Below are 69703 nucleotides of genomic sequence, written 5' to 3'. Positions count from 1 at the left end.
TCGCCGTTCCAGCCGTCCGCGGCCGGGCGCCCGGTCTCGATCAGCCTGCCGGCGTCGCCGACAGGCGGGTTCGACATCTCCAGCAGGACGGAGGCGGAGCTGCAGCGGGATGCCGCCGCCGTCACGGACGCGCCGCCGCCGAGGATGATGATGCTGCCGCCGTTCGCCCCGGCGCCGGCCATGGCTCTCGAGCAGCCTGGCAAGGTGGTGTTCCGGTCCCAGCCGATCCCCGCTGCGCCGCCGGTAGGTGACGGGGGCCACGACGACGAGTTCGGCCGCAGCGCGCCGGCGGCCATGGCCCTCGAGCAGCCTGGCAAGGTGGTGTTCCGGTCCCAGCCGATCATCCCCGGTGCGCCTCCGGAGGGCGACGGCGCCGCCCGGGGCCACGACGACTTCGGCCGGAGCGCGCCGGCGGCCAAGACGCGCAGGGACAGCCGGGACACCAGCTACGACTCGTTCAAGACGTGGTCGGGCAAGCTGGAGAAGCAGATCGCCACGCACCTGCTCGGCAGCAGCCTGCAGCAGCAACCGGAGCACGGGGAGGAGCCGGAGGAAGACGACGCGGCGAGCGACCGCCGCAACTCCTCCATGCCCAAAGTGCAGCGCTTCTTCGCCGCGCTGGAAGGCCCCGAGCTCGACAAGCTGAGGGTACTGACGCCGATGACACCATCCATACGTTATACTAGTACTACTAGTGCTGTTGACGCGAACGCCAGGTGGCGTGCGTTTGTTAGCTTCGTCGCCGCCGTGCTGCTGTGGCCGGCGCACGTGCCTTTAGCTGTCGCTGATGCCGATGAAGAAGCTGACGTCGTTTTGTCGTACTGGTGGCAGTCCTCGGAGGAGCTGATCCTGCCGTCCGACAAGACGTGGCCGTTCCTGCTCCGTTTCCCGGTGTCGGCGTTCGGCATGTGCCTGGGCATGAGCAGCCAGGCGATCCTGTGGAAGCGGATCGCCATCTCGGCGTCGACGCGGTTCCTGCACATCACGGTGAAGATCAACCTGGTGCTGTGGTGCGCCTCGGTGGCGCTGATGGCGGCCGTGTCGGCGCTGTACGGCTGCAAGCTGGTGTTGTACTTCGAGGCGGTGCGGCGGGAGTACTACCACCCGATCCGCGTGAACTTCTTCTTCGCGCCGTGGATCGCGTGCCTGTTCCTGGCGATCGGCGTGCCGGACGTGGTGGCGGCCACGCTCCCGCACTGGCTGTGGTACGTGCTGATGGCGCCGATCGTGTGCCTGGAGCTGAAGATCTACGGGCAGTGGATCTCGGGCGGGCAGCGGCGGCTGTCCCGCGTGGCGAACCCGTCGAACCACCTGTCCATCGTGGGCAACTTCGTGGGCGCGCTGCTGGGCGGCATCATGGGGCTGAAGGAGGGTCCCATGTTCTTCTTCTCCGTGGGGCTGGCGCACTACATGGTGCTGTTCGTGACGCTGTACCAGCGGCTGCCGACGAGCGAGACGCTGCCCCGCGACCTGCACCCGGTGTTCTTCCTGTTCGTGGCGGCGCCCAGCGTGGCGTGCCTGGCGTGGGCGCGCATCACCGGCGAGTTCGGCTACGGCTCCCGCGTCGCCTACTTCATCGCCATGTTCCTGTACGCGTCGCTGGCCGTGCGCATCAACCTGTTCAGAGGGTTCAGCTTCTCGCTGGCGTGGTGGGCCTACACGTTCCCCATGACCAGCGCGGCGATCGCCTCCATCCGCTACTCGTCCGAGGTGAAGAACGCCTTCACGCAGTGCATGTGCATCGGGCTGGCCGCGGCGGCCACGCTGGCCGTGGCGGCGCTCTTCCTCGCCACGCTGCTGCACGCGGTGGTGTACCGGGACCTCTTCCCCAACGACATCTCCATCGCCATCACGGAGCGCCGGCGCAGCAAGCCCCTCGTCGGGGAAAAGATGCTGCTCCGCCTGCGCAGCGGCAAGAAGGTGCAGCAGGCGCTCTCCACCGCCCCCGCCGACGCCGCCGCGGACCTGGAGGCCGCGCGCGCCGCCACGACGACGTCGTACACGTAGACGGGGGGTGACGGATGAACCGGGCGGGGGATTGATAGCTCCAGCGTTTGCTTGGTGCAGTTATTGTTCGTATTATATTGGCTGGGCTGCCGTATGGGGCAGGCAGCTCGTGCGCTCTCGGCAGCCGGCACTCAAATCGGCAGGAGGCAAAACAAGATACGTGGCTGGATTCTGGATGATACGAATACGATTGCAAGGTCCATCTACGGGGTGACCATATACGTACGTACGTACAGATACATATGCGAGAGTTGTTTATACTGCAGGGTTCCTTTTCTCATGAAAAGAAAAAAAACATCAGACGTGAACTACAGTGAGAATGTATGCATATTACGTAGAGAAATGACATCTACAAAGATAAATGCTCTGGCTCTTGTTATCCCGTTGTTTGGCAACGCGTGGAACTGGAACGCAATTTGTGCTCAATTTGGCCCATTACCTCTTCTAAGTAATCCATTGCAGGTTTCTCGGCTGCTGGGCCGACAGTGTTTTTTTTTTCTGTTAGTCAAACCACTGCGCTGTGGTGGGCTTGGTGGTCTTGGCCCCATACCTATTTCGTTCTCTTTTTGTTAAACATAGATGACACCACAGACAGATGAGAAACGAAACAGTAATAAACAGACTTTTTTTTTCTGCATGATCGGTGCCCAACAATATTTGTATATAAAGGGGCAGGGTCTAGAGGACAAGAAAATAAACACTAAAATGATACCATATTTTTCCTAATATTTGATTGCTCGCTTTAAGTGGTGTTCGGTTTCTATAGAGTAATTTTGAGTTCCTCTGTTTTAGTCTCTAAATTGTCGGTATTTAATAAATTGGGGAGTAAAAATTAGCAGCGGGCTAGCGGTGCCGGTGCCGTTGCCAGCAGTAAATGGACCACTCGCTGGGCGTATGTAGCGGGCAGAGGCGTCGCGTCGCGTCGCGTCGTTGGGTGCAGAAGTGCAGATGGAATAAAAAGGGCACTCACTGGTTTGCCGCCTTGCGCTTGGCGTCTTACAGGTGGTCTCAGGAATATATCCGATCGTCGTCACCATGCATGATTGCGGTCGTCCATCGCTCTGCCGCTACCGTCGATATGCTAGTAGGTAACAGAGCCTAAACAGGAGGCCGAGGCCGATTCGATTCGATTCGATTCGATTCGACGTGTGCATGACGATATGCAAGTTCATATGCATGCATGCATGCTGGTACGTAGTGGTGAATCCTGCTGCCATGACTTTTTGGTCGGTCGTCGTACTCGTACCTCGCGTACGTAGTACGTACCCCTGCTGAATGCATGAGATCATCATCATCATCATCATCATCATCATCATCATCATCATCATCATCATCATCATCATCATCATCATCATCATCATCATCATCATCATCATATCGAACGAGAGGACGGACTTGACGAGGGGTAAGGAGAGGACAGTCGACGTAAGATGCATTGAACAATAATAATCTCAGGTTGTCAACGCACACCCACGTCCGATCCGCGCATCTACGAACGAGGTGTCAATCTGAAAAGAAACAAGAGGTCAAGCATGCACGACAAGGGACAGAGAGGAAGAGAGAGAGACAGCACTGTTTCAAATTCATTTGAAATTCAGAAGTCCAGGCAGCAGGCACGCCTCGCCGACGCATGTGGCGGGATTTCCGGTGGGATGGATGCCTGCCGCCTGCGCCGAACTAGCTACCTGCTTCCGGGAATCGAACGCGAGTAGCTCCAAACCGGCACGAGGAATTTTCTTAGCTCGTTTGCTTTCCGAGGCAGCAGCCAGCGCGCGCTTTCCCGGTCAGGTACTCAGGTCTCGATCAGGAGGCATCACCGCATCAGCCCGGTTTGGCAACGCTTTGGCTACTCCCTACGGTCGTCACCGTCACTGTCCAGAACTTTGAAAAAAGTTCAGATATGAATTCAGATATGACACATATATAGTACATCCTGGAGACCTTTTAAAAAAGTTCGATATAGGAGAGATCATCATCTTTTTGCCAGGTAAAATGGATGAGTATATAAACAATAACATTATTTGAGAGAGAGAGAGAGAGAGAGAGAGTATATAAACACCATGTATGTCTAGGTTACGACGATGAGAGTATATAAACAATAACATTATTTGCCGATTTTCTTACTGGTTCCTTGAACTGTGATGTCCAGTTCCAGGCTCCCCAAGATACAATGAGCGTGTTCGCGTGACAATGTCCGGACACTATTCTTTCCGAGTGCGCTGAAACATGCAATGCTCCACCGTGCAAGGGGACAGGCAGGCATGGCGCCAGCGCCCCCACCGTACCACTCCACCAGCACGCGCGCGTCTGATCCATCCATCCATACATCGCTGCGCTGCGCTGATCACGTACGTGGCGTCCGGCACGTACAGCTCGCGTTTCACCTTGGCGGCCAGATACACATAGGAGCACTGTTCCTATGCGGCCCCATGCATGCAGCTACCCTATGTCGTCTATGGCTGGACGGATAGATGGTGGCTGCTGCACACGACGGCACGGCACAGCAGCCGCTGCATGAGTCGAGGCCGGCCGGCACGGCAATACGGCATGCATGCACGCATCGCCAGTTCAGCTTTGCATCGCAGTTACATATGCCAGCCAGCCTAGCCCTGTTCCGGATACCAAGATTCCGTTTCCGTGAAAGCTAGCTTCGTCCAGAATCCAGCTAGCTAGGGATCCAAACGTGCCCAGAGCAGGCTATGCACACACAGCTTTTACAATAACAATCAAAAAGGCGAAGCGCAGGTTCCACTATCTCTGATGAGAACGAACGGATCGGAGCTTTTTACAGTCTAAAATACCTGGCATTTTTTTTTTGTCCATAGCTTTCTGCTGGGCATCAAATGACTGTCATGCATCCTCCTCCTGTCCCACGCTGCACATGCACACTAGTACGAAGACACGAGAGCAGAGAGCTAATAGAGTCAGAGTGGCGTCACGTCCGGGAGGGAGTCCAATGCAAGCAGCTCACGTCAACTCCAACTCATTGCCTTCTTCTAGTACGTACTGTTCAGCCGCTACGGTAACGTTTGAGGAGCTAGCCGGCCGGAACTTGAACAACTCCTGCAAATTAAACAGTGTTGAAACAGCGCGCGCGCGTCGCTACGCATGCATATGGTGCGCTGCGCGCGCATGTCAAATTAAGAAGCTAGAGCTGAAAGAATCCATCCATACAGACGGGCTCTGGGCAGACTGGGCTGGCTAGTGAAGTGCCACATCATCTCCAGCGATCAGACACACAAGAGCTAGCGTACGTGTACGTATCGCTAGCTGTAACGCGTGTGCAGCAGGGGGGGGCAGGACGGATACGTGTATCATGCATGCATGCATGCATGCATGCGCATGTGTACGTATCGCTAGCTGTGACGTACTACAAGCACCGCCGGCCGGCCGGCTGGCCTTCTGTGATGCATGCATGTAGATGCGGCGCGTACCACGCTACAGTCGGCGGCGGCAGCAGCTGCTGTTGGGGTCTCGGACATGATATAGAGGGGGACACGCTGCTGCTGAACAGGGACGATGCTAGGCTGTTCGCTAGGCGCTAGCTCGCTGCATAGTGCACGCACGCACGCAGGTGGTTTGATGTTGTGGATCGGGGAACCCATCAGCTTTCATTTTCAAAACGGGTGCCGCCGGCCCTACTCCTTCTCGTTTGAATTCAATGCATGCATGGTCCTACGGCCAAAGACGACGAGACGACACAGAGGTTCGTCGAGGAATTCCGCCATGCATATGTGACGCTCATCAGTCGTCACCATGCATGTGCGCTGTGTAGTTACGGACATGCACGGGCGGTCTCCGAGCTCTGCTTCCTGTCTGCCCGCTCCCCCGCTCGATCACTCTGCACGTACTGTTGAGAGTTTGAAGGCCCTGTTGGCTGATGCCGCGCTGTGCCTAGCCTGCTGTGTGCTCATTGACCTACTACGCTTGGTTTTGGACAATGGAGAGATCTATGCACCCGCACAAAACCTTATTCCTACATATGTAATTCAACTCTTTCAAGAATTAAGCAATATATAAGCATACTGGATATATATACAGCAGGGTAATTAACAGAGCTACAATTGCATCCCGTAGTAGTTGCATACTTTTGCATGTTTCCTTTCTTTTCTGCAAGTCGTACGTACGTCCTCAGCTAGCTGGATGACGATCGGCCAGCTACGCCACTACTAGAGCATGCAATGCAATGCATCCGCTCCGATCTGTCTGAGGCAACCTTGTTTTTATACGGACATATATATATATATATATATATATATATATATATATACGGACATCTGAATTCTGCAGGCATACTGCTAGTAGGAGTCAGACGACGACGACGTGTATATAGCTAGCTAGCTGGCTGGCTGGCTGGCTCCGTGGCTCGTGTACAGTGACACGGCAACAGGATAGGGACTTGTAACCAAACGGTGCGTGGATCGACAGGCGACGGATGCAGCAGCTACGATACGAGCTACCATTGCAGGCCAATATACAATGCGCGTGTCTGTCCAGCAACGAGCTATATAGCTAGGCCGCAGGTGCAGTGCAGAGCCATGCATGCTCTGCTGCGCTACCTGCGTTTTGCACCAGCGAGCAGCAAGGGCCTGCCGAGCAGAGCGTTTGTGCAGGCGGCAGAGGAGAAGAAGAAAGCATCGGAAACATCCCTTTTTCCTCCCCCCTTGGGGCAGGGAAAATAATGAGGCCATCCATTTCAAATGTTGGTAGCCAGCCCAGCCGCTCGCTGTGTCGATTCTTTGTTGCATTGGGATCTGCGGTGGTGGCGGATCCAGAAACGTTGGGGCGAAGCTGCTGCTGCTGCTAGCGCTGCTGCAGCCTGCAGCAGGGAATTCATGGCGATCGATGATCGGCGTGCATGTGCTGATGTGCATATGCAATGGAATTGTAAGCGGGTGTCCTCCAAGGGTAGCTAAAAGAGATTTAGAGTATATATTTGCAACTCTGAGCCTTCGAAACGGTTTTCCTAAACTGATTAAACTTTAGTCGTGTGGATTCAAACAAGCCCTTTGAAAGCAGATTTATTACTCTCCCTATCCTCTCTTTCTCTCTCTCCGTGACGTCGGTATTTCAGTATTTTAGAGTGCATTTTATGTGTTCTGTACATGTTTAGTCCATGTAACTAAACATATGTAACTAAACAGGAGAAGAGACTATAGTTTAGTACTATAACTAAAGGGAACCAAACATGGCTTGAGGCTCTGAGCACGTGTGCATGTCGACGCAAGCTAAGGGCATTCTCGGTGAGCATTATCATTAAATGACATGCCATGTAAGCAAAGCAGACTGACATGACATTAGGGATGGCAACAGGTCAGATTCAGATCGGGTAGGGTAAATACCCGCCTGCGACCATACCCACAGGGATTATCCATATACGCCCATGACTATATCCACGGGTAAAATTTTGTACCCGTGCCCGTACCCATCGGGTATCAAACGGATATCGGGTACCTGTCGGGTATTGCAGTTTGGTGTATTCTCTCTAAATGAGAGTCTAGCTAGTGCAGTTTTGAGCGTCGCACATCACCATGATCACTGGAGGCACATAATGTTGTTGCAAAGTGTAGTTGTGCAAATATAGCTCTAGACGTGTATTGCTAATGTTTTTTTGGTAATAAACTTCCAACTCATCAGGATCGGTGAGTAGCTAGCACGGTCATATGGTGTATTAACTCTCTCCTAGCTCAAGTACTTGTTCTAGCTAGCATGTCACACCCGGGTTTTAGGGGCACCAAGACCCGGACGCGAACATAATCACCAGGTGTGCTAGGACCAAGTCTCACACATATGATGAATCATGGCACAGGATCGAATGTCACATCTTTACTACATAACAGGAGTTCTATACAAAATAAATAAATAATTACATATAAGGAGACAACGGTCCAGCAACCCAAAGTTGACTGGGAGACGACAGCCTAGACCTCTCACGAACACATCGCAGCATCCTCCAAGCGCCTCATCCTGCGGTACCTGTTCTTGACCTGTGGGGGTGTGAGACAGCAAGAGTGAGCTCACATACGTTCATCGCTCAACAAGTTGTGGGGAATAATGTGTATGAACTCGTCAAAGGTGGGAGCTCATGTGAAGTGTAAGGCTTACCAAAGAGGATGGCTGAAGCTGAGCATTGCTTTTAAAGTTGGTTAAAATTTTATTAGCCATTACTAAGTATAAGTAAATACCAACCCAATTAAATAGTAGAACAGAAGTAACAACATCACCTGCGATGCAATGCATATGACAAATTGAATTTAAGTTCCATAGATTAATCATGTGAGTGTCTGAGCTGCTCATGACCGTGAGCACGGCTAGTATACCAGTTTTACACTCTGCAGAGGTTGCACATATTTACCCACAAGTCATGTTACCCATCTGCCAAGGGATCGCGACTTCCCATACACCTCTACCGAGGAGGCGAGGCAGGGTAACACTACGAGGCCTTTACAAAGTTCCACTAGCTTCAGAAAACCCGCTACAGTTTATAGGAAATTGGCGAGGCAGTTTAAAGAAAAGCGTAGGATATTACACTTATACAGCCAAAACCTCTGTATAATTATAGTTATATCAGCACAGCCGGCCTTCAACCTTTGTTTTTCATCTTCTCCCTTTGTCCTAAAAGCGGGGCCACTTTTAGTTTTTATTTATTTATTCATTTATACAGGGAATGCATGACATATATGCTAGCGAAAAGACAGAACAGTCCGTGCGAGGGGCTAGCAATGGCCAAGACTAGCGTGCACGAGGGATCTCTGTCAGATTGCGATTATTCGTAACCCAGGATGATCGGCAGTGGTCGTCCTCTCTCTCTCTCTCTCTCTCTCTCTCCATCCACGGCCACCCACGTACACGTGGTGAGCAGCTTTTGCTCCCGTTTCCTAGTGCGCGGACGGACGCGCACACCACTCAGCGCCCGAAGAGCCAGCCCTTCCAATTCAAAACGCTTCCCGCTATATATAACCAGTTAACCACCACCACCAGTCCATCAGTCTTGTCCGACACCACACTCGCCGTCCCGCAATGAACTACGGCGGCGGCAGCAGGAGCAGCAGCCGGCTCCGGGACCGGCTGGCCCGGATGTTCCGCCCGAGCGCGCTGCTCCGCTCCACCTGCAACACGGCCGCCGCCGCGTCCTCCTGCTCCTCCTCGTCTCCCGCGTCCACGGCCAAGCCTCCGCCTCCGCCTGTGGCTGCGGCGGCCTCCGCGTGCTCCTCCAGCCGCGCGCTGCTCGGCGCCGTCGTCGACGGGGACTCGTCGTTCCTCGCCTCCTCGCGGCGCGACCTGGCCGTCGCCGGCCGCGCCGAGTCCTTCTCCGCCGCCGTCGACCGCCGCCGCCGCAGCCGCAGCAGCCTGGACGCGGCGCCGCCGCCCTCCCGCTTCTCTGTCGACGCGCCGGCGGCTCTGGCGGAGACGGGCCGGGACAAGGAGGAGAAGAAGAAGAAGAAGAAGAGCCCGCGCGACGACGACGACGACGAGCACCGGCTCGGTGTCGGTGGCAGCAGCAAGAACGACAGCAGGATGAAGCTGCTGCTGTCCAACCCCTACGGCTTCAGCAGCTCCGACGACACCGACGTCTTCAGCAGCGACGGCGAGGACGACGACCGCGCCGCCGGCCGCGGCAGCAAGAGGCCGGGCGAGTCGGCGGCGGAGACCTTCTTCTCCTCGTCGCGAAGCTTCTCGTCGGACTCCTCCGAGTTCTACACCAATAATAAGAAGCAGCACAAGAAGAAGACGGCGACGAAGGCGAAGGCGAAGGCGAAGGGAATGGCAAAGGCAAAACCCCCTGCAGCAGCACCCTCCGACCGCAGTAGCAAGGCTCCGGCATCGTCGTCCCGCCGCCGTCCCCAGTACCACCGGCGCGCGGCGAGCAGCTGCGACACGTGCGGCGTGCGCGACGGGTTCCGGCCCGTGGTGGTGGTGTCGGCGGCGGCGGAGGAGCAGGTGCGCAGGGGGTTCGCGGTGGTGAAGCGGTCGCGGGACCCGTACGGCGACTTCCGGTCCTCCATGGTGGAGATGATCGTGGGGCGGCAGCTGCTGGGCGCGCCGGACATGGAGCGCCTGCTGCGGTCGTACCTGTCCCTGAACGCGCCGCGCCACCACCCCGTCATCCTGCAGGCCTTCTCCGACATCTGGGTAGTCGTCCACGGCGGCTAGGTACCTAGCTAGCTAGCCTTCACGTGCACCGGCCGGATCGGTCCGGCTAGCTAGCTGTGCCGGACCATGCGCCTGCAACTTCGTCCGCCATCGTCGTCTCGTCGCCAATAAGCCTGCTGTCCTGTCCATGCATGTTCATGCGCGATTAACCTGCCTTGTTGTTGTTATTATTATTATTTGTTAGTTAAGGCGAGGGCTTGTCAATGAGCTCAAGTTTGAAATCAATCCTGTGCGAGCGAGCACTGCTGCCGCCTTTCCTTTTATTATATGCATGCCACCATTTGAAAAAAGGAGACGCTTCGATCGGTTTAGCAGGACAAGCCTAGGCTAGGTGAGGTGAAAAGCCCGGCACAAACTGACGGTGGCTACGCGTCAAGAAAGTCGCTTATATAAAACTGTAGTAACACCATGCATGTAGAGTGGTAGAGTACAGCACAGTACGTACTATACTACTGCTAGCCAGGTCGCATCGCATGCCGATAAAATCCAAACGACGATTGAGCAAGCAAGCAGGCGTTTCCCTCCCCTCAAAAGAATCGCTGCTGCGCGCAAGAGGTCAATGGGAAAAAAGGAATGGAAGATGGCGTCTCACTCCTTTCTCTCACGAGCTTGGGATTTGAGCCCTTTTCACCCCTGGAGAGTGGGGACTTTGAAAAAGAAAATAAAAACAAAAGAAAAAAAGTGACGGCCTTGGCGCATTCGCCGAATCATGCATGCATGCTAGATGGCTAGTGGAAGAAGTGTCTTGCCCGCTCGAGGTACTAGTAGTAGTTGGGATTAGGTTTGTGGGCTGCTGAGCTCGAGGCCCCCGCTTGACCAGTGTTTGGCTTCCTTGTCAACGATCTGTCTAGTCGTCCAGCCAGCCAGCCTCGGTGTCCACGCACAGCGCTACTAGTATACTCCAGTAATCTCACTGCTGCACCTGCGTCGCGCGCTCTGTCTGAAAGGTCACCTCGGTCCCGGTGAGTTTGGTGCGTGCATCCAGATCGAGGAAAAAAGTGACTGCAGGACACGGCCGACGTAGTACGCGTCAGTCAACAGGCCGGCCCACTGACTGTGTGTGTTTGTGTGTGTTTTGGAAGAGTTCAAGCTAAACGATGGTAATAATACTACAGTATTTATGAATAGCATGTCTGGTAGCTTTAACTTTGTCCCCTGTGTACGTACTGTATAGTACGCGCGCGTTGCCATACGGCCATAGTACGTACAGTACGTAGTAGTACTATATGCGTAGCGTATTCGACGACAGGCAGAGGCAGGCCTACCTAGCCAGTGTAGCATAGAGCACTGTAGGAATCAGGAACTGGAAAGAGCGCATATGCCGCAGTTAATGCCGGCCCAAACGAATGCCGCTGCAGCAAGCAGCCTTTGCTTGCAGGGAAAAAAAAGGATGATCCAGGAAGCTGCGCGCGGCGGGCCGGCGGCCTGCACTGCACCACGCCGCGCCGCAGGGCGCAGGCTGCCTTCGCTTCGCCTGGCCTCCTGTCCGGGATCCCGTCGCTGGACGTGCAGCCAGCATTGCATGCATGCATGCAGCCAGCAGGCGCTACCGCGCTAGGATACAGCACATCACAGCAGCAGCATTCACCGCCTCTAATTTTTTTTATGGGGGGTGCGTACAACAATTCCACTGGACCACACGAGCGACCCAGCGAGCGAGCAAATGCGATCTGCAGACGAGTTAGTAAATGCTCACATTCTGCCTCTGGTGTTTCTTGTTTCTGCCTTCTCTATCTCTGCAGCTGATGAGCCCTGCACTCCTGCGGTCCTGCCGATGCTTTTTTTATCAACCTCAGCTCCGGCCTGTTGCTGTTGCCACGAGCGAGAGCAATTGGCCTCGCCTTTTGAATTGCCTCCGATCCTCTCGTCGCCCCACGCTCATGCATCGCCCTGCCAAGCAGCAGGCAACCAGTACGGGCGGTGCATCCCGCCCTGTTGGCACGGCCGGCGCCGGCGGCCCGTCGGGTCCACTCACTCACCGATCGAGGCAGAGCAGCAGTACGTGGTAGATGGAGCACAGTAGAGCGTGTTGAGAACTACGTTACCACGGATCACCAAATCCGTCCTCTTCCCTCCCGTCAGCAGTAGATGCGCAAGAAGATGTAGAGAACCCGTCTCCTTCCCATAAGCACGACAGAGGAAACACACGAGACACTGAATATAGTTCTGATCTCTATTATGAGGTGGTGTACAAGTTGCTTATATAGAGATGTGAGACTCCTCAGGAGCAAAGCACGTATTTGCCTACATAACCCTAGAGCGAACCGGACCAGCGTTGCAGCTGTCACTCTACTTTTGCTCTGGGTCCGACCCACTGACTCAAAGCCCGACGAGCTAGGACGATCGTCGATGGTTCAGTGCACGTACGTTTGCCGTGGCACTCCCGCGCGCGCACGCCGCAGCCAACTCAACCGATGGATGGACGGTCAAACCAAGCAGGCGAACGGAGTCGGCAGCACAGCCACAGCGCTGAGTCACCTCCTCGCGTGCGTTTGCGTGCCGGACTAACGGGAGTTGCGTTGCGTGCACGTGTTTATTTGCTCTAATAACCGCGCACGCTTGGCGTCGCCGTACGTGTAACAGGAATTTTTTGCCACTAATGTGCATCTGCAAGTTTTGTCCTGTCGTAAACACCAGATGATGCTGCCGAACACGTACGAGTTGCGTTTAGGGAAAAAAATTTGTTGCAGCCCGGCTGCAAACCAGGCTGTTTGCAGCCCCTCACAAAAAGGTGGATAGGCCCCACCTGCAGGTCCACCAGATAACGTTTTAGTTGTATTATTTACCTGCGGGTGGGACCTATCCTCCTTTTTGTGAGGGGCTGCAAACAGCCTGGTTTGCAGCCGGGCTGCAACAAATTTTTTTCCTGCGTTTAGGGTTTTGGACGACGACGAAACATTGGCATCCGGGGGGGCTCGGAGGTCCCGTGCAGATCTCGTTCGCAGACAAATAAAAATATAACATGGGCCAAAATGCTCAAACGACACGTACGTACGCGTTTACAAGTATCTGTCTAGGATTCTGAGATATTTCTTCGACGATTCTGAGATACTTGATTTTTTTGCTGACATCTGTGTGCTAGCCCTGGTCCGAGCTCTATCTCCGTGTCCGTGGAATGGACTGGACAGGGACTCGGTGCAGCCGCATCCGCCCAGCGCTGGGGACCCTGAAGCCAAAGCGAACGGCCACGTGGCGCCTATCCGCGCGAATGGGACGGATGGATGAGGTTGCAGCAGCGTGTGGCCGCCGGCCAGTTCATCTGAGCCCAAAGAACTTCACAAACCAGTCCAGGGTCCTTTCTGCAATAACCTGAAGAAGCTACGATTATTATATTTATTCACTGGTAAAGCCCAGTGGAGAGCACACGCCTCTTCTCCCCCCCCAAAAAATCCAGCAGCAGCAGCAAGCCCCACGCAACATTAGCAGCAGGAGACCACCCCAATCCCCCACGGACATTCGCCGCGAACCCTTATCTGCACGCCGCGCCATGGCCGCCGCCGCCGCCGCCGCGGTCGCCCACCTCTCCATCCACGGCCGCCTCCGCCGCTCACCGGAGCATCGGCCGTCCATCACCACCACCACCACCTCCTCCTCTTCCTCGTCCGCTCACCGCCCGTCCCTGCTGCGGTGCCGCGCGTTCAAGCAGGAGGCCGGCGACGGCGACCCGGCTGAGGCCGACGCGCGGAAGCGCAGGAAGGGCCCGCTGTACAAGCTCAAGGCGGCGATCCAGGGCCTCGCGGGATCCCGCTCCGCCGCCGCCGAGGTGTACGGGGGAGAGTACCAGTACCAGCGCGCCGTCGAGAAGGCGGAGGAGATATTCTTCTCGGTGAGCACCGCACCGGCCTCCGCTCGCGAATCCTTGCGGCGTGCCCCCCACCCTCACCAGTCACCACGCTTATCTGTTTGCTCACACACACACCTGAATGAATTGCCTAACTATGCTGGAGTACTACTATCAGGAACGCAAATAAATGTCCAGTGCTCGCTAATTACAGCCTTAGTACCTTAAACCGTGGCATCATGAACAAACAAGGGTTTGTTCATTGTTGCATGTGATCCAGGCTTGCAGTCCACCATACCAAGTCGTATATTTCTCTTATTCCATTTCTCCTGTGCATAAGGGTTTCTTATATGTTTGCTGATCTCAGTCACCTTCTCGCAGGTTACTACTCAGCTAGGCAGATATGTTATCACTATGATGAGCAGCGGTGTTGTACTTGGGGTTGGATTCCAGCTGTCAGGTTTGCCATACGTTTATGCCTCTCGTTTCATTTCACTCTTGGCCTTTTCCTGAAATTCCAATTTAATTAGACGGACTATTTTTTTTAAACCCCTCACCCAGGTGGAGACAGCCAAATGAACGAACTAATTTGGTATAGCTGGCTTGGTGGGGTGATTATCGGCACAATGATAGGTGCAAACAGTGTCCTAGAGGAACACTGCAAAGCTGGACCTCGCAATGTCGTCATAACTGGAAGGTACCTTGTTTCCATCCTTCGTTCAAGATGCCTTCTGCAAAATTTTCCAGGACTCTGTATGCACCATTTTTCAATTTTCATTTATTAGCTGACTTGCCCTGTAAGAAAAGTATTGCACAGCATATTATTGATAGCATATGAAATCACTCTAGAAAACAGAAACTGTCGAGGTTAATGGATTTAGCTACTTAAGAAGGAAATAAAGTTTGGCTGTGTTTTTCAAGTTTTTGCAGTTTCACTGCTCACGGCCATTGGATAGGTTATTTCATACTGTTGTTTCTTATTTCGGCAATTAGCATTGACATCAGTTTTTTTTTTTTTGTTATAAAAAAATTCCAGCACAAGAGGGTTAGGAAAAGCGCTTGCTCGTGAGTTTCTTCTTTCTGGAGACCGTGTTGTAATTACTTCACGAAGGTGATATTCATGAGAACTTTAGTCTAGTTCTACAAGGTTTCATACTTTTTCCTTATGGAGCTTTATGCTTTATTTTAGTTTTAAATATTTTCTTTTTGTGATGGCAGTCCTGAATCAGTCCTTCAGACTATAAAAGAACTTGAAGAGAACATACAGGAAGGGTTATCTGTTGCCAAAAAGAAGCAGAGGAATATTCTATCGCATGCCAAGGTTGTTGGTACAGATTGTGATGTCTGTAAACCTGAAGATGTGAAGGAGTTAGTGAATTTTGCTATTAATGAGCTTGGTTCAGTTGATATTTGGGTAGGTAATTCATTACAGTTTTGTAGCTTAAATCTATATCTTATTTGGTCTACCTTTTGTTTTGCTAAAGAAATATTTAAGTAAAGTTGGATTATACAGAGTTTATAACATTTACATCAGTTGTGAAATGTACTTTATATATATGATGACATTAAGATAGATTTTGTGGTGCCCACTTTTATGCTTTTCTGTATGGTTCTATGGCTACATCAAAGAAGAATATTATTTACCACTTCTTCTCCAACCTTGTGTGCAGATAAATAACGCTGGCACAAATAAAGGTTTTAGGCCATTGGTAACCTTTTCAGATGATGACATCACTCAGGTTCGTTATTGTTATATTATGTTGTGTTTTTATCATTTTTTATGTATGTATCATTGATCAGAGGACCTGGCTTAATCATGCTACCTTATTTCCATCTTTTTATTAATTTATTCTGATCTATTTCATGTTGTTACAGATCGTCTCAACAAACCTAGTTGGTTCTCTACTGTGCACCAGAGAAGCCATGAATGTCATGCAATACCAAGAGAAGGGAGGCCATATATTCAACATGGATGGAGCAGGTTCTGGAGGATCAAGCACACCACTAACAGCTGTGTAAGCATCTTAGCTTTCGAATACTCTGTTGCTTCTTTATAGCTTCTACTGTATAGATGTGTGTTTTTTGTTGCTAAAACTTGAGTGTCCTGTATTGGAGTTCTTTATGTTATGAAGCGAGATCTGATGCTGAACTCAAATTTGTAGCTATGGTTCAACTAAATGTGGACTAAAGCAGTTCCAAGGATCACTTCTGAACGAAAGCAGAAGATCAAAAGTTGGAGTGCATACTGCTTCACCTGGTATGGTCCTCACAGACCTTCTGTTAAGGTAAGCTCTCCATACTTATCAGTTGTCATTATATGATTTGTAAAGGTCGCTGTGAACTTCATATACGTTGACTGTCTGATATAAGAATAATATTGCATTTGACTTGGCCCAAATGTTCATAATTTCTAAACTGCAGAGTATCGTGTAACAATTAACAATTTGAGGACACGGTTTGACTTTGTGCTTCTTTGCATACATATGCATAACACATCAAATGTCAAGCTGTGTAGATGTTTCTGAGATTACCTTGGCACAAATCGGCATAGTCTGGTGCTGTAGAATACTAGAATATATATTCCATAGCTATGTGAATTAGTTGTTTCTCTATATATGAAATTAATTAGTGAGACATGTTTTAGCTATGAGTCTACAACATGCTTAAATAAGTAAATAACTATGATAACAGAAAGACCAAACATAGCCTTAGTAGTTCTTGTCTAGTTTTGCTATATGTGTAAATGTGAATTACTTCTTTTGCAGACTACTCACCTATGATCTGATGAACCCTCTTACTGTGACATGTTGGAATCATGATTCTTCTTCTTTACTGACTACCTGTTTCTTTGCAGTGGTTCATCGCTCAGAAATAAACAGATGTTCAATTTAATATGTGAACTTCCAGAAACAGTAGCCAGAACTTTGGTTCCAAGGATGAGAGTTGTAAAAGGAAGTGGAAAGGCAATCAACTACTTAACACCACCAAGGATCTTGCTTGCTCTGGTTACTGCATGGGTTCGACGGGGTCGATGGTTTGACGACGAGGTACACAGATCTAGTTATTTTATACTAAATACTAACTTACACGTAGGAATCCAATAGTGTCAGTTGTCCTAGGTTTATATTTTATTTAGTAATATCAATGGTTAGTAGTAGATGTGTTTGAATAATTTTTTGCACTATACCATTGCTCCTTAGAGCTTTAATTGCTGCCAGCTGCTTGTGCCCTCGTAACTATACAGCGATTGTTTAGGGTGTCCTGCCATAGCATACTGAAGTTTATATTAATTTTCTCTGCCTTTTATTGTGCTCTGAGTCATATGATCAATCATTTATCCCGTTATTACAGGGAAGAGCGGTGTATGCAGCTGAAGCTGATAGAATTCGCAACTGGGCTGAAAGTCGAGCACGCTTCTCGTTCACCGACGCCATGGAGATGTACACGGAAAACACATGGGTTTCCGTATTCTCGCTCTCGGTGGTCTGTGCGTTCATAATCCTCTCTAGCTCCGGTGGACCTCTTCCAGGCACATGATTTCCAGAGCTGTCAAACTACTAGTAGACGGCCATGCATATGCTCATTTTTTACCCCACCAAAGGCATTCTACTACCAGAAGCCATTTGATACAGCACTTAATGAATGGGGAAGAAGAGAACCCCCCACAGATGTAGATATATAGGTGCAACGGAGATTAGCAGCTGCCTCCTCGCACCATTTAAAGTTTGGCTAGCTAACCTATGTGCTCATAGAAGGGTAAATAGAATTTATTGCGTGGGCATTCCACTGCCGTACGTAAGCTGGACTATGATCCGTGACTTTTTTAAGGACATGTATGCAAAGTTAGGTGAGCAGGATCAGAGTCGACATTGCCTCGTGTACATGCATGTAGTTGTCATTATAATCACTGTAACTTCTGGTATCGCTTGTACCCTTCAAAATTCGAAGACATTATATTGTGAAGCGAAGTGGCACACACCATGTGCATATGGTTTATCTATCTGCATCTGGTTTTCCATCATAACAAACCGGGGGTGGGTGGTTTGGGGGGCGCTAATTGCAGGGAAGCTGCAGCAGAAGATTTACAGAGGTGAGGTTGCTAAGACGCGCACTTTGGTTTCTTGAATTGCTTGGATTCTGAGTTGATGAACAGCAATCCAGTTTATAATAACTGCACCTGCTGAGATAGATACTCCATTCCAATGTAGGATTGGGCCGATAACAAAGGCATTTTTGGGAATTGAGCTGGCTAATCATGCATTAGTACGTACATATAGGTGTACATTTAGGCACGCATTTAGGCCGTGCCTGATGGGCCGGCCCGAAGCACGAAAAAAAAAACACGGTCCAGGCACGGCAGGACCCGAAATATTTTTGTGCCGGGCTGGCATGGTCTGATATATCGGACCGGGTTTGGATCGAGGTCGCGGCCCATGGACGGGCACGAGCACGAGCACGGCCCATTTAAGGCAAGCACAAAATGACCCATATAGAGGCACAAAAAGGCTCATATATTTATTAAAATCAAACTTCATTCCACACTTTCATGTGCTTGATAAAGAACACAAAGCTAGAAATAATGTTAGTTATATGTTTTTTAGCTTTAAATTAGAATATGCAATGTAATTTTATTTTTGTTATGAACATTAGATAATGAATTAAACTTACGAACTTTATATAGAGTTGATTATACTCCTTTTCTTTATAACAAAATAATTTGTAAACGATGTAGTTATTGCATAGCTCTGGTAACTTAATACAAATTTTAAGTTTACTTTTGGTCAAATTTATTTGTCTTATCTTTTATTTGTTTTATTAAATTTGTTTTAAATTTCGGGCTCTGATGTGAATTTCGGGCCAAAAATTGAATTTCGGGTCCTAATGTGAATTTTGGGCTTTTATAATTTCGGGCCGCCCGAAATATGCCCGACACGTTTAAGCAATTACGGGCCGGGATGTGGGCCGGCCCGGCACGACCCGAAATTCAAATGAGCCAGACCGACCCGAAATTCAAACAATATGGGCTTTTTCGGGCTTGAGCCGGACCGGGCTGCCCGAATGTACACCTATATACGTACATGCCATTATCTTGATTATTGAGACCAAGGAGCGGGGCTAGTCGCTAGTATAGGTGTACATTTGGGCCGGGCCAGATGGGCCGGCCCGAAGCACGGAAAAAAAAGCACGGCCCAGGCACGGCACGGCCCGAAATAATTTAGTGCCGGGCCGGCACGGCCCGTTATATCGGGCCGGGTTTGGGCCGAGGTCACGGCCCATGGGCGGGCACGGGCACGGCCCGTTTAAGGCAGGCACGAAATGGCCCATATAGAGGCACGAAAAGGCCCATATATTTATTAAAACCACACTTCATTCCACACTTTCATATACTTGATAAAGAACACAAAGCTAGAGATAATGCTAGTTAGATGTTTTTTGTAGCTTTGAATTAGAGTGTGATGTAATTTTGCTTTTGTTATGAACATTAGACAATAAACTGAACTTACGAACTTTGTATAGAGCTGGTTATACTTTTTTTACTTCTAACAAAATGATTTATAAACGAGATAGTCATTACATAGCTGTGGTAACTTTAATTAATACAAATATTAATTTTGATTTTGTTCAAATTTATTTGTCTTATCTTTTATTTGTTTTATTATTTTTTTTTGAATTTAGAGCTCTAATGTGAATTTTGGGCCAAAAACTGAATTTCGGGCCAAAAATTGAATTTCGGGCCCTAATGTGAATTTCGGGCCAAAAAATGAATTTCGGGCTTTTATAATTTCGGGCCGCCCGAAATGAGCCCGGCACGTTTAATCAATTACGGGCCGGGCCGTGGGCCGAGGGCTAGGCCCATGGGCCGGCCCGGCACGGCCCGGAATTCAAACAATACGGGCCTTTTCGGGCTTGGGCCGGGCCGAGCGGCCCGAATGTACACCTATAGTCGCTAGCTCGCTGCTAAATGCTAATGCTAGTAGCTAGGATGATAGTGATAATCCGAATTGCTAGATTTTTTTTAATATTTTAAAATAGATATGTATGTAATTTGATGATCTTTTTTATGTTATCAAGTATATTATTTAAAATAATAATATCTTTTTAAATTATTTTATGCATTATTTGCTACTAACAACGAAAATATTACCGAATTTCTATATCTATTAGAATATATATAATAAATCTAAGGTTCTCAATGCTAAATCAAGAATATGAATTTAGATAGCGGATTTTATATTCTATTTTACCATAATAAAAGGAAAAAATTGGTATCCGAATAAATACCGTTCTCGAGAGAGAAGATATATCATTATATGATAATGATGATGCAACGGAAATGAACTTGAGACACAGATGGGAAATATAATTAATGCATGTAGTTTACACTAGTACAAAAAGGCTCAAAGCCTGCGGCACCCATATATTTTTACAGACGGATCCGGTTATCCACCGACTGTGCTATTTCTAGTGGCGGTTCCTTAAGAAAACCGCCACTAGAAATCGTATTTCTAGTGGCGGTTCCTTAAGAAAACCGCCATGGCGGTTTTCTTAAGGAACCGCCACTAGAAATACGATTTCTAGTGGCGGTTTTCTTAAGGAACCGCCACTAGAAATCATTTTTATCCTTAATTTTTCGAGTTTTTCAAACGACCTCGTATGATAAAACCACTAAAATAAAAGTTGTAGATCTCTAAAAGTTATGAAACTTTGTAGTTGACAACTTTTTTATTTGAACTCATTTCGGTTCTCAAAAATTGAATCTAAGTATGGCAAATTTAAAATTCAAATTTTGCAAACTACCTCGGATGAAAAAGTGTCAAAATAAAAGTTGTAGAACTTCAAAAGTTATTTATCTTTGTAGTTGACAACTTTTTTATTTGAATTCGTTTAGGGTCTCAAATAAGCAATTTACACTCAAATGGTTGTAATATGTGGAGAAAACAACTACAAACTAGACACAAGTCATGTCATAGACGGAGTGGTAGTGGATGGTACGCGCGAGGGTGAGGTCTACGGTTCGATTCCTCACAACCGCGTAGCGCGCGAAAAATGCCGCGACTTGCGACTTCGACGGAGACGGACGGGTGGGGTGGTCCTAATACAAATAAATTTTTTTACTATTTTTAAAATCTGTTTTATGTTTTCTGGAAACGATTTGCACTGGCGGTTTTATTACGTCGACCGCCAGTGAAAATCGATTTTCACTGGCGGTTTTATTACGTCGACCGCCAGTGAAAATCGATTTTCACTGTCGGTCTTCAGTTACCCGCCTGTAAAAATGGTGATTTCTACTGACCTCTAGCACTGGCGGTTACGAAAAACGTCACTGTAAATATGTTTAGTACCGTCAGTATAGAGCTTATCTGTACTAGTGGTACGGTGGGGAGGCGCGATAAGGACATCGCATAGAAAAAATTGGAGCCGATATGATGCAGAGAAAGATAGATGATTAGGATACAGCTAGCGCTTGCACGATCGAAGCTAGAAGGATTTCGCTAGCCGCGTGATCGATGTGGATTTGGGAGGTTGGGATCGATGCACGGCCAGCCACTCGATCGCATGGGGGCCGCCACAGGATGGCGAAAGCGACAACCAGCCGCCAAGGGGATGTTCAGAGCTAGCATACATATAATCTTTTAAAAAATATAAATTATATAGCTCTGTCCAGCATAACATACATATGGTTTGCAAAGCACCGTTTTACGCTGTAGTGAAATTTGAAATAGAGAGTGTGATGGTAAATCAGCTGATCTGATATATCGACAGATTATCCTCAAGCACGATCAAGCATTACTGTATGTATGCATTCTCTTTGAAATATGGTGATATATGGGGCAGCTAGTGGTCATGACGAGTGATATTTTGGTCTCCACACCACATGCATGTTAGTAGCAGTGCATGCCTCAAAGTAATGTAGCTTGTTTGGCTGGATGTCCAAATAATTAACATGACATTCATTACTAGCAGCCGGCTGCCGCCCTCAGTGTACGGCAGGGTACGGTACGGAGTAGCTTGCAAGCGAAACAGAAGCATTGTGCAACGTGGTTGTGGTGCATGCGGTGCGGTCGGTTCGGTGTTGTCTACACATCCATTAAACAGATAGATTAAGCAGCAACACATTAAACATGCATGCATGCAACGATCATCGACGCATCATCAATACTCCATCCATTATCGGCCTCAGCTTGAGCAAGATCGCGATCCAAAAAAAAAAAAAAAGTCTCGCCTCCTGACAGCAACACGGCCGATCGATCAGCCAATCAGATAGATTAAGCAGCAAGCTAGCTAGCCATACCCATACGTGGTGCAACAAAGTCGCGCGCGATGTGTGTGTAGGTGTGTGGTATCTACCAGAGGACGACATCAGATTGACACGCCAAATCTATTATATTAATGGCACGTATCTACAGCAAGATCTTTATATCCACGTACACAAGCCCTATTTTGGGATGTCGCCCACACATGTTAATTAATGACTAGCACGCATTCCAAGTTTGCAATGACATATGATATCTTCGGCTAATAATGATATACTCCCTCCGTTTTATTTTAGTTGTCCCTGGATAGTGCAAAATTGAACTATCCAGCGACAACTAAAAAGAAACGGAGAGAGCAGTATTATTGGCACAAAAGATAAACACACACTATACGGTCAGGTTAGGGCCTACGGCTCTAGAGCAGATCGTTTGTGCGAATAAGAGATGAACAAAGTACTACATTCATTCATAAATATATGACACTCCTTTATTTTTCTTCAAAAACTTTGACAACTCGTCTTATTCAAAATATTTATTCAACATATAAATTTTAAGTTAAGCACAAACTGCCTTAAGTGATAAAATAAATCCAAAAAACGATAACTCATTATTTTTTTAATAAGACGAGTGGTTATTTTTTTAAAAAAGTCAGTGATGTCATATATTTACAAACAAAACGAGTATTACATATACAATATGTATTGTTATGTTATTAGCTTTTAATTGACCATGTGTAATATGAGAACACTGTAAGCTATGTTATTGATACTGCTCTAAGCGTGGAGGAGAACGTGGGAGGGGGCGTAGCCATGATAATGGGCTACAAATTAATTTATGGACTAAATTGGATTAGAATGAGACTCTATTTATATTCATTTTAAATTAAAATTAATTAATAGTTTAAACGAATTGTAAAGAAAGATTTGTATCATGATGATTAGCAAGTACTCCGGAAAGCGCGCGGGTAGGCCGGGGTCCCGGGCGTGCGTGAACGCCAGCGCCGCCCGCCGTGTGACGCTTTCCGTTACTGGCGATCCCAACGCAGTCGGGCGGGCCTCCCTCCTCGTCCTCAGCCGATTTCTCTCGCGCTTTTATTATTCCTCGTCACGTCGCTCGCGTCCGGGTCCGGCTACCCCGCGCACCAGCACCAGTAGACTCCACTACTCCCGCCGCCGCCCCAGCCACACACTGGCTGGCACTGGCAGCAGGTGCAGCCGTGCGAGCGCTCCTACTCCAACAATCCCCTTCTCCTCTCGCGGCCCGGGCCGGCACGGGTCGCATTCCTTCCCGTCCGACCGAGCAAGCAGGCGCAGGCGCAGGCCTCCCAATTCCCCTCCCCACCCCCACCAGCCACCAAAAAAAGCGAGCAGCGCACCACTAGCTCGCCGAGCACCGTACGAGTACGATACGAGTGCGCAGCGAGGAAGCACGCGCGGGACCGGCCGCGATGTCGACGTCGCCGCCGCCGGCCACTTCCCCGCCCGGCGCGCCGCCCAACGGTACGGCCTCGCCCACTGCCGCGCCGCCGCCGCCGCTGCCGCCAGCACCGTCCAACTCCTCCTCCCCGACGCCCGCGACGCCGACAGGCGCTCCCCCCACCGCTCCCGCGCCGCCCTCCACCGACTCTCCGGCGCCGCCAGGGACGCCGCCCGCCCCAGTGTCCCCGAACGCGGCCGCGCTCCCCGCGCCCGGAAGGGCGACGCCGGCCTCGGCCTCGCCGCCGACGCCCTCCTCCTCTGGGTCGGGGCTTACCACGTCCGTCGTTGTGGGGATCGCGGTCGGCGGCTTCGCCGTGCTGCTCCTCGGCTGCCTGTTCTGCCTCTGCCTCTTCAGGAGCAACAAGAGGAGCCGGAGGCGGCACCGCCACCACCCGCCACCGCCGCCGCCGCCCCACCTCTTGCACTACTACGGCCACCCGCCGCCGCCGCCGCCGCCTCCGCACAAAGGTGAGCTGCCGCTGCCTCTGCCTTACATTAATAGGTTATAGGTTCGTCTTATGATATCATCCTTATTTATATACGGTATTAAATTACATTTAATTTTTCTAACTAACATTCAAATATCTCTTGTAACTTTAGTAAGGGAAAAGGGAACCAAACACTATGTGAAGTGAATGTGGTTTTGCTTCTCTCGAGGATTTTTTTTTTGGTGCGTGCGAGTTGTGGATTCTCCTGGTGTTGGCGGCATGTATGTCACGTGTGTGACTAAAAAAACACTGGCCATTTTTTTTAATTTTTCTTTTGGAGTTTTGTCGCAGAATGTGGGTGACTGGTGTCACGTGTTGTTCATGGGCGTAGGTTTAGACGTTTAGTATGGAATATTTGATGATGTGGATCCTCGTCCGTGTTCTACTGCAATCTGCATAATCAAGACGGTGAATTTTCACAGCATAAGACTGACAGCACTCAACATGGGTACTTAACTTTTATTTGGAGGGGGGGCAGTCGAGTCACGACGGAATGGTTTTTATTTCAATTCTGGGTTTCCTATTATGTATACCATCATCATGTGAATGCGTCTAGTTTATTTCTTTCACAAGAGTTTCTTCATTTTATTCTGCATTGAATAGTTTTCATGTGCATTTTTTTTCTCCGCCATTCTTTTTAAGTCACTGCTCTCTTGCTTCAGGGGATCAGCACCAAAGCTGGCAGCATAACGCCCCTCCACCACCCCCTGATCATGTTATCAAGATCAATTCACATCCTACCCTTCCGCCGCCTCCGCATAACGTACATAGCAGTGGTTCCGCTTCGAACCACTCGGGTGGTGAGAGCCGCCCTGCGCTGTCGCCTGGCACTGCCCTTAGCTTTTCAAGGAGCACATTCACTTACGAGCAGCTGATGACAGCAACGAATGGGTTTTCTGACGCTAATCTGCTGGGGCAAGGAGGTTTTGGGTTTGTTCACAAAGGAGTGCTACCAGATGGCACAGAGGTTGCCGTTAAGCAGTTAAGAGATGGCAGTGGCCAGGGAGAGCGCGAGTTCCAGGCTGAAGTTGAGATTATCAGCAGAGTACATCACAAGCATCTTGTATCCTTGGTTGGCTATTGCATTTCTGGAGCCCACAGGTTGCTCGTCTACGAGTTTGTTCCAAACAATACATTGGAATTCCACTTACATGGTATGTTCTCTTCCTGTTTCTGCACCGTAATTACTTCCTCTCATTCATAACGCTTTGTATAGTCTCTCAAAGGCACCTTAGAAATTATTCCTATGTAATACTGTTTTCTATATTTAGCAGCCACTTTTGTCGTAGCTAGTACATGTACCGTCATACACTACTAAAGCATCCTAGTAAAATACAGATGGTTTGCAATGGAAAACTTTGGAAATTAAGGTACACATATACAAGATTTTTTTTTCCAAAATTATCGTTCCATTTCACTTCACCAGAGGAACACAAGATGTATGCTAGGGATATATTTTTGCTTGCTCAGAATAATTAAGTACTATAAGAACTGGTGCAGCGGTAGAGCCTACCGTCTATTATGCGGGTAAGACTTGGCGTTTAAAGATACCCTTCTTCAGATCCCGCACAATGCTGGAAGTGTACGACACTGGGTATGCCTTTTTTTTATAGGAATTTTGATTTTTGAAGTTCATTATAGCCACATGCTTCTCCTATATATTCAAAAACTTCGTCAAGCCATAACAGTAGCCACAAATAAACCCATTCATGGAAGCTATTAATTTTAATGCTACTCTTTTCTTCAGTCTGAATTATGCCATATTTTCATCCAGTTTCTGAAATTGTTAAGAGTATTAGAAGAGGCAAAAAGATGTCCCATTCAACGCAATGGCTGAGCTCATGCTAAAGATGGAATATGATTTCAGACCCTGATAGTTTGTCGATCACTTTTGATATAAATACTGAACATTTTGTTTGGACGCACATGCATCTTGTTTGTTTTTTGTTCCTTGATCACTTTCTGAGGGTTATCTTCTCTTCTGTTTCAGGAAGAGGCAGACCAACCTTGGATTGGCCAACAAGACTAAAAATTGCTTTGGGTTCTGCGAAGGGATTGGCATATCTTCATGAAGATTGTGAGCTCACAGCCATAGCTACTTGTTATGCTTTGAGCTTTCTTTTTCGCTTTTGGATGGATAGGCGTGTAGCTAGTCTATACTGATTTTATTCTACTTTAACTTCATAGGTCATCCTAAGATTATTCATCGTGACATAAAGGCCTCAAATATTCTTCTCGATCTAAGATTTGAAGCTAAGGTATACTCTACTTTCTCTGCTTCCCTTTTTTCCCCTAAGGAGTAACGTAATTTCTCCATGGGCATGTCATTGTTCCTTGAATGACACTATACTAGAAACTTGTATGCAATTGAACTACGCTAAGCTTTTAATTCTAGTTGAGATGATCACATTCAGATGACATAATGTTTTGACAAACAGATGGATAATTATTACCAAGTCCTCATTAAATAGTTGATGTAAACCTACTAACTTACTATCACAAGCATATGTGCTGGTGTAATTTGCTAAGTGGTTTTCTTTACAGGTGGCAGATTTTGGACTTGCAAAATTCACTTCTGATGCAAACACCCACGTTTCAACCAGAGTGATGGGCACATTTGGGTACGTTCAGTCTTACGGTGTAATATTATCTCATCTCATTGTTTCAAAAACAGAAGACCCATCAGTGTTATCTGTGTACACAATAGACATACAGGGTATACCGTAACAAATTGCTGTGTTAAATCTCTTACTCCTCATAGGTATCTAGCACCTGAGTATGCTGCTTCTGGCAAGCTCACTGAGAAATCAGATGTCTTCTCTTTTGGAGTAATGCTTCTTGAGCTAATAACTGGGCGGCGCCCTGTAAATTCAAGACAAGCGGACGACAACCTGGTTGACTGGGTAAGCTGTGCATGGAGAAGTAAACTGAATCTTCAGTACATAGTACTGCGGCTAACAGGGTCAACTCATTCCTTCCACTTATCCTATAAAAAAGGGTCTTTCATCTGACAATACTTACTGTGATTCTTGTGACTAGATATCATTGTTATTATCGACTATTGAGGTCTGTATTTAACAGCTGCATGCTTTACCTTTCATACAGATAAAAAAAAATATACATCTTATTTATCCTAGATACAATGATGTCCTCTGTTTCTTTTTGATTGGGTTGTATGGATTTCCTAGACTTCTTTAACTATTCATCTCGTGATGTCCACAATGATCGTGTAAACTACAGAGGAAGAATCCCTCCTCTCGCCATTTTACTCTAAACTTGTGCCCCTTCCTTTCACTATATTGATCTGTTTCTCCGGCAGGCAAGGCCTCTGATGATAAAAGCATTTGAGGATGGTAATCATGATGCTCTAGTGGACCCCCGGCTGGGAAGTGAGTACAATGATAATGAGATGGCGAGGATGATAGCCTGCGCAGCTGCATGCGTCCGGCATTCTTCACGGCGGCGGCCACGGATGGGTCAGGTATACAAGTGAACAACTATTCTCTGTCTAGTTTCAGTTATTCGGTAGGAATAACAAATAAGAGGTGCCAACACCGATTCAGGTTTTCAGTATGACAGAGCTTAATTAACCTGTGTATACTATTGTTATCTGCTTGATTGATCAGAACAATGCTGCATTGTTTTTTTTTTGTTTGACTAATCTAGTTTGCTGTTACATCGACGATGGGTGGCTGCCTGATCCACGCAGGTCGTCCGGGCGCTGGAAGGCGACGTATCTCTGGACGACCTGAACGAGGGCGTGCGGCCCGGGCACAGCCGGTTCGTGGGGTCGTACGGCAGTTCGACGTCCGACTACGACACCAGCCAGTACAAGGAGGACCTGAAGAAGTTCCGGAAGATGGCGCTGGGCGGCAGCGGGCTCCAGAGCAGCAGCGCGCAGACGCCGACGAGCGAGCACGGGGAGAACCCGTCGGTGTCGGTGTCGAGCAGCGACGGCGACGGCGGCGGAGGAACCGGCGAGGAGCGTGAAGACAGACGGCAGGCAGCGTCGTGAGGCGTGAGGCGTGCCCAGCCTACGGCCCCCGCGCATGCATCTGTAGATCCTAGTCCTCTCGACATCGCTACGTACATGTCTAATTGATAGCTGACCTGTGGCCGGGAGGCGGGACTACTGAGAGATTCATGATTGCTTTCTTTTCTTTTGTGTGTGTGATTCTCTTGGTGGGTACACTGGTCTCATGCATGCGATCTCTGTATAAATTCACCGACTCTTTAGGAACTGATTACTATTGGCTATTCGTATATTATGAGTATACTCAGTGTTGCACGAAATCGACATGGGGAATGAGCAGCTGCTGCGTCACTGCGTCGAGGAGTTTGAGCCGTCCGCGTGCTTGATGGACAAATGGCATAGTGACAGCGATAGCAAATGCAGACACACGGGACTCGATCAATGTTACTGTGGACCTTGGTCACACAGGGAGGTATGGTCGATAGAGAAGCCAACACTCATCTATCTATATAGGCTATGACCAGCAGCATACGTATCTGCTATCAGATGCGTATTATATTATGCGCAATGGATATGTGTTGTATAGCTCTCCGCCCATCAGAGGACTGCTCATGCGGTCTCGCATTTTTGGAGAGATGCTTGGACGTCGCATCGATCGGAAAACGGCGAAATCATCTGCGACCATAAGCTGCTGGGTACTCTTAGAATTTGCTATATATATATCCCCCATGCACAAAAGAATCAATTTCTGAAACTTCACTCTGCACATATATCGAGTAAATGATTGAGGGAGTGACCAAGTCTCTGAAGATGATTGAGGCAAGTGACAATATCGGCCGTGGAGCCAAAAACTCGTGAAGTGTTCTCCTTCTTTTATAGCCTTAAGGAGGGATCCCTGGAGCGCCCATGTTTATCGTTTTGAGGAGAGGAGGCGAGCCTGAGCCCCTGTAGCAGCATGGCTGCCGGAGTGGCCTTTGTACTTGCGATTGACTTTGATATGGGGGAGGGCGTCTAGCCCCTGTATCTCGCATCTTGACCGAGCAGAGAGCCGAGGCCTGGATCGGGGACTCGGACGCGTACCCGAGCCTACCTTGTGGATGTGTTGTTCAAGTCATAGTTGTTGGAATAGTGACAAGTGTGGTAAAAAACACATGGTAAGTCGTTCTGTATGGCGTAAAGCAGACTTGTCACCAACCCTATAGTTCCTGTGGTTAGTGGCGTCGGGCGTCCTTTTGTCGATGTTATTCAGGCCGAGGCCATGCTCGGGCGAGGCAGAGGTTCCTCCCGAGACCATGGTCGAACCTACGCCAGGGCATGCTGTCGTGTAGGAAGTGGTTAGAACAGTCGCCGGATTGTCTCCTACGAGATTTGCGGAGAGTTGGTGGCTGCTGCCAGGGCAGTTGGTCGAGGCTGAGCTCGGGCGAGGCGGAGTCTTCTCCCAAGGCTAAAGCCGTCTTCAGGTGAGGCAAAATTCTCTTGATGTTTGAATTGACATACCCAAGCCAGTCTGCCACAGTCACAGTTAGGCACAGGAAGTTCAGGAGGAACATGAGCATCCTTACTAGATACGTCCGGATATAACTCCCGAGGACGACCTCTCTTCTGCCACAACGCCTCCCGGTACATGTCTTTCATCTAAGAAACGATTATAATTAACACTTGTACCTATTAGACTTTATAATCGGACTACGCAAACTATCAAATCAAATGTAGATATCATATTAACTATACTATATATTCTAGGAGCAACATTGGAAACTAATAATCGAAAAATTATAACACAATATACAAAACGAATCAGTGAGACACCATACCTTAGTCTACGAAGTGTTGCAACTCGAAACTTTGAATACAACAACTTTTGACGAAGTTTTGAATTGAGGGGAGATGAGCTTTTTTTTCGGCCAGTAGCGCAGCTGTTTTATAGGCCTCCGTAGCTCGGCGCCAAGATCTGTGGCGCCGAGCTACGAGGCCGCGTCGGCGTCGCGCCGACGCCAGGTCAGCCCTAGCCTCAGGGAGCCGTTAGCGCCACGTCAGAGCTCGGCGACATAGCCTATGACGACGAGCTGTGTTACCTCGTATCGGATCCAAATCTGCATATAAGTTTTCCGAGAGTCTAATTATAAATTTTTGTCAAAAAATGGCTAAAAAACAAAAAAAATCGGGCCATGGGGCTGCTTTGGAGCCGAGCTGATGATGACCTTGGAAAATATGCGTCGTTTATCAGTTCTCTGAATGGCAAGGATTGTGTTCGTTGTCAATATCTATCGTCTCTCCTGTCCGCTGTCGCCATCTAACAGAGCAGTGTGGCAAGTGGCAACCCACCTTCACTTTCCACAAGCCAAAACTGTCACGACCTCATCCAATCATCTACACAATTCTATCTTCCGGCGGCCACTTGTGATTTGATCATCCTTCTATGTCCCTGCCCCTACCCCAGTCTCTCTGCTGGCTTCTCATTGACATGGACGTCTCAGCGTTCCTTGCACTGCTGCTCATTGCCCCCCTCTCCGGCCTACTACTTTTCCTCTCCACCGGGAGGAAGACGCCGTACGGCGGCGATGAAGGCCGGCGGTTGCCGCCGTCGCCTCGGGGCCTTCCTCTCCTGGGACACCTGCCTCTTCTGGGCCCCCTGCCGCACCGGAAGCTGTGGGCGATGGCGCAGGCGCACGGCCCCGTCATGCTCCTCCGCTTCGGCCGCGTGCCCACGGTGGTGGCGTCGTCGGCGGCCGCGGCGCAGGAGGTGATGAAGACCCGCGACCTGGCGTTCGCGAGCCGCCCCAGGGTGCGCATGGCCGAGCGCCTCCTCTACGGCCGCGACGTGGCCTTCGTCCCCTACGGCGAGCACTGGCGCCAGGGCCGCCGCGTCTGCGTGCTCCACCTCCTCAGCCAGCGCCGCGTCAGCTCCTTCCGCCACGCCCGGGAGCAGGAGGTCGCCGCGATGCTCGCCCGCGTCCGCCGCGGCGGCGCGCCCGCCGTCAACCTCACCGCCCACATCATCTCCTACACCAACGGCATCATCTCACGCGCGGCGTTCGGAGGGATCGGCTACTACGACGGTCCCGACGGCGGCGGCGAGAAGCTCGCGAAGTTGTTCGCCGACTTTGAGGGGCTCCTGGGGACCGTCACCGTGGGGGAGTTCGTGCCCTGGCTGGCCTGGGTTGACGCGCTCATGGGGCTGGACGCCAAGGCCGCACGCACGTCCGCGCAGATGGATGCCTTCCTGGAACAGGTGATCGCGGACCACCGCCGGAGGCGCCGTGGCGGCCACCGTGAAGGTGGTGACGATCACCGGGACTTCGTCGACGTGCTGTTGGACGTGAACGAGGACGAGGCGCACGCCGGTGGAGCCACGTTCGACGACGTGGCCATCAAGGCCATTATCCTGGTACGCAGAAAATATACGTGCATGCATGCCTGATGGTATGTTCATGATTCATGAATCATGAATGATCTGTCGATGTGTAATAGCCTACTACATAATATAATAACCGAAAATGAATTGCATGTATGACATGACATCCAGGACATGTTTGCCGCCGCCACGGACACTTCCTACACGACGCTGGTATGGGCCATGGCGGAGCTCATCAACCACCCACGCGAGATGCGCAAGGTCCAGGACGAGGTCCGCGCGGCCGTCGGCGGCGGCGGTCGCGTCACCGAGGACCACCTCGAGGAGCTGCGCTACCTCAGGTGCGTCATCAAGGAGACGTTGCGGCTGCGCACGCCGCTGCCGCTCCTCGTACCCCGGGAGACGACCGTGGACACGGAGCTGCTCGGCTACCACGTGCCAGCGGGCACCCGCGTCATCGTCAACGCGTGGGCCATCGCGCGGGACCCCGCCACGTGGGAGCGCGCCGACGAGTTCGTGCCGGAGCGGTTCGCCGGCGACGACCTCACGGCGGACTACTTGATGCCCGGGCAGGACTTCAGGTCCGTGCCGTTCGGCGCCGGGAGGCGAGGATGCCCCGGGGTGGGGTTCTCCGTGCCGACCATGGAGCTGGCGCTGGCGAGCTTGTTGTACCACTTCGACTGGGAGCTGCCGGCCGGCGTGGCGGCGAAGCTGGAGATGGACGAGGTGAACGGGCTGTCGGTACGGCGCAAGGCGCCCCTGTATTTGGTTGCTAAGGCATGGTCTCCTCAGTAAGATCGATCTACCATGTGATGTGGTGCAGTTTGTCTGAAATGAATATTCTGTGTGTGTCTAGGGCTCTTCCAGAGACGAGATTAGGGAGTTGAATAAAAGTGCTTATGAACTTGCTCACACTCTGATCTGTGGTGTGGCTGCAGCCGTGCGCACGAGATCTGAGACCGGAGCCCCAGTGCTTCTGGTCTCTCTAAAGTCTACTATACAATACCGAACACCAATACTTTCTTAATTATGAGCCAAATTGGCACAACACAAATCATATCGATCGCTACTTTACCTTCACCCAAATTAAGTTGCATCATTTAAATTATAGCCAAAGACACTAGCAAATAATGTCAATCTAAACGGCTATGTTGACCATAAAACATCAAAACTCTACTATCAAATGCTCATCGGTCCATTTTTCTTATGATATTCTTCTTTTCTTTAATGGATGACAACACAACAAATTAATAAACCAAAATATACAATGCAATCTATTTGTTAGGATACAAATGCAAACACAAGATTTATGTAATGCTAAAAGATATCACATGTAGATAATTTAAAAAGAAAACTTTCTTTCCCATGAAAAATGTACTCATATTGTAGAATTATGTACTTAAGCATCCTCTAACTATGTAATCCACTTTCTCCTGTTCTTGGACCATTTTCTCAAAATAGGATGACATTCCCTCCTTTAAAACTTCTTTCTATTTGTCTCCCCTTTTTAAAACTTCCCTTGTCCAAATACTACTTAGCAACAACAAATAGTTTTTATATAAGGCTTGATACCAAATGAAAATATTTATGGTAAAAATTGAAATTATGGTTTTGGTATTTAATATGAGTCGTGTTCCTATAAACTTCTACGTACCCCTTTAGAATAGAACATCGAAAAGGAAGATATTAAAGCACTAGAGAGAATCAAATTTTACGATCATATAGAAACATCTCCCCTTTATTATGAAATCTCCATTTTTGGATGAGGAGTGGTGCAGCGACGTTTGCCTCAACATTCATACAACATAATTGCATAGTTGCTTGCAAAGCAGGCTAGGGCTAGAAAATAAGCTCGAGGCTTGCGAGCCGTCTCGAGCTCGGCTCAGAGCTGCTCAGTTCGTTTCCAACCTTAAAGCAGCCATTTCAAGCTATACCAGTGTAGCCCACGGCTTTGACAATCACCTGTACCAACAGGGTTCATGTTCATCGGTGTCCATTGAGGGAAGCACTGCAATATGTAATTGCTCGACGCTATTGAAATAAATCCATGTTTGTTGTCAAAAAAAAGTTAACACATCGAAACTCACTATTCTTTGTTGGCCACCAGTTTGCACGTGTCAGGACATTCTTGAAATATCTAGATATTTTAAAAGACTATATAAGATTTTTTTTCCGAAAGGAGATCACTCCATTTCTATTACTTTCATAACAGAAATATAACTGTTTTATCCACATCTAGATAAGCACCAGGACCAAACCTAGAAGGGACACATCACCAGAAACCGACCTGTTTCAGGTCACACCCACAAACTGAAAGCTGTTCTGAAAACGAAACAGACGAGAAATACAAACATAAAAGCTAAGTTCCCAACCAGTGTTCACTCATAGTCAGAAACAGAAAACACTGAGCATCAGAAGCCCCACAAGAGACTCAAAGACCATCCAACTCACTAGCTTCTCAGGGCCACCATCCTCACTCGGCGTCTGCGGACTGATCCTTGCATTGGCAGCCTTCAACAGGAGCTTCGCGCCATCATGCAACAAGTCCTGGAGTTCCTTCTTGCTTAAACCTGTCCAATTTCTAATAATCAACTTCTCTTTAGTTAACAACACATTGTTTTCAAGAAACCACATGAAGACTTTGATTTTTGGAGGAATTTTCTCTTTACAAATATGATTAAAACAAGAACCATAGTTGTTACTATCAATGTTATCATAAAGAGTTTTCACAGTAAATTCTTTCTTATTACCTCATTTCCATTTAATATCATCACTCAACTCCTGGAATTCAAACATATGAAGTTTTTCAAGAATTTTGGCCCAGTTTTTCCTGTCATCATCTCTTAACCGTCTCCTGAAAATCAAGCTGAGCATTTTTCTTAAAGACATCAATCACAAGATTTTTTGTCATAACAAATGTCAAACAAATTTGGTTTAGATATAGCAAGAGGAGTTTCAAGGAGCCAAGAATCTTCCCAGAATCTAGTCTTATCAACATAGTGCGTAATAATTTGTGTCCCTGCATGTAAAAGACTATATAAGATGAGAGAGATTCTGATATTTGCCATCAGCAAAAACATGTTTGTAAAATTGCCATCGGGCCCACATTTCATAGACCCAACTGGACCCATAATTCATAGACACAGTGGTAATTATAACAAGAAGACAACATTGTGAGTGGCAAAAATCCCATTCATAAGAAGACAACGGCTTGCTCGAGCGGGTCATCGCGGACCAGCGCCGTAGCCGCCGCCCTGGCCCTGGAGCTGCCGACAACGACGACGACGATCACTGGGATGTCGTGGACGTGTTGTTGGATGTCAACGAGATGGACAACGACGCCGGGCTCCGGCTCGACATGGACAACATCAAGGCAATCATCTTGGTAGGGGGTGTTTGAATGCACTAAAACTAATAGTTAGCCACTAAAATTAGTTGAGACATCCAAACACCACAAGCTAATAGTTCAACTATTAGCTATTTTTAGTAAATTTGTTAATAGTTAAGTAGTTATTTGTTAGCTAGCTAATTACACTAATAAATTTTAGCCAACTAACTATTAGTTTTAGTACATAATACTCCGTATCTTTCTTTGTGTAATCGTCATGATTTTGTAATAATAAAAAATATCTTGACATTTTTCTCTTTTTTTCTAAAAAAGGAAAACGAAATAATGTTCATTTATGCGGTGCACGAGCATTGAGCAGGACGTGTTTGCTGCCGGCACCGATACTCACGGTGTTGGGATGGGCCATGGCGGAGCTCATGAACCACCTCGACAAGATGCAGAGGCTGCAGGCCGAGATCCGCGCCGCCGTCCTCGGCAACAACGGCGGCAGCCGCGACTTGACCGAGCATGTCAGCAACAATACAAGAGACGTCACAAGCTCACCAGCACTGAAGATGGAGAAGCTGACCAACGAAGCTGACGTTGTCACAACACGAAGCGATCCGGTCTGTTTTGGGTCCGGCTCGCCAGGCACGGTTAGAAAACTGGACCGGACTGTTTAAGCTCGTGGGCTCGTTTTTCTGTTCGAGCCCGGCACACAGCGGGTCTAAACGGACCGGTAAGCACGATTTAGTGAAAAAAGCGAGCTTAACGACCTTAGAGATTCTCTAAACGGGCCGTGCCGGGCTCACGGGTTTCGTGTTTATTGGTCATCTATAATATAGTCAGTGGGAAATTAGAGCTGCTGACCGCCTGACCCCAGGGTCGGCTGAGCTGCCGACCACAAGGATGTTAATTGCTTCTTACAAACTGATACCTTTTCATTTGTGTTTTCTATATTTTTTGACCTACGTGGCATCACACGAACTAATACATACAGGGAACTTGACAAAAACGGAACGGACTTGGTGTTTCAGACAAAAGCATCTATACTTGTCAGTATTGTGCATGGATCGAGAAGGCGATGTGTGGTAAGTGGTAACCGTGCATGCTTTCTTTGAACTAGCACAACTACGGTGAACACAACAGAACAGTTAACAAGCAAAGAGGACAAGAGGGACCAAATGTCCAAAACTAAATTCCATTTGCATTAGCAAATGCAGGTCAATTTTGCAAACAGAGGGCACAGCACAGCACAGGTCAATTTTACAAACAGAACGTACAGCCTACCCAAACCCAAGCTTGTTTGTTCGATCTATTGTGGTATGGAGATGAAGATTCCTTAGCATTCAAGAACAACACTAATCTATCTATTCAGAACGAGATGTTGAGACGACGAGGTACAGTACGGCCGTACGGGGAAGAAACAAAATGGACCGCCCGCGAGAGGAGATGGTCATATCGTCGCATATCCTCCATCGTCGTCGTCCGTGTCGCTCATCAGCCTCAATATCTCTATCACCCGCTTGGCGACGGGGGCAAGTTCTGCGTGCAAAGCAAACACAGGCATCAGCGATTCAACATCGATTCAATGCTTTGCTAGCTGGTTTGGTTTGCATGCATGATTGGAATATACATATGCTGCTCATGCATGCAGGATATAGTATATCTGATTTGGCTTCGGACTTGTAATCGTATTGCAATACATTCAAACATATATATTTATGTTTATCAGTGGTGGTCAACAGTTAACAAATGAATCGGAGCAAGCGGTTATTAGAACAAGAAGCAGCAGTTATTAGAGCAAGGAGGTCACCGTCACTGCCTTGAGGAGATGGCGAAGAAAGCTCGCTGCAGGGAGGCGAGGGTGGCGGCACCTCCCAGGCATCGACAATGGGGCGGGAGTTCCAGTCCTTCATCTTCAGGTCGTCGCGCACCGAGCATTCCTCGCAGGAGACGACTCGTCTGGCGCGCACGTCCAGGCCGAAGAGCTTGGACTTGGAGCCCTGGAAGAAGTAGACGATGCCGTGGTCGTCGGGGTCGACGAGAGCGACGTGGGGCACCTCCCCGTGCGGCAGCCCGGCCGCGGCGTAGGACTCGTGCGCCCAGACCTCGGCGAAGGGCGCCTCATACTCGAACCTCCAGGGCTCCGTCGCCTCCGGGTCGACGAGCGTCCACATCCAGACGGTGGGGTGCACCGGCGGAGGCGCCACAGCGGGGGCCACGTACGCCTCGTAGGAGAGGCCCCGGATCTCGACGTAGCGGAGCTGGCCCTCGCTGGGCGCGACGCGGCGGCACTGCGCGACGTACGCGCGGTTGATTCGGTAGGGCTTCTCCCCCAAATCGCAGTCCGCGGGCAGCGCCAGGAAGCGCAGGTGCGCGGTGTCGGCGAAGGGGTCGCAGACAAAGACGCCGTAGGCGAGGGCGAGCCAGTAGAGGCGCCCGGCGTGCGCGACTACTCCGGTATCGGCGCTGGGGTTGCGCATGCGCGTCGTGGCGGAGGTGAGCAGCGGCTTCACGAACCACTGGAACGTCGCGGTGGAGCAGCAGAGCAGCTTGTCGCCGAGGAGGACCGAGTCGCGCGGATAGAGCTGCGCCACCAGGTAGTGGACTAGTGGCCGCGGCGGCACGGGTCGGGGTCGGCGATGAGGCCGATGCTGCGGCTGCGGTGAGGCCGTGCCTCGACGCGGAGATCGGAGTAGGGGACCGCGGGCATGGATATGGCCCTGCGGGCGTGCGCGTCGCAGAAGTACATGACGTCGTCCTCGTCAGGGCCGTTGCTGCCGTGGTTGGTGACGCGGAAGACGAGGCTGCCCGAGCCGTCGGTCGCGAGGATGTAGACGGACGGCTGCTGGGCGACGGGTTTGAGGCCGACGATACTGGGGTGCAGCAGCAGGTAGGAGGGTTGTGGAGGGTCGTGGAGGTCGAGCTCGACGTTCGTGGCGTGGGCCAGCATCGACCGGGCACGCTCATCCCCGCTGGCGAGGATAACCGGGATGGAGACGAGGGCCACCCAGCGGCGCTGCGGCGGCTCCGCCTCCGCCTCCGACTCCGCCTCCTGACGGGCACGCGACGACGACTCCGCCGCCGACATGTCTGGCGCGAGCAGCGTGAGGCGATGCGGCTGCACTGACTGCAGTACTTGGGAGATGGGGGATGGGAGGGTGGCGAGGGCGCGAGGCGGTTGGTTTTGGGGGTTGGATTTGAATTGATCCGTGTGCCGTGCGGTGCGTGCCTGCTACAGGACAGGGAAGGGGATTTTATAGGCAGGGGCATGAGAAGGGCTTGAGGTAGCGATGGCAGCGTCGGCGTCGACGACTGGGCAGCCGATGGGTCGGGCCGGCGTGCTGTCTGCTCGACTGCTCCGCTGCTTGGCGCTTGCACAGCAGCACGGTCCTCGTCCTCCATGAAGCCGAGCTTCTTCATGAGCACTTGGCGAGCCGTCGGCCGTCGCCTGAACATCGGCCAGCGGCCAAGGCGCCGCTGCAATGAGGCGTGCCTTTTCCCACGCCTTGCCGCCATCGCCCCCCGCCCCGCTGCGATGGTCCTTGGAGCAGCGGCCTGCGTGGCCGTGTTGATGAGAGTGGCCGGTGTCGTGGTAGTCGTCGTGCGTTGCCTGCGTGGGTTGCGCGCGCCTGACGTAGAAGACGCACTTGGGGCGGATCGAACCTTAGTTCTGTTCCGGCCGGGTACCCAAGAGGACGCGCCCTGGCTGGAGCGTGGCGACTGCCTGACATTGTTAGCTTTTTTCCCTTTTAAAAATAACAAGGATCAGATAATCAATCGTAATTTTTGTACCACGGCCATCACACCGCAAATTGCAGAACACTTCAACATGTTGAAACACTTTTTTGCAGTGTAATGCGGAGGAAAGCTGAACAAAGCTACTCACATTTTTGACTGGAAAATGGGTGCAAGCACAAGTGCATGACTCTACCTGCATGCAGTGCAGGGCTCATGCATCATGGGTCTCTGTTGGTTGGACTAGCAAACACGACCCGAATATATAAGCAGGAGACCTCTTCTGACTGAAACCCTTCTGTTGTTGGTTGGGTAGCGATCATCTTGCTCCCGCTAGCTGCCTTCCCCCATTCCCAGCTCCTACTCAACTCCACTCAACAACCTAGAAGCCGCATCATCTGCTTCTTCTTCGATCTTCTGCCTGGTTGCCTACGTCTGCATCGTCGTGTTCGCTGCTTCACCTGAATTCACACCCCGTCCTGTCTGCTGATTCTTGGACAGACAAGACGCCATTGAAATGGAGGGCGACGATCCGACAGCTGCTGGCCCGACCGTCCCAGAGGCCTCCATCCGCCGGGTCAAGCTCAGCGTCGCAAGCAACTAGGAGATCGTAAGCACCGTCCTCCTCCTCGTCGTCGTCCATCCCCTTCATGTTGTCTTCTTCCATCAACTCTCGCTGTCTGTTAGCTCATGCTCATGCATCTTCTTCTCCGATGGACAACACCCATCATCTCTGGCCCGCAGAAGCTCATGGCGCAGCTGGTGGAGAATCCCATCCTGATCACGCACTGCAGCCAGCTCCACGACAACCCATCCCTGGGCCTGCCCCTGCAGGTCGGCGGCAGCTGCGAGTCCTACTGCTGCAGCGCCACGCAGCTCGACAATTGCGAAGGGCATTTCGGCTTCATCAAGCTGCCGGTGCCCATCTACCACCCCAGTCACATCACCGAGCTGGGAAGATACTCAACCTCGTCTGCCTCCGCCTCAAGAAACCCAAGGTACAAGAACCCTGTCTGCCACATTTCAGAGAAACATATCCGTTACAGTTGTTGCAAACATAATGACTCATCACATGCTTCCTTGTCTTTTTTGTCTATTATTCTCAAGCAGAAGGACACCGGGAAAGAATGCAGATTCACCTCATGTTCATATTGCCAGGTAAGCCATAGCAAACTTATTGTTCATACAAATTTGCTCACTTAGTCACCCACTTGAGCTACATTATTGGTTGGAAATTTCTCATGTTCAGCACATTCCTGATGTGAAAAAAGTACAATCTGGATCCCTACTTTGCTTGAACAATGAAATAGTGCTGCTCTTACAAACCCCAGCATTCCTCTTGTTCCAGGACCTCCCACCGCTATGCGTCAGTCAAGTGAAGAAATTCAACGGTGCCCGTAGCTTGGAACTGAAAGCACCATTAAAGCAAGAGGTTGCCGTCAGGTTTTGGAGCTTCCTTGATCAATTTGGCTTCCACACAAGTGGTACATCTCACCGCCGCCCCTTACATCCAAAAGAGGTATTCGGGGCAATATCTACACTCCTGAAACCTTTCCAATGTACTCATAGCTTCTTCAGAGGGACTCACAGCTTGTTCTTCAATTTCGTAGGTTCAGGACATAATGAAGAAGATAACTGAAGAAACAAGAGCTAGGCTTGCTGCTATGGGTACCATCTTCAGGATGGATATGTGATGGATAACATGTCCGTCCCACCCAATTGCCTGCACGTTTCAAATATTTTAGATGACAACACAGAAATGTGCCCTCCCGTAAGTACCTCCTGATAAAACAATGAGATTACCTGTTTGCATAAGACACCCTGTCAAGGGCGTCGAGCCCCTGGGTGGCCGGACCGCGGCTACGCAGTTCGTAGCCGTCGGCCGTCTTCTCCGGTGAGGTTATTCCCCTCAACCGTAGGCTTAACAGAGAGGGAGAGATTTGGGATATAATTCCTGCTTGCTTTATTAAAAGAACCGCCTGCTTTATATATAGCCAGGCCAGCCAAACCAACTCCTATTTCTTCTCTATACTTATCTTCCTAAACAACTTCTTAACAACTTATCCCTATTTGCTAGCAGCGGCCAGCTCTGATCTGTTGCTGGCCGTGAGCTTATCTTCTAAACAACCCTCCAATTTTCTAGCTACTAGCAACTGCAGCTATTCCTGCGCCCTGATCTGCTGCTGGCCGATATCTTATCCAATGGAACCTGCGGCTGTTGCCTCTTGGGCGTGTTCAGCGCGCTCACGCGCACGCCGTATGTCACGGGTACGCCGTTGCCTGACGTAGGGGCGGCCGTACATGACATCTCTCCCCTCCTCGAAGACCAGCTCGTCCTCGAGCTGGAACGCTGGATGCCGGGTGCGGAAGTCGTCGACGTCCTCCCAAGTCGCAGACTCGGCCGGCGCGCCGTGCCACTGAACAAGCACCTGGCGGACACCGCGTGCCAGGCGAGCCCGCACCACCCGGGCTGGTTCCGGCACCACCGCACCATCGATGGTCGGAGGCAGGGCGGGTGGCGACGATGGTGGCGCTCCCACAAACTTTTTTAGCACGCCAATGTGGAACACATCATGAAGACGAGCGCCGGCGGGAAGCTCCAAGCGTACAGCCACGTCGTTGATCAACTCCGTGACGCGGTACGGCCCGACGTAACGGGGCTTGAGCTTCCCTGCTACCGTGCGCGGCAGTGAGGCAGCTGCGCGCTGGCGTAGCCGTAGAAGAGCCCAGTCGCCAACCTGGTAGGTTACCAGCCGGTGCGACTTGTCGTAGTGGTGCTTCTGTGCGGACTGCGCCTGCTGGAGGCGGTAGCATACGTCCGCGAGGAAGGCCTCCCTTGCCTCCATCTCTTGAGCTACCGCCTCGACCCTTGTCTCGCCCGGTTCGTAAGAACGGATTGAGGGTGGGTCACGGCCGTAGACCACCCGGAATGGCGTGTCACGGAGGGAAGTCTGGTACGCGGTGTTGTAGATGTACTCAGCCCATGGCAGCCAGCGCAGCCATTGCCGGGGACGATCTCCCGTGAAGCAGCGCAGGTACATCACAATGACGCGATTTGCCGCCTCCGTCTGGCCGTCGGACTGTGGGTGGAATGCCGAGGACATGAGTAGCTTTGTTCCCATGAGCCTCATGAGCTCACTCCAGAAAGAGGACGTGAACACCGGGTCTCGGTCGGAGACAATGGACTGCGGTACCCCGTGCAGCCTGACGATGTCGGTGAAGAATGCCTGTGCCACGGACTCAGCGGTGTACGGGTGCGCCAGTGGAATGAAGTGGCAATACTTGCTGAAGCGATCGACGACGGACAGGATCACCGTCTTGCCGTGCACGCGGGGCAGCGCCTCCACGAAGTCGAGGCCAATGTCCGCCCAGACGACGGAGGGGATCGGAAGGGGGTGCAGCAGGCCGGCGGGATGAAGGTGCTCCGACTTGTACTGCTGGCAAGTTGCGCACGCCCGCACAAAGTCCTGCACCATGCGCCTCATGTTGGGGAAGTGAAAGTCGCGGCGCAGCCGGTGGAGTGTGCGGTGAACGCCCTCGTGGCCGTCTGCGTGGACAGCGGTAACGATCTCCGGCAGTAGAGGGGAGGCGGCGGGGATGTAGAGGCGCCCGTCGAATGTGACCATGCCGTCCGTCACGGCCCACGGGGCAGCGCGTGTGCCGGCGCGTACCTCATCGTGGACAGCCACCAAGGCGGGATCCATGGCCTGGGCATGGCGCAAGCGGCTGATGAAGTCGAAACGGGGCGCTGAGATAGCCAACAGCTCACCTTCCTCGGTGTTTCGGCGAGAGAGCGCGTCCGCCACGACGTTAGTCGCACCCGACCTGTACTCAACAGAGAAGTCAAAGCCCAACAGCTTCCCGACCCAATGATGTTGTGGGATCGTGGCCAGGCGCTGGTCGAGCAAGTATTTCAAGCTATAGTGATCGGTCTTGACAACGAACTGCCGACCCCAGAGATACGGCCGCCAGTGCCGCACCGCCTGGACGAGGCCGATGAGCTCACGCTCGTAGGCCGCGAGAGCGCGATGCCGGGGGGCGATGGGTCTGCTAAAGAATGCCACTGGATGGCCCTCCTGTACCAGCACGGCGCCGAACCCATGTGACGATGCGTCACACTCGACGATGAATATCTTCGCGAAGTCCGGCATGGCCAGCACCGGAGCAGATGTGACTGCGGCCTTGAGGGCCGCGAATGCCGCAGCCGCCCCGTCATCCCAGGCGAAGCCATCCTTCTTGAGGAGCGCGGTCAGCGGGGCCGCCACCGGCCCGTAGTTGTGCACGAATTTGCGGTAGTAGCCCGCCAATCCGAGGAAGCCACGCACCGCGCGTACCGAACGTGGAGCTGGCCAGTCGACGATGGCCTGCACCTTGGCTGGGTCCATGGCCACACCCGCCGCCGAGATTACGTGGCCCAGGTAGGCGACGGACGGGGCAGCGAACGCACACTTTGTACGCTTGACGAAGAGGTGGTGGCGGTGCAGCTCGTCGAGCACGGCGCGGAGGTGTCGAAGATGGTCTGCCCATGTCTTGCTGTATATGAGAATATCGTCAAAAAAGACAAGGACGAACCGGCGGAGAAACGGGCGGAGCACGTCGTTCATGAGCGCCTGGAACGTTGCTGGCGCGTTGCAGAGGCCGAACGCCATCACCAGGAACTCGTACAGCCCATCGTGAGTGCGGAACGCCGTCTTGTGAATATCTTCCGGACGCATGCGCACTTGGTGGTACCCCGAACGCAGGTCCAGCTTGGAGAAGTACCGTGCCCCATGGAGCTCGTCCAGCAGCTCGTCGACCACGGGAATGGGAAAGGCGTCCTTCACCCTGAGCGCGTTGAGGGCGCGGTAATCAACGCAAAAGCGCCAGGACCCGTCGGGCTTCTTGACGAGGAGGACCGGCGACGAGAAGGGCGAGTCGCTGCGGCGTACGATCCCTTGCTCCATCATGGCGGCGCACTGGCGTTCCAGCTCGTCTTTGTGGGCAGCCGGGTACCGGTATGGCCGGACTGCCACAGGCTGCGCGCCCGGCGTCAGGGTGATGCGGTGGTCGTGGGCGCGCTGCGGTGGCAGACCGGTCGGCTCGGCGAAGACGGAACTGAAGGAGTCCAGGAGTGCGTCGAGGAACTGCTCGCTCGCCACCGTGGCGCTGATTGCTGTGGGACTGGCAGCCGAGACGCCGGTCCAGCATATCGGGCGCCCCTGGAATTGGAACTTCATGCGCCGGCTGCCCAGGTCCCACACAATAGGACCCAGCGCGCCCAGCCACCGTGTGCCGAGGACGACATCGTACCCAGCGAGCGGCATGACGTAGAGATCGGCCGGGAACGGGGTACCGTCGATGGTGAGGGGGGCGTCACGGAGGACCCCGGCGCAGGTCACGCGCTCGCCGTTGGCGACCATGGCGGTGAGACGTGGCCGCTGGTGAAGGGGCAGACCCGTGCGCCGCGCCGCCGCCTCGGATATGAAGTTGTGGGTGCTGCCGGAATCGAGGAGGGCGACCAGCGAGGCAGCACCAAGCGCGACGGCGATCTGCATGGTGTCAGCCACAGGCACCCCGGCCAGGGCCTGCAGGGAGAAACAGGGGGCCTCACCGTCAGCGTCCGGAGGCTCGTCGTTAGTGTCTTCAATCTCCACGCCCTCCATGAAAAAAATACGTCTGCAAAACCGGTTGTGGCCACGCGTGTACTTTTCATTGCAGTTAAAACAGAGGCCCATGCGGCGCCGCTCCGCCATCTCGTCGGGGGTGAGGCGCCGTTGATTGTCCTCGCCACGGCCCTGCTGGGTGGCCCTCGGTGGTGCAGGGAGCGCCAGCGGCTGCTGGGGCGCTGGAAGCGCTGGACGTGGCGCCGGTGCGGACAGCAGACCGCGCGGGGGCGCCCGAGGTGCAGGCTGCACCAGCCGGTCGGCCTCCATCAACTCCACTTGGCGCGCCAGGCTCATGGCTGATGCGAGCGACTCCGGGTTGTGGATGCGAACGACATGGCTGAGTGGTGGCAGCAGGCCGCCGGTGAAGAGCTGGACGCGCTGGTGTTCGTCGAGACGACCGGCGCGAGGGAGAAGGGCCTGGAATCTATTTGCATACTCTTCCACGGTCCCTGTGCGCCTGCATTCTGCGAGCTCGAACAGCGGGGCCGATCGGAGGGGAGGTCCAAACCGTAAGTTGAGGAGGTCCCTGAACCGTCCCCAGGTTGGCGTGCCCTCGTCCTCCTGGAGTTGGATGTACCACAGCTGCGCGACGTCCTCCAGGTTGTATGAGGCCATCCAAACGCGCTCCTCCCCCATGGTGCGCTGCTGGCGGAAATACGACTCACACTTGTTGAGGAAGAGCATAGGATCGGACTTGCCGTCGTAGCGTGGGAAGTCCAGCTTCTGAAATTTAGGTGGGCGATCCAGATCGCGCGGCATCTCTGCGTGTCCCCCGGCGCCGTAATCCGACGTTGACGCCGACTTTTCCTTCATGGCGGCCATGTCAGCCTCCATGGTGGACATCTTGGTGGTGATGGCCCTAAGCATCTCCATCACGTCCTGCATGGACGGCTCGGCCATGGTGGCTGGTTGCAGGGCCGAGTTGGTGGAAGATTGGGGTGAAGGTGGAGGGCTGGTGTGGGTTGCAGCGGTTGTGGATGAAGGATTGGAGCGAGTGGGAGAGGATCGCCGGGATCGCGATACCAAGTTGTCAAGGGCGTCGAGCCCCTGGGTGGCCGGACCGCGGCTACGCAGTTCGTAGCCGTCGGCCGTCTTCTCCGGTGAGATTATTCCCCTCAACCGTAGGCTTAACAGAGAGGGAGAGATTTGGGATATAATTCCTGCTTGCTTTATTAAAAGAACCGCCTGCTTTATATATAGCCAGGCCAGCCAAACCAACTCCTATTTCTTCTCTATACTTATCTTCCTAAACAACTTCTTAACAACTTATCCCTATTTGCTAGCAGCGGCCAGCTCTGATCTGTTGCTGGCCGTGAGCTTATCTTCTAAACAACCCTCCAATTTTCTAGCTACTAGCAACTGCAGCTATTCCTGCGCCCTGATATGCTGCTGGCCGATATCTTATCCAATGGAACCTGCGGCTGTTGCCTCTTGGGCGTGTTCAGCGCGCTCACGCGCACGCCGTATGTCACGGGTACGCCGTTGCCTGACGTAGGGGCGGCCGTACATGACACACCCTCACTCCAGATAATTATAGTTTCTCCTGATTGTCTCTTCCTGATTTAGGATACACCAAAAGGCTTGTTGAGGAAAATTCTACGCACGATAGAACAAATCAAAAGCTTAAATATCAGCCAAACACGTGAGTTAGGGGCAGATGATCTTCAGGTAGCTGTAGGAGATTACATGGATATGGGAGGACCAGCAGAGGTACCCATCCTTAATCTGTAAAACAAGTAGAAACCATGTTATTGATCATAACTGCAGCAACATAATGTGTTACGTCTTATGTCTTTCGAAGGTTTTCCAGCATGTCACCTTTACAAGACAGCCTGCACCAAAACAGTGGCATAAAAAGATGAAGGCCCTCTTCCTTAGTAAGAGTTCAAGCTACTCATGCCGTGCAGTGATCACTGGTGATCCATACATTGGCCTTGATGTAGTAGGGGTGCCTGATGAAGTAGCTAGAAGAATGACAGTACAAGAATGTGTCACAAACTACAACATTGCTCGGCTGCAAGACATGATGGAGAAAGGACTATGCCTAACATACACTGATCTCAATACCAACACATATGACTTGGATGGAAAGAAAGGAAACAAGAAGTGCATCATGCCGAGGGTTGGTGAAACTGTAGAGCGAAGAGTCCTTGACGGGGATCTCGTCTTCCTGAATAGACCACCAAGCACTGACATGCACTCAGTTCAAGCCTTATATGTCCATGTCCATGATGACCACACCATAAAGATCAACCCTCTCATCTGTGGCCCACTTGGAGCAGATTTTGATGGCGATTGTGTTCACATCTTTTCCCCAAGATCAGTTCCAGGAAGGGTTGAAGCTGCAGAGCTCTTCACTGTGGAGAAACAACTGTTAAACTCCCACAATGCGAAGCTGAACTTTCAGATCAAGAATGATTACCTACTAGCTCTGAAGATAATGTGTGTCAGGTCGTATTCTAGAGAAAAGGCAAGCCAAATTGCCATGTTCTCGTCAGGGATGATTCTACCGGGTGATTGGACTATTCCTCAGATTCTACAGACTACCGATGCATTAAGAACCCTACCAAGCCACCCAAACAAACAATCTGTTGGAGCCTCAGTTACTGCCATCATCTCATCAACTCTTTCAGAAAAAGGTCCAAGGGGGGCCATAAAGCTCATAAATCTTCTGCAGCCCCTCCTAATGGAATCACTGCTTATGGATGGTTTCAGCATAAGCTTGAAAGGTCTTGATGGCCGGTGTGCAATGCAGAAGGCAAATCAAAGTAGTTCGCTTGAGACCGATAAGTTCAACAAGTTAACTGTGGACTCCATTGTTAATTCCTCTGCCCTTGGTCTGCTGGTTGACCCAAAAAAAGATTCAACTCTGAAGAAATTAGTTGAACAGATTGGTTTCTTGGGACAACAACTGCAAAGGACTGGTAGGTTATACTCTAGCAACTTAGTGGAGGACTGCTACAACTTTCTGGAAAGGTGCAGCGGAAGCACCAAATGTTATGATCCTTCAAAAGGACATGATTTTGTTACGAGTTCATTTTACAATGGTTTAAATCCATATGAGGAATTACTCCACTCAATATCAGTAAGGGAAAAGATAGAGCGCTCATCATCTAAAGGACTGGCTGAATCTGGCAATCTTTTTAAGAACATGATGGCAATGCTCCGAGATGTCACAGTATGCTATGACGGAACCATGAGAACTTCGTGCAGCAACTCAATTGTACAATTTGACTCGACAAATGTATCAAGTTCTGTGACACCAGGTGATCCAGTTGGTATCTTGGCAGCCACTGCATTTGTAAATGCTGCATACAAGGCAGTGTTAGATCCAGTTTTTGGACATTCCGTCGAGCACCCGCCGGGCGCACAAAATCCTCGCATGATTGCCTCGCGTAGGCAAGGTCGTGAGCCACACAGTCGAAATAGCGGAGCAGCAAGGCAACATCGGCGAAGCACGTGCACTGCACTGAGTTGTGCCATCGGCAGACATGAATGTGGCATCCTTGGGCGCGCTCCAGTTGCGCTTGGGGAGCGCGGCGCCGCCTAGCTCGGCGATGGCCGCCTTCAGCTCCGGAAACTCCGGCCGGAGCGGGTGGCCGGCATCGGGGTCGAAGACGTCTTCGTCGCTGGAGCCGAAGAAGAAGTCGGAGTTGACCGGAGGTCATCGCGGGGAGGAGGAACGGGAGCAGCTCCTCGTCAGGGAAAATTTCCCTGCAGCCGAATATGTATAGTGATCCTATAAGGAAAAAACAGTTTGTACGTCAACCGAGATTTTTAAAAAAAAATCCTATATTCCAAAAAAAATAAACTAATTTTTCTTTGAAAATAAAAAATCCTATCAAAAAATGAGTTTTCAAATTAGCCCTTTAAATTTATCTTCGCGCCGGCCTGATGCCGTCCTCTCCGTCCTCCTTGGCTCCCGAGGTGCCGACGCTCTCACCGCTGCGATTGGTCCCAAACTAGCGCAAAATGTGCGCATCTTTTTTTTAAGATAATGGAAAATAGTGTTTCGGCCTTTCCCTTACTAGTATAGAAAAGTGTGCATATAGGTCATAAATTTATAAAGTTGTATCATCTCGATCTCTAAACTCTCGATATGCACATTTCAGTCTCTATACTTATATGGTTGTATTATCTAAATCTCTAAACTTGTTTTTAGTATCATCAAATATTCAAACTACTTAAACTTGTGATAACACTTAAAACAAGTTCATGAATCTAGATGATACGACCATAAAAGTATAAGAAACAGAATGTGAACGTTGAGAGTTTAGGGACTCAGATGATACGACTTCATAAGTTTATGACCTAGATGTGCACTCTAAAAGTTTAGGGATCAGAATAAGACAATGATATAAATTTAAGGATCAGTAGTGTACTTTACTAAAAAAACAAATATACATCCTTCGTATGCTTTAAAGAGTAGACTCATGCGCGGTGACGTGTGACTGAACAGCCGACAACAGCTAAGTGGAAGAGGCGTTCAGGATACCAAATTTAGTTTTATATTGGTTAGCAAACTATTTATGAGATATTACGATTGGTGATAATATATGTATTGATAGTTATGTAATCTATATTAATATTTTATCGAATACTTATGTGCTATCGTAACTATGGAACTCAAACTAAAAAAAAGTAGAAATAGAGATATACATTTCCAAAATATAAATAGAACCGGTGGCGACAGTAAAAATTCCACTCCTTCCGGTAAACCGATGCAACCCAACCGCCTCAACCGGTATCCCACCCGTTGGCATTCAAATATTGCCTAAGCGGCAGGCGAATCAGTGGTACGGACGGCCCCGATGCATCCGCTCCTTCCGGTGGCCATCTCCCGCCGTCGATCCATGACACACCCTCCCCCTCCCACTCCCAGTCCCATCTCACCAACACGTCAAGCAGGCAATAGCAAAGCAAGCGGAAGCATCCATTCCATCCCCTCTCAATCGCCTCCGCGGCTCCGCCTCCCCCTCCCCCAAATTTGAAACCTCCGAGGCGGACGCGAGGCGAAGCCGTGCGTCGGTCATCGAGACGGCCGGCTGGGCGACCGCGCCGCCGCCTCTCTCCTCTCGTTGCGTGCCGCGGGGGTTGCCCGCACTTGGGCGCGCGCTCGGGCGCGGGGTTGGATGCAGCTCCGCCGACGTAGGTGCTCGTCGATCGCGTCGGCCACACCGGGACGGTGGGTGAGTGAGATGAGATCCCATCCCGCGGCGTTTTTCTTTATGTCTCTCTTGGTAGGAGTAGGACGAAGGATGAACTGGGGTTGGTTCCTCTTGATCGGAAGAGGGACGGAGGGAGATCTCAGGGGACTTGCGGGATCGCGGATCGCGGACTCGCGGGATCTCAGGGGGGAGGGAGATCCCGCAAATATGAAGACAACTTAAAAATTTTAAGAGAGGGATCTCGAGGTAGCATATCTCAGAGAGTGGAAGGGAGGGAGGGGGTGGGTGGGTAGCGTGTTGTTGGAATGCGGGATTAGGCTCATGATGTCTGGCTTTGGATTTTCTTGTTGTTTGGCTTCTGTTGTTATGTACTATGTGATAATCCACAATATACGATGGTAAAATTATTTCGCGTGTGAATGCAACGTTGTTGCAGTAATCATGCCGAGTGATAAAGCAAAAGCTCCAAAGAAGAAGGGCGAAGAGGATCCTGGAATCCCGCCAGCTCCCTGTGAAGGAGAAATTAGCCATGAGCCACATAGACAACGGTCACTCAATGGGTAAAAAGCCTCGTAATATTTCCTTCCTTTTCTTTCTTTATAAGTACTCACAGTATGTTGTACCGAATTCCTTATGGTTATCTGCCCTTTACCTTCAGGAGGACCACTGGTCCGACCCGGCGTTCAACCAAAGGAAATTGGACACCCGAAGAGGTAGCCAAACAAACCTTAGTGCTGCATGTACAAAATCTCTTTCTTGGTTTATTTATTGAATGGCTAATAGCATGCATGTTTGATATTTAAATGTAGGATGCTATATTGTCCCGTGCGGTTCAGACATACCAAGGGAAAAACTGGAAAAAGATAGGTACCTTTTATGGATCGATGCTATATGTGCAGTATATTTGCTCTATTCACTTTCTTATCAATTCTGTCATGCCTTGTATTTCATCATTTCTACTTCTATTGAGCTTCTGTCCCTGTTTTGGAACTCCTGTACGTGCAAACAGAAATGGCTGTATAAATCTATGTTCGGTAATATCTTTAGTTGCAACGAGGCAACATCTTCCAAGCTGCGTATTCTTCAAATCTCATTTCTATATGTTCTTGCAATAAAGAGAGCATTTCTTCATTGCGTTATGCCTTCGTTTTTCCACTTCTGTGGATAAGCTCTGCCTCTTGCCTTAAGTCCAAACCTTGACAAAATGCGTTCTACTTTTTCAGCGGAAAGTTTTCCAGACAGAACCGATGTACAATGTTTGCACAGGTGGCAAAAGGTTCTAAACCCTGAATTGGTCAAAGGGCCATGGTCCAAAGAAGTAAGCATCCTATTGGATTTTCTATTTTGTTTTTATTTCTTATTAACATCAACAAAAAAAAGCCTACCCCAACATGCTTGGGTAAGGCATCTTATAATCACTTATTGAACACAAAATATTAATATCAACCTGTTCTCTTTCTGTTTATAGGAAGACGAAATCATAGTTCAGATGGTAAACAAATACGGGCCAAAGAAATGGTCGGCCATCGCTCAAGCTTTGCCTGGACGCATAGGAAAGCAATGCCGGGAGCGGTATGCCACAACAAGTTTTTTGTTTACTTTGAGTTTCATCAAGTTTGCATCTAAGAAAAGCTTTTCCCCCTTTGCATCCGTTAGTCTATAATTTGTGTTCAATATAGAGATTGCAAGCGTTAGCTCAGACCTCTGATATTTTTTTTTCGCAATGATTATTGGCACTAGCTGTTTTGCAAAGCCAATAACAGCAGTGCCACAGTAGAAGCATTACTAAACATTAGTATTTTAATGTTACAATACAAAAATGTCCTGTTAACACATTCTGCTCTAGGCATCATATGGTATGTCTTTGCAAATTCATTCAATTATGGGTACTATAAATGTGTTAACTGTAGTTTCTCTAACCATGGATTAGCTTATCTGATTCAGGTGGCACAATCATCTTAACCCAGCCATAAACAAGGAGGCATGGACGCAAGAAGAGGAGATTACTCTTATTCATGCTCATAGGATGTATGGAAATAAATGGGCCGAACTTACGAAATTTTTACCTGGAAGGTAACCACATACTTTCCTTGATATAATGATATCCACTGATAAAACTTTACATTATGATTGTAAATACCTATTTTTCTCAGTTACAATTTTACCTCTGATAAATGCCATACTGTGCAATGACAATTTGGAAACCATTGTGTTAGTTAGAACTAGAAATTAACATGTATTCTTCTGTGTCTTGTAATAATGGCGAACTTTTATAGGGCGCAAAGAATACACAATATTATCTGCTTATGCTTTACTACCAATTGATAACACAAAGGTGTTCTCAGTTTACAACCAAATATAGTTGAGCTACATATTACTATTGCATAAATCACTCTCGTTATTAGTCAATGGACTACTTTAGATTATGAAAATAATTGGATTTGTAATTTCTATTTACCCTACAGGACGGACAATGCAATTAAAAATCACTGGAACAGTTCAGTGAAGAAAAAGGTCGATTCGTACATATCTTCTGGTTTACTTTCACAAGTCCCATGCCTCTCTCTGATTGAATGTCCTGCACAATGTGACTCTTTATCGGCTATGGACCAACAAAACAACGGAGGTACTGATTGCAATGACCAGAACACTAGCGTGGTCTTAAGCTCTGATTTACAAGTAAATGTGGATGCCAACAAGAAAGAAGCACATGACTCTCACTCGTCCTTGTGTCAAGGGGTATGCTATCCTTCCACAGAGACTGTAGGATCTGTTTTGCCTGATGACCTGGAGATGGATATGGATGAAGGATCAGGAAACTCTATTTTTGCAGACGATCAAACTCTTTGTAGCACATCAAATCAAGAACAATCTATGGTGCCATTTGTTGTTGCACAGGAAATGCCTGTCTCTGTGCTATCAAGTGTTTCTAGCGCTGAGCAGAAACGGCACTTAATCTCTGATGCCAAAAGCTTGAAATCCGAACTTTGGAAAGATGTTTGTTTGCAAACTCTTATTACAGGAGATACAGATGACCCTGATGCTTCTTCAAGATTAAATAACCCAGATTCTTCTAAAATGGACACCAATTTTTTGAAAGAGGCCTACCCATTACACACACCAAATCCATCCAGTGTGATTGAAACTGTATATGAACCGATGGCGTTGGTGACAATCTCTCCCCCTTTTATATGTTCAGATGGTTTGTCTTTCGCACCCGAAAATAGATCTAAGCCAGGAGAAATGTCAGACTGTGAAGCAGAGATGGTCACATGCTCAAACAATTTTTTTGGTAATGCCGAGCAATCTGCTAAACTTGCCAGCAGTGATGACAGGCCAGAGGCTTTCACAATGACTGAGAGCACTACAAACTGTGGGGGTGAACAATTGACAGATGCCAAAGAACCTGTGGCCAGTACAGCAAAAGAACGGTTATCGAAAGACATCGAGACTATGCCAGATAAAAAGAAGGGTGAGGGGGCTCTATTCTATGAACCTCCTCGATTCCCTGGTTTGGATGTCCCGTTTATCAGTTGCGATCTTGTAACTTCTGCTGATCTGCAAGAATTTAGTCCCCTTGGAATTAGGCAGTGGATGCGGTCGACCATGAATGTCCCAACTCCTTTAAGATTATGGGGCTCTCCAACACATGATGAAAGCCCAGATGCACTAAAAACTGCTGCTGAAAGCTTCCCATGCACAAGTTCAATAATGAAAAAAAGACAGAGAAGTCTATTGTCCCCTACTCCAGATGAAAGAATTGAGAAGAAATCTGGGATTGCAAAGGGGGTGACGGACATCTCCTATATGATAACGGCCACATGTTCCATGAATGCAACCAATGATGAAGACATTGTTACTGAATCAGCTGTGTGTGCTAAGCAACCTTCTTTGAAACATCTAGACAAGAAGCTTGAGTTCTCTGACATTAACAAGGAAAACTCTGATGGAGCATCTGAACAGGCCAAAGATGCACAAAACACACAACTCGTGGATGAGCAACATTCCTCACCAAATGTTGTGAATCCTAACACTGATCTACAAGACAATATAGTAAGTACATTTAAATAAATTATTTGGTGATACTTAGCCAGTTGGTAGTAACCATGCTCCTATAAACGAAAATAGTGTGGACATATTTTCTGAGTCTTACATAGATTTGGGGCCTCCAGAAATGCATCTCGATGACATGCCAACTGGCTAAGCACTTTTTTCACTTGATTTCTTCTCACTGGTATTTTTAATGCAGCAACCTGTACAGATTCTTGTAGAGCAAAGCAGCAATAACCTTATTTCCTCTGATCATGGTGCAAAGCCATCCTGTAAGGAAGTGATTAGTTCAAAATCAAAGCCTACAAAACTACTTGTTGAAAAATCATCACCATGTATCAACGTGGATTACGAATATGTGAATTTGTAAGATAACTGGTCTCACTAGTGTTCCTTTGTTTGAATTATCTGTTTCTTTTGTTAGCTAATCAGTTCAGGCTTCAGCGTGTATGAAGCTAAGCTGTGGCAGGTTCTTTTTGTCAATATTTCTTATGAATTGCTGCTTTTGCTAGATTGGCTGATACCCCAGGTATCAAAAGAGGACTCGAATCTCCATCTGCATGGAAGTCTCCTTGGTATATCGATATGCACATGCACTTTCAGGTAAATTCATTCCTTTTCCTTTACATCCCATTTTGATTTTCTTGCAGCCATTGTCTCATAAAATAGGATAAACCTTTTGCAGTCAGCTTATAATCGGGGGGAACATGTTGTTAATTCTAAGGGCTTGATTGGGTATGGGAATTTGATCCATATCTCTAGGTCTAGTTCAAACTTTAGGTAGATTATAAAAGTTCCTATGTTTCTAAAACTTCTTTTGTGATTAGCGACTAGCGACTGCAGTTTTTTTTTACGTTTGTTTTGGTTTGCATATTTATCTGTGTTCATATATTAAAGTTCCTATGTTTCCAGGGTTTTGTCAGCCCAGCAGACAGAACTTATGACGCGTTAGGATTAGTGAATCGTTTAAGCAAGCACAGTGCTGCTGCTGCAGTGGAGGCCTGTGAGATGCTAGCAAGTGGCAACACGACTTCTGATAAGGAAAACAAGGATAATACGGATGGCAAGGAACTAGTGACAAGAAAATCACAGATTAAGATCATGGTGCGTAGCATCAACTAGTTATTATAGCATATTAATTTGACCAGCAGGAAACAGTCTCTCTTGGAAGCCATAGCTTACCGTCTTTAATTTGTGGATAATGTGCATAGCTATCACAAATGTGGATAAAGCAGTTCCAGGCCTTATTAGTGGTGGGATTGCAAATGTGGATAATCAAGCATTCTAATTGCAGTTAATATTGCAGGCCGAGGCGCGAGTCCTGGATTTCGACGAATCTCCCGCACCTGCAAGAACAGCAGATAAGAAACTTGGCAGCTGTCACCGGAGATCTGTTAGCTCACCCATTCTTCCTTCCCCCAACCTTAGAAGTTTCCGATAGGTACACCATATATGGCATCATCGTACATTACCCACCTGCATGTATTGGTGAACTCTATTGTTATTATGTCTCCTTAGAGCGCGTTGTTGAAACTATTGGAGCGTTTCCTTTCTTTCGTTACTCTATTGTTATTACTATTATTATGTCTCTCAGCCCGGAAACAGGCATCAGTACCAGTGAACTGTTGAAACTACCCTAATCATTCAAATTAAATTATTATATTGCCCGATGCATGTAGCTTCTTGTGACAACAACGAGACATTTGATCAGGTCCTAAGAGACAATGATGATTTAATAGAATGTTTGGTTTGAGAAACCACCTAATTTGAGATAGAATGATTCCTCAAACCAAATATCCCCTAAATTCACAAGATTTATGTTGAACTTTACAGTTTTACCGGTTGAGTTGATGATGAGTCAGCGCTGTTCTGATCTAAATTCACACTAGTACAAATTTGTTCACCTTGGCAGTGCTTGGCACCATTGATCCTTGTTAGCAAAACACGGAGATAGGATGTGAGATCATTCATGCAACTGGGCAGCAACCAAATTTCTATATATTAAGCGGTGGTCCACGTCATCTTCAAATTTTAAGCCATCGGATCACGCATCAGTGATTGTGTGCGAGGCATCCTAGATTTCTAGCCTTTTACCGCAACCAGACTCTACATTCCGCAAAACTTCGAGAAGGAAATCCACCCCACCCCCGGCTAGCCGTCGTGGTAGCATCGCGGTGACGGCAACCAGGTTCCGTCCCCGATTAGGAGCACCCACATGCTCAGACGGGCACCCCGGTAAATAGCCTAGCGCCCCCGCCACCGACGCGGAGATAGACAGGCAACATTATCCTTGGCTGATCCATCCACGCGCTTGGGCGCCGGCGCAAACATGCATGCTGAGGTGGTCCGCGTGATCTTCAAAATTTAAGCCATCGGACCACGCATCAACGATTGCGCGCGAGGCATCCCAGACTCCCGACCTTTTACCACAACGAGACTCTACATTCCGCGAAGCTTAGAGAAGGAAGTCCACTCCACCCCCGGCTAGTCGTCGTAGTAGTGTCGCGGTGACGGCCACCAGGCTCCGTCCTCGATTAGGAGCACCCGCGTGCTTAGACGGGCACCCTGATCAATAGCCTAGCGCCCCCGCCACCGACGCGGAGGTAGACAGGCAGCGTCATCCTTGGCCGATCCATCCCTGCGCTTGGGTGTCGGCACAAACATATATGCTGAGGTGGTCCACGTCATCTTCAAATTTTAAGCCATCGGATTGTGAAAGGGAAATAGGCTTTAAACCTTTTCCTAAATGATTTTGGTGATTGGATGTCCAACACAAACAATTGGACTAATTAGTTTGCTCTAGATTATATGTTCTACAGGTGCCAAAGATTCAACATAAAACCAATAAAAAGAACAAGACAAGAGTCAAAATAAAGGAGCAAAAAGAAACCGAAGTGCTCCCTGGTCGGGCGTACCGGACTGTCCGGTGTGCCACCGGACAGTGTCCGGTGCACCACCGGACAGTGTCCGGTGCACCAGGGAAGATTGCCTTCAAACTCTTCGCCTTCGGGTTTCTCAGGCGCAGCCCACTATAATTCACCGGACTGTCCGGTGCACCACCGGACAGTGTCCGGTGCTCCAGAGTGAAGCGGCTCCGAACTGGCCAGTTTCGGGAAAGTCCAGGGCCGGCGCACTATAATTCACCGGACTGTCCGGTGTACACCGGACAGTGTCCGGTGCTCCAACGGGACGCGGCCTCAGGAACTCGGCAGCCTCGGGATTTCACGAAGACTGCTCCGCTAAAATTCACCGGACTGTCCGGTGTGCACCGGACTGTCCGGTGTGCCAGCGGAGCAACGGTCATCTGCGCCCAACGGTCGACTCTGACAGTAAACAGTGCAGAACAGTACACGCGGCAGAAGTCAGAGCAGAAGATCAGAGAGGCACCGGACTGTCCGGTGTGCACCGGACTGTCCGGTGCCACATGAGGACAAAAGCCTCCAACGGTCGACCAGCTCCATCCCCAACGGATAGGGTGACGTGGCAGGGGCACCGGACATGTCCGGTGTGCGCCGGACTGTCCGGTGCGCCCATCGACCAGCAGCTTCTCCAACGGCTACAAAATTGGATGGTGGCTATAAATACCACCCCAACCGGCCACTTCAAGGTGTGGGAGTCCAAGCAACATTCCAAGTCATCTAGTTGACATACTAGAGCCCTCCCAACCACCTATATTCATTGATCCATCCTATACACAAGATTTAGTCTACTACAACCAACACAAGTGCCACAAAGGAGAGAGCAAGCAATTGAGAGCTACTCAATTGAGTTTAGCCCTAGCGCCTTGTGAGATTCATTGAGAGATAGTGTAAGCTACATCTTTGTGTTCATTTGCGCGTGGAGTTTTTGACTCCCATTCGAACTTCCTCCAAAGTGTTGGAGGCTTGTAAAAGCTAGCAAGAGACACCAAAGATTGTGGTGGTCCTTATGGGATCAAGAGTGATCCTTGAGAAGAAGAAGAGCTCGCCGATCCTTGTGTGATCGGGAGAGAGGGAAAGGGTTGAAAAAGACCCGTCCTTAAGTGGACTCCTCAACGGGGACTAGGCCTTCGAGGGCCGAACCTCGGTAAAACAAATCACCCGTGTCCATTGTGTTTATTGCTTGTGATTTGTTTGCTTTCCCTTACTCTAAGTTCTCTTGCACTATTCTTTGCTCATATCATTTGGTGTTGCTTCAAGTTAAAATATCATTTAAGTGAAGCAACACTCCGAAAGAAAAGAACTTGAGTTAGTGCTCTTTTTCATCTAAGCTTTCTTGCTTTGTTGTCATAGAATTATTAGTTGTATTGATTTATCACTTCCGCATTATTTGAAAGCTATACTTTTTACTAGCAAGAACTTAGTTTTTATACTCCAATAATTGTTCATCTTGTTCTAACCACTAATCAAAGGATCTAGTTGGGGGATAAAGTTTTAATTTTCAGGGTTCGCCTATCCACCCCCCCCTCTAGGCGACTTTCAATTGGTATCAGAGCTAGGCACTTCATCTTGAGTCTAACAGCTCGAAGTGATGGCTCGTAGAAGATCCCAAAAGAACAAGAAGACTCCTCCAACGAACACAACTCAAAAGGAGGTAACTCTTGAGATATTACTTGATGATTGTTCTAATTATGATTCATGGTCTACTAGTGTGATAAATGCCTTTAGAACCATACATCCTCAATTAGAACAAATTATTAACAAGAGTATTTTTCCCTCTAGTTTTAATGGAAAAATTAATTCCGAGGAGGATCAAAGATGTTATCGCTTAAACTACCTAGCTTTTGACATCTTAAACAATTCTCTTAGCAAAGAAGATTATCGTGCCTTCATATCAAACTATGATGAATCCGTCCATGATGCGCATGATATTTGGACTAGAATTAGAAGCAAATTTGATGAGTCCAAAAATGATAGTTCATTTTGTGCTTCTACTTCCTTTGGTATTTGTGATACTAACCCTTGCAAGGAAGAAGAAGAAAATGAACAATGGAGACCAAACGATGAATCCACCTCTCCAAAAGGTTTGTCTTCCCATTTCGATTCCCACATGTGTTGTGTGGCTAATGAAAATGATAGCGGGAGCACAAATGAGGATGAGGAGGAAGAAAGAAGCTTTGTGCATCTCTACGCTCGCCTAAGCCAAGAAGATAAGGCGGTCATGCTCAAACTTCTAGAAAGAGCGAGAGAACAAAGCGAAGCTCGTCAAAGACTAGAAGATATTCTCTCCATAAAGATGCAACACTTTGACGAGTTGACTAAAGAACATGAGGAGCTAAAGTGCTCTCATGTTGATTTGGTCCACAGGTATGAAACTATTTCGATTGAGCAAGATAACGCTTCACATTGTATCTCTCAATTAGTAAATAGGAATACCTTGCTCAAGGACCAAGTAGAAAAGCTAAAAGTTGAAAATCTAGCTTTTCAAGATAAATATGATATGCTTTTATGTTCTCATGAAAATCTTATGGATAATCATATCATATTAAACATTGCTCATGAGGTTGTGATAGAGAACTTAAAATCCCAACAACCTCACTCGTGCACATGTATTCAAATTAATACTATATTACCATGTGCTAATGCTTGTTGTTTGTCAACAAGCAAATCTTCCTTTGAGCTAGAATTTGCAGGAACAAATGATGATTCATATCAAAAGCTCAAAGAAGAAAATGAGAGGCTAAAGAAGAGCTTGACACAACTAAAAGGGAAATGCATTGCCCAACCTTCTCAAGATAACCGTGATCACATGGTGAAGAAGCTTGAGACGGGAACAACCGTGGCATGCACTACATCCCTTGAAGAAAATGTCAAGGATTTGAGGATTGCCATGAGGAGGAAACAAAAAATGAAATTCAACATCTCCTCCAAAAGCCTCAACCACGCCTCCACAAAAGGTAACATCCAAGGTAATGATCAAGCCACACTTCACATTAAGAGGTGTAGTGAATGCTTTGAAATGGGGCACTTGATTAGGTCATGTCCCTATATTAATGGCTTGATTATTAACAAGGATGATAGACTTTGTTTTAAATGCTCTAAGAAGGGACACTTGCTTAGATCTTGTCCCCATTTAAAACAAAAAGGCATAGGGTTAGAAAAGAAAGTTTTTACTAACCATGTAGCAGGCAACAAGCAAGGAAAGAAGAAAACTTCAAAACTTGAAAAACGCCTATGCTACACATGCCGAAGAAAGGGACATCAATGCAAGGATTGTCCCATTGGTAACAATTCCACTCCTAGCTTGTCAATTAATTTTCATGTAACTAGGCAACCCAAAATTGCAACTTGTGCTAGAAAGGTAACAAGTTTACCAAGCGCTAGCACAAAGGACACTTGGGTTCCTAGATCTTTGTTTACTAACCTTAACGGACCCATCAAGCGATGGGTACCAAAATGTGCTTGACAAGATTTGTAGGAGAAGGAGATGATATGAACCTTTGGGGTGTTTAAGGAAGTTAATTCAATTCTTATCAACTCAAGCTATCAATCTTCAAATGATCTACATATTCAAGATTGACCCAAGGTTGTTTCAATATGTTATTCAAAACCCATATCATCTCGGGGAAGATACTGATGTTGTAGGAATTAAAGAATTATCATGTGCGGAATTTCAAAGCCTACAACATGGAGGAAAGTCAAAGGATGGTAACATTTATATTCTTAAGTGCAATTATCTTAATTTGTCATGTGTCTTGTGTAGTCACATAGAAATAGAAAGCACTTAAGGATGTTTTAAAATCATGTCATCATTCTTTGAAGAAATTCCTTTCATATGGTAGATTGTGTATTTATCAATTCTATATTATGACAATCTACATGTTTTAAATTGTTGCAATTTTTCATGGCATGTTTTTACATTAATTATTATTGCCATGTTCTAGATATAGAGAGATATTTCATGTTCTTAAAAGAATAAGGTGTCATGTAAGGAATTCAAATACTTAGGACACTTATAAAAGGAAAAATTCTCTCTATAGCTAGAAAAGTGAGACTAATGTTTTTATCTAAGTAATTTAAGTAGTCTCACTTGTAGAGATAAATTTCTCTATGGAAATGCGTAATCCATCATGGCAAGGAAAATCAATCCAATAATTTATGTTGTATGTTTTATTGCTTAAATTGGATATGATTCTTCTACATTTATCGCCCTCCATGTTATGAATTAGATTTATTCCCTTAAGTCTCAAGAATTTAACCATGCTTGTTTTATGAGTTTAAAACTAGGCATACTTCATGGAATAATCTAGTTCATATTATAAAGTTTCCATGCCAATAGTAATTAACTTCTCATTCTTTATCAAAATGATTACTAAATGGAAACTGGTGCTTGTGTTGCTAACGTATCTCTTGAGCTTACTTATAAATATGCATAGAAGGGAAAGTACACAAGCCTCATGGGTTGATTTTCACCCAAAAGAAGAAAGGTAAAAGCAAAGGTATGGGAACTCATCTTCTTAATTAAGTTTAGTTCCCATCTCTATGGGTATTTAATCTAAATTATCATATTCTACCCTTGTGAGGAATAGATTCGCTGTTGGACCAAAATTAACTAAGTGTGCATTCAAATATCATTTTCTCAATGCTCATGTCCATTAGAATCTATCTAATTCCTTTGCGATATTTATATATATGTTATCATATTGATTTGTTTCCAAGTGATGATTAACTAACTCCAATATGATAAAGTAAAATCTCCAATGATTATTAAAATTTTTAAAAGGTGCTCACTCATTTTTCTCAAATAAAATGCACTAATGTTAAGGATTTTACTTCATGTCTGTGTGACTTGTGGATGATAAATTTTGTATGCTAATTATCTAAAGTAATCATCCTTCACCATATACTCCCTTGCGCTATTAACATGTCTCTTGAGTATTTTCAATAAGTTTGGAAGGAAAAAGAGACAAATATAAAGGGAGGACACTCAAATGAAAAAGAGAGAACATCAAGGACAACAACACCTACTTGGACAATAAGGTTTTCACAACAATCAATGGTGTGGTTGTAAGCATTCTAAATCCTTTTTCATTATGAGGTTGCAAGGCTTAAGTTGCTTGTTGCTAAATTTATGAGCCTTGATCAAAATGTATAATGCTTCTCCCTTTATGTTCTTAAAAGTGAATGCATCGAAATCAATTCTTTCAATTACTTGATGCATATCTTTAGGGGGAGTCCATTATTATATTTTGATTATGTTGAGACTATTGCTTTATCTTAGTAATTTCATATAGTCTCTTGCATAAGAATAATGTTTCTCATATAGTATGCTACTTCATCAATCAAACTTGTTAAAGTAATATCGCTTTTATCAAGGATTGTTGCTTTCATTTCTAAAAATAGCATGCTTATTGGATTCTCCTATTTTTAAGCTTGAGTGAAAATTTAATGCCTTTGTTGTTTTCTTGATCGCATATTGGTTGATCATTGAACAACCTCAATTGTCACTTATGCTTCTTAGTGCCTCATGAAATTTGAATTTGATTTCAATTGGTATGCACTAAGGAAAAAGGAGAATTCATGATTCATTTATACAACTTGTGATCCATTTGATTTATGCTAACAATAACTTGAAAAAGATCACTAGTTATAGAACTCTCTCTTGTGCAAAATATTTTCACACACTTTTATTAAGCATAGGTCTTAAGCAAACGAGACCAAGGACATAAGCACAATGGAGAGAACGTCTTTATGAGAAGGTACAAAAGGGTAAAACCACTTCCTTTCATTCAAACATGTACCTAAATCTTCCTCCTATATACACTCTTTGCATATCTTGTATAAAAGGAAGAGAAAGCATGACCTTTGCGTTTATCCCTGCTTCATACCTAGTTTAACCTCTTAAAATTTCACTCATGCATCATTACATCTTTGCTAAAACTAGATGAAGTAATTCTATTGTCAAAGAGCTTAAAGCTTAACCTTGTAACGAGGATAAGCTACCTTTGTTTCAAAGGTGGATGGTCCTTAAGTCTCTTTGAAATCCTTAAAGGAAAATGCTTAGAATGTTTGCAACATGCTTTCATAAGTGCATAAACTCTCTTGAGCATCACTCATATACTATGACACAATGCACTTCACTTTCTCTATGATATAGACTTGTTCTCATTAACCTAATTATGTGCACCTGGCATTTAAGGCCAAAATATGTATTCCTCTCAAGGCACATATGTAGGGGGAGAAATCTATATTATATAGAACTATGATCATGCTTAATTGACATATCTCTTGATCAAATCTCTTTCATTTTGGTACAAATGCATATATCCTATTATTCCCGTACCATGACTACGACTAATATGTTTCCAAGTATATTACTATGCTAAGTCGTAGATTGAAAGGGAAATGGAGTCTTCGGCGAAAACAAAGGCTTCCACTCCGTATATCATACTTCGCCATCACTCCAAGCAACTCTCTATTCTTTGGGGGAGAAATGAGCATCAAAGAAAAGGACTTCGTCTTTGAAGAGAGTAGGAGCCCAAAGCTAAAAGACCGGACTTCGCCTTTGGTATAATCTTAACTCATTTACTTATGACCAAAGCGGAAGAAATTACTTCGAGGGCTCTAATGATTCCGTTTTTGGCGATTCATGCCAAAAAGGGGGAGAAATGAGCCCAAAGCAAAAGGACCGCACCCCCAAAGCAAAAGGACCGCACCACCACCACCAAATTCAAAAACTTAGTGCTTTCCAAAAGTATTTATCATTTGGTATCCTATTGTGTTCAAAAGGGGGAGAAAGTAGTATTTCAAAAATGGTATATCAAAACCCTCTTGAACACTAAGAGGTGGATCTCTTTTAAGGGAAGTTTTGTTAAGTCAAAGAAAAAGCATTTGAAACAGGGGGAGAAAATTTCAAATCTTGAAAATGCTTTACAAACTCTTATTCATTTACCTTTGACTATTTGCAAAAGATCTTTGAAAAAGATTTACAAAAAGAATTTGCAAAAACAAAACATGTGGTGCAAGCATGGTCCAAAATACTAAATGAAATAAAGAAAGAAAGCATCCGTGCATATTTTATGAAATGAATATTGGTTTAATTCCAAGTAATCTTTGCACCTATTCTATGCAAACTAGTTCAATTATTCTCTTATATATTTGCTTTGGTTTGTGTTGGCATCAATCACCAAAAAGGGGGAGATTGAAAGGGAAATAGGCTTTAAACCTTTTCCTAAATGATTTTGGTGATTGGATGTCCAACACAAACAATTGGACTAATTAGTTTGCTCTAGATTATATGTTCTACAGGTGCCAAAGATTCAACATAAAACCAATAAAAAGAACAAGACAAGAGTCAAAATAAAGGAGCAAAAAGAAACCGAAGTGCTCCCTGGTCGGGCGTACCGGACTGTCCGGTGTGCCACCGGACAGTGTCCGGTGCACCACCGGACAGTGTCCGGTGCACCAGGGAAGATTGCCTTCAAACTCTTCGCCTTCGGGTTTCTCAGGCGCAGCCCACTATAATTCACCGGACTGTCCGGTGCACCACCGGACAGTGTCCGGTGCTCCAGAGTGAAGCGGCTCCGAACTGGCCAGTTTCGGGAAAGTCCAGGGCCGGCGCACTATAATTCACCGGACTGTCCGGTGTACACCGGACAGTGTCCGGTGCTCCAACGGGACGCGGCCTCAGGAACTCGGCAGCCTCGGGATTTCACGAAGACTGCTCCGCTAAAATTCACCGGACTGTCCGGTGTGCACCGGACTGTCCGGTGTGCCAGCGGAGCAACGGTCATCTGCGCCCAACGGTCGACTCTGACAGTAAACAGTGCAGAACAGTACGCGCGGCAGAAGTCAGAGCAGAAGATCAGAGAGGCACCGGACTGTCCGGTGTGCACCGGACTGTCCGGTGCCACATGAGGACAAAAGCCTCCAACGGTCGACCAGCTCCATCCCCAACGGATAGGGTGACGTGGCAGGGGCACCGGACATGTCCGGTGTGCACCGGACTGTCCGGTGCGCCCATCGACCAGCAGCTTCTCCAACGGCTACAAAATTGGATGGTGGCTATAAATACCACCCCAACCGGCCACTTCAAGGTGTGGGAGTCCAAGCAACATTCCAAGTCATCTAGTTGACATACTAGAGCCCTCCCAACCACCTATATTCATTGATCCATCCTATACACAAGATTTAGTCTACTACAACCAACACAAGTGCCACAAAGGAGAGAGCAAGCAATTGAGAGCTACTCAATTGAGTTTAGCCCTAGCGCCTTGTGAGATTCATTGAGAGATAGTGTAAGCTACATCTTTGTGTTCATTTGCGCGTGGAGTTTTTGACTCCCATTCAAACTTCCTCCAAAGTGTTGGAGGCTTGTAAAAGCTAGCAAGAGACACCAAAGATTGTGGTGGTCCTTGTGGGATCAAGAGTGATCCTTGAGAAGAAGAAGAGCTCGCCGATCCTTGTGTGATCGGGAGAGAGGGAAAGGGTTGAAAAAGACCCGTCCTTAAGTGGACTCCTCAACGGGGACTAGGCCTTCGAGGGCCGAACCTCGGTAAAACAAATCACCCGTGTCCATTGTGTTTATTGCTTGTGATTTGTTTGCTTTCCCTTACTCTAAGTTCTCTTGCACTATTCTTTGCTCATATCATTTGGTGTTGCTTCAAGTTAAAATATCATTTAAGTGAAGCAACACTCCGAAAGAAAAGAACTTGAGTTAGTGCTCTTTTTCATCTAAGCTTTCTTGCTTTGTTGTCATAGAATTATTAGTTGTATTGATTTATCACTTCCGCATTATTTGAAAGCTATACTTTTTACTAGCAAGAACTTAGTTTTTATACTCCAATAATTGTTCATCTTGTTCTAACCACTAATCAAAGGATCTAGTTGGGGGATAAAGTTTTAATTTTCAGGGTTCGCCTATCCACCCCCCCCCCTCTAGGCGACTTTCAGATTGCGCATCAATGATTGCGCGCGAGGCATCCTAGACTCCCAACCTTTTACCGCAACCAGACTCTACATTCCGCGAAGCTTCGAGAAGGAAGTCTACCCACCCCCGACTAGCCACCGTGGTAGCGTCGCGGTGACGACCACAAGGCTCTGTCTTCGATTAGGAGCACCCGCGTGCTCGGATGGGCACCCCAATCAATAGCCTAGCGCTCCCGCCACCGACACGGAGGTAGACAGGGAGCGTCATCCTTGGCCGATCCGTCCCTTCGCTTGGCATGCTCGACAACCGGAGATCAAGCAGGCGAGCTCAGACCCTCGGAGGAAGGGATGACCAAAGCCTAGGTGGTGATTCTCTCCCCCCTCTCTCAACTTCTCGCTACTGTTCAATTCAGTATCCCCTTCCGCGTGTGGGCCAACAAGTGGTGCAGCGTCGAATTTGTTGCTTTGGCGTGAACCTATGCAGTGCCATCTGCTCGGCGCTCGAGGACTAGGAGCCGCAGCTGGCGGTCGCTGACCCGTTGTGCATGTAGATTGGAATGCAGCGCACCTCTATGGGTTGCCTGCCTCTGATTATATATAGATGAAACAGCCGTACATCGAGGTGGTTACAACCGGAGATATTGCCGGAGCTAATCAAGGAGACGCAGCTCCTATACTTGTATATATCTAATATTCCATATATATCTAATACCCCCCCTCAATCTGGACATAGGTTGCCGATGTTCAGATTGCGTCTAAAAGAACTGAAGGATGGCCTTGGTAATGGTTTGGTCATGATATCAGCAACCTGATCCTTTGTAGAAATTATTCGTACATCAAGTTGACGACTTGAAACTCTTTCTCGAACAAAATGATAATCCACCTCGACATGCTTGGATCTTCGATGAAAAATGGGATTTGCCGAGAGATAAGTTGCCCCAATGTTATCACACCAGAGTGTAGGCGATCTCTGAAGAGTAATGCCGAGTTCTCTCAAAAGAACTTGAAGCCAAATAAGTTCAGCCGTAGCATCGGCAATGGCCTTATATTCTGCCTCGGTACTGGATCGTGAGACCGTTGATTGTTTTCTGGAGCTCCAAGAAATAAGATTGCCGCCAAAGAACACCGCAAACCCACCAGTGCTTCGTCTGTCATCAGAATCTCCAGCCCAATCAGCATCTGAGAAGGCGCTGAGTAAGAAAGAACCAGATTTCTTGATGCAAATGCCCATATCAATAGTTTCATGAAGGTATCGTAAAATCCTCTTGACAGCAGACCAGTGCTCAGATGTTGGGGAAGATAAAAATTGACATACACGGTTCACCGAAAAGGATATATCTGGTCTGGTGTGTGCAAGATATTGAAGTGATCCTACTATACTTCGGTAGCAAGAAGCATCGTTAGAGGATAATGGCGTGCCCCCAGTCAGGGATAACTTCTCCGCTGGCAGCATCGGTGTAGGAACCCCTTTAGAATGCATCATATTCGTTCTGGTCAGAAGGTCATGAATATATTTTTGTTGAGATAACAACAGACCTTGTGAGGTGTGTCGAACCTGAATACCCAGAAAATAATTTAGGGGTCCTAAGTCCTTGACAGCAAAGTCATCACGGAGCTGAGCGAGAAGATGAGTCACGACCATAGTAGAAGATCCAAGAATAATTATATCATCCACATAGATAAGCATGTATAACTGAGTACCATGCTTGTTATAAATGAACAAGGATACATCAGCTTTTGATGGAGAAAACCCAAGATCAACTAGCTTGTTATTCAGCCTAGAAAACCATGCACGCGGGGCTTGTTTGAGTCCATACAATGCTTTATCCAGCTTGCATATGTAATTAGGATACTTAGAATCCACAAACCCTGGAGGTTGTCTCATATATACATTTTCAGAGAGATATCCATGTAAGAATGCATTTTGTATATCAATTTGGCGAATGCACCAGCCGCGAGTAACAGCAAGAGATAATAGAAGACGAATAGTAGTGGGTTTGACAACAGGACTAAACGTCTCCTCATAATCAATACCATATTCCTGATGAAATCCTTTAGCAACCAAGCGAGCCTTGTAGCGGTCAACTGTACCATCAGCCTTTTCTTTGAGTTTAAAAACCCATTTACAGTCAATAATATTAAGATCAGCACGTGGAGGAATAAGATGCCATGTTTTATTTATCAAGAGAGCTTGAAATTCATCAATCATGGCTTGATTCCAGGAAGGATGTTTCAGAGCTTCAATATAGGATGTAGGCTCGGAAGAAGATGTGTGTACCACAGAATATGTTACTGTACCATCAGTGCGTTGCTTGGGCTTGCGAATATTATGTTGCAATCTTGTTCCATGCTGATGAGGCGCAAGTGCAGGAGCAGTAGGTGTCGCGGGCACCAGAGTGCAGATAGGCTGCTCCGATGGTGGCGTGGCACAGTCTGTTGGAGGCGCAAGTGATGCGTCTGAGTCCCCCGATGCAGGCAAAACTGACGACGCACCATCCTGGGACGCAGGAGCAGGCACTGATCCTGGAGCTGATTCGGCAGGTGCTGTTGCATGATGATCAGTAGCAGGTGTCGCCAAATTTCCTGCATCCAAAGAGGCAAGGGGCAGCGGTGTATACATATGATCATATCCCAAATTAACACCGTGATTGGCCATTTGGAAAATGTTTTCATTAGAAGAAGTGGATGGCTTGAAGGCAGAAGAATTGTGGACTGGTCTAGAAAAGGGAAAGACATTCTCATCAAAGATTACATCGCGAGAAACGTAAACACGACCAGAATCAAGATCTAAACATTTGTAGCCCTTATGCAAGGTACTATAACCAAGGAAGACACATTCTTTGGAACGAAAAGATAGTTTATGTTTATTGTATGGTCGAAGATGAGGCCAACAAGCACAACCAAAAATTTTGAGAAGAGAATAATTTGGTGGTGTGTGAAAAAGACGTTGAAGAGGACAAGTATTATCAATAACACGGGTAGGCATACGATTAATGAGAAAGGTGGCAGTAAGAAAAGCTTCATCCCAGAATTTGATGGGCATAGAAGCATGAGCTAAAAGAGCTAACCCGGTTTCAACAATATGACGGTGTTTCCTCTCAGCTGACCCATTCTGTTGATGGGTGTGAGGACAGGAAACCCTGTGAGTGATGCCCATGGAACGAAAGATTGTGTTATGTAGTTTTTGATATTCGCCCCCCCAATCAGATTGAACAGTTTTAATTTTTGTGTTTAAAAGGCGCTCAACATGAGTTTGGAACTGAAGAAACAAGCGGGGTGCCTCAGATCGATCATGCATGAGATAAATCCAGGTGAATTTACTGAAATCATCAATAAAACTAATGTAATATTTGAAACCATTAACAGAACAGGGTGCAGGACCCCAAACATCCGAATGAATGAGGTCTAAAGGAGCTAATGTTCGATGATTAGAGGGAACATAAGGTAACTGGTGACTTTTAGCTAACTGACATGCATTGCAAATAGACATATCAGACTCAGGAGAGTACTGAATTTTATTAATATATAAAATTGACTGAACTACTGGAGGAGATGGATGTCCTAGACGTGCATGCCATTGTGCTCGACTAGGAAGAGACCGACTGATGAAGGCTTCCTTCAAAGCTGCTGCATCTGACGGTTTGAGGTGGTAGAGACCCCCTTTACACCGCCCGGCCAAGAGAGTTTTCCGCGTGAGATGATCCTTAACAAGAAAATGCCACGGGTGAAATTCAAAGAATACTTTGTTATCAAGGGTAAACTTATGAACAGAAAGAAGGTGCTTAGTGATTGCAGGAACATGGAGTATGTTACGCAAAACAAGAGGCCGATCAACAGTATCAATTGAGGAATGACCAGTATGAGAGATATTCAAACCTGCTCCATTGCCAACTTGGACTTGATCACCTCCATTGTAGCGTTCTCGTATAGCCAAGCGATCTAGATCACTGGTGATGTGATCAGTAGCGCCTGTATCTGGAAACCAGTTCGTGTCCACCTTGTAGTTTGATGTAGCAGCCAAATTTGCAGATGGATCGTCATCTTGATAGGTCTCATCCATCCGGTACCAGCAACGGCGAGCAGTGTGCCCTTCCTTTTCACAAATTTGACAGGTCGAGCGAGATGTGGACCCACGGCCACCGCCCCTGGATGGTGCACCACGACCCCTGGTGATCGGGCCGCGACCACGGCCAGAGCGACCCCGGCCACGGTGGGAGCCTTGACGGCCAGCGACATTGGCCGATGCACCGAGATTCAGTTGAAGCTCTGCATGGTGACGAAGTTGTCGGGCTTCAAAGGCCACTAGATGCGCGAAGACATCATCTAGGGTCGGAGTGGACGGCATAGTTGTCATTGTGGTGACAAAGGGATCATATTCGGCAGACAATCCTGCAAAAAGATAGGCAAGAATTTCCTCGTCGCGGAGGGCAGCGT

At 48.2% G+C, this 69703-nt stretch overlaps 6 protein-coding genes and 1 pseudogene across 10 annotated transcripts in view; 6 read left to right on the top strand and 1 right to left on the bottom strand.

Annotated features, from left to right (window-relative positions):
* The window catches only part of LOC103649550 (S-type anion channel SLAH3), a 3388-nt gene extending 896 nt beyond the window's left edge, over positions 1-2492 (top strand). For both annotated transcript variants that reach the window (XM_008675270.2, XM_008675269.1), the window contains exons 3-4: positions 1-648; positions 832-2492. The exon at positions 1-648 is cut by the window's left edge and continues 51 nt beyond it. In XM_008675270.2, the coding sequence (XP_008673492.1) occupies positions 1-648; positions 832-2007 (1824 nt within the window). In that variant the 3' untranslated portion in view covers positions 2008-2492. The remainder of the gene's footprint in view (positions 649-831) is intronic.
* A 6510-nt stretch (positions 2493-9002) lies between these two features.
* LOC100194400 (uncharacterized) lies at positions 9003-10445 on the top strand. Its single transcript, NM_001139429.2, has one exon. The coding sequence runs from the start codon at positions 9028-9030 to the stop codon at positions 10159-10161; it is 1134 nt and encodes a 377-aa protein (NP_001132901.2). The 5' UTR covers positions 9003-9027; the 3' UTR covers positions 10162-10445.
* A 3038-nt stretch (positions 10446-13483) lies between these two features.
* Positions 13484-17910, top strand: LOC100281115 (uncharacterized). Its single transcript, NM_001154034.2, has 10 exons — positions 13484-13987; positions 14324-14402; positions 14504-14639; positions 14979-15053; positions 15161-15356; positions 15613-15681; positions 15818-15957; positions 16105-16227; positions 16797-16989; positions 17294-17910. Exons 1-10 carry the CDS (start codon positions 13649-13651, stop codon positions 17477-17479), a joined length of 1536 nt encoding a protein of 511 aa, NP_001147506.2. The 5' UTR covers positions 13484-13648; the 3' UTR covers positions 17480-17910.
* A 5397-nt stretch (positions 17911-23307) lies between these two features.
* Positions 23308-28452, top strand: LOC100383766 (uncharacterized). Its single transcript, NM_001318376.1, has 8 exons — positions 23308-24143; positions 24826-25317; positions 26154-26240; positions 26351-26421; positions 26708-26784; positions 26925-27066; positions 27483-27644; positions 27873-28452. Exons 1-8 carry the CDS (start codon positions 23645-23647, stop codon positions 28176-28178), a joined length of 1836 nt encoding a protein of 611 aa, NP_001305305.1. The 5' UTR covers positions 23308-23644; the 3' UTR covers positions 28179-28452.
* A 2049-nt stretch (positions 28453-30501) lies between these two features.
* LOC103649549 (cytochrome P450 71A1) lies at positions 30502-32405 on the top strand. The gene is made up of 2 exons (XM_008675268.4): positions 30502-31524; positions 31663-32405. Exons 1-2 carry the CDS (start codon positions 30556-30558, stop codon positions 32284-32286), a joined length of 1593 nt encoding a protein of 530 aa, XP_008673490.1. The 5' UTR covers positions 30502-30555; the 3' UTR covers positions 32287-32405.
* A 3870-nt stretch (positions 32406-36275) lies between these two features.
* On the bottom strand, positions 36276-37913 carry LOC103649548 (uncharacterized; annotated as a pseudogene).
* An 11183-nt stretch (positions 37914-49096) lies between these two features.
* On the top strand, positions 49097-55093 carry LOC100502241 (Myb-related protein 3R-1). 4 transcript variants are annotated; one of them, XM_008675130.3, is made up of 12 exons: positions 49099-49390; positions 49810-49933; positions 50032-50086; positions 50183-50240; positions 50597-50691; positions 50842-50945; positions 51318-51446; positions 51839-53426; positions 53623-53789; positions 53936-54026; positions 54336-54527; positions 54730-55093. In XM_008675130.3, the coding sequence occupies exons 2-12, from the start codon at positions 49815-49817 to the stop codon at positions 54862-54864; spliced, it is 2733 nt and encodes a 910-aa protein (XP_008673352.1). In that variant the 5' UTR covers positions 49099-49390; positions 49810-49814; the 3' UTR covers positions 54865-55093. The 4 variants fall into 4 exon arrangements, with proteins under 4 accessions (XP_008673353.1, XP_008673352.1, XP_035821922.1 ...); NM_001323637.1 differs by having other exon boundaries at positions 49187-49394; positions 54730-55056; XM_008675131.3 differs by lacking the exon at positions 54336-54527 and having other exon boundaries at positions 49097-49394.
* Positions 55094-69703: the final 14610 nt, after the last annotated feature.

Source organism: Zea mays, chromosome 3 (genome assembly GCF_902167145.1).
Source record: "Zea mays cultivar B73 chromosome 3, Zm-B73-REFERENCE-NAM-5.0, whole genome shotgun sequence".
Taxonomy (NCBI): Eukaryota; Viridiplantae; Streptophyta; class Magnoliopsida; order Poales; family Poaceae; genus Zea; species Zea mays.
Note: the sequence above shows the minus strand (reverse complement) of the source record. Positions and strands in the feature narration are given on the sequence as shown.

Bases quoted from the DNA above. Each gene is read 5' to 3' on its own strand.
- LOC103649549 (XM_008675268.4), top strand. From the start codon at position 30,556: ATGTCCCTGCCCCTACCCCAGTCTCTCTGCTGGCTTCTCATTGACATG. The intron at 31,525-31,662 runs GTACGCAGAAAA...CATGACATCCAG, and splicing joins CCATCAAGGCCATTATCCTG to GACATGTTTGCCGCCGCCAC.
- LOC100194400 (NM_001139429.2), top strand. From the start codon at position 9,028: ATGAACTACGGCGGCGGCAGCAGGAGCAGCAGCCGGCTCCGGGACCGG.
- LOC100281115 (NM_001154034.2), top strand. From the start codon at position 13,649: ATGGCCGCCGCCGCCGCCGCCGCGGTCGCCCACCTCTCCATCCACGGC. The intron at 14,640-14,978 runs GTACCTTGTTTC...AAAAAATTCCAG, and splicing joins AATGTCGTCATAACTGGAAG to CACAAGAGGGTTAGGAAAAG. The intron at 15,958-16,104 runs GTAAGCATCTTA...TCAAATTTGTAG, and splicing joins AGCACACCACTAACAGCTGT to CTATGGTTCAACTAAATGTG.
- LOC100502241 (XM_008675130.3), top strand. From the start codon at position 49,815: ATGCCGAGTGATAAAGCAAAAGCTCCAAAGAAGAAGGGCGAAGAGGAT. The intron at 50,946-51,317 runs GTATGCCACAAC...TATCTGATTCAG, and splicing joins GGAAAGCAATGCCGGGAGCG to GTGGCACAATCATCTTAACC. The intron at 54,528-54,729 runs GTGCGTAGCATC...TTAATATTGCAG, and splicing joins AATCACAGATTAAGATCATG to GCCGAGGCGCGAGTCCTGGA.
- LOC100383766 (NM_001318376.1), top strand. From the start codon at position 23,645: ATGTCGACGTCGCCGCCGCCGGCCACTTCCCCGCCCGGCGCGCCGCCC. The intron at 26,241-26,350 runs GTGAGCTCACAG...TTAACTTCATAG, and splicing joins GGCATATCTTCATGAAGATT to GTCATCCTAAGATTATTCAT. The intron at 27,067-27,482 runs GTAAGCTGTGCA...TTTCTCCGGCAG, and splicing joins ACGACAACCTGGTTGACTGG to GCAAGGCCTCTGATGATAAA.